General features: G+C 42.2%; 1 protein-coding gene and 1 long non-coding RNA gene across 2 annotated transcripts; one reads left to right on the top strand and one right to left on the bottom strand.

The window, feature by feature from the left end:
- Positions 1-39,650: 39,650 nt before the first annotated feature.
- Positions 39,651-47,760, bottom strand: LOC116683481 (uncharacterized). Its single transcript, XR_004330561.1, has 3 exons — positions 47,500-47,760; positions 44,981-44,990; positions 39,651-39,661 (listed from the first exon to the last, which is right to left on the bottom strand). It is a non-coding gene; the product is annotated as an uncharacterized LOC116683481 (long non-coding RNA).
- Positions 47,761-61,142: 13,382 nt separating this feature from the next.
- LOC116683482 (uncharacterized) lies at positions 61,143-62,035 on the top strand. Its single transcript, XM_032509887.1, has 2 exons — positions 61,143-61,679; positions 61,883-62,035. The coding sequence occupies exons 1-2, from the start codon at positions 61,170-61,172 to the stop codon at positions 62,033-62,035; spliced, it is 663 nt and encodes a 220-aa protein (XP_032365778.1). The 5' UTR covers positions 61,143-61,169.
- The last annotated feature ends 10,054 nt before the right edge of the window (positions 62,036-72,089 follow it).

The raw sequence follows: 72,089 nt of genomic DNA, 5'->3' as shown, positions 1-72,089 counted from the left end.
ACTTACTGGAGCCCCCATGAATCCAAGATTCACCCAGAAAACAGTGAAGTTTGGTGGCGGAAAAATCACGGTCTGGGGTAACATCCAGTATGGGGTGTGCGAGAGATCTGCAGGGTGGAAGGCAACATTAATAGTCTCAAATACCAAGAATTCTTAGCTACCTCTTATATTCCCAACCATAAAAGAGGCCAAATTCTGCAGCAGGATGGTGCTCCATCGCATACTTCCATCTCCACTTCAAAGTTCCTCAAGGCGAAGAAGATGAAGATGCTCCAGGTTTGGCCGGCCCAGTCACCAGACATGAACATCATTGAGCATATGTGGGGTAGGATGAAAGAGGAAGCATGGAAGACCAAACCAAAGAATATTGATGAACTCTGAGAGGCATGCAAGACTGCTTTCCTAACTATTCCTGATGACTTTATCAATACATTGTATGAATCCTTGCCAAACCGCATGGATGCAGTCCTTCAAGCTCATGGAAGTCATACAAGATATTAAATTTGGATCTCACAGCACCGCTATTTAATTTGCATTTGATTTGACATATTTTAGTATTTGCAGTAAATTTGTTCAATTTCTGTAAAGGCAACAAAACTTTTGTCTTGCCAAAATTTGACCTTTCTGTCTTGTTTAAATGATAAATCTTGTTTCAGTGACACTAATTTATTTCAGTGCATTGAACATCATTTGGGAAGGTTTTAGCTTTTCATGTGAGCTATTTCTTACACCAATTGATTAATTAAAAGTCAGGTTAATAGCAGGTGTTTCTACAAAATAGATAAGCGACAAGACTTTTGTCAGGGACTGTATTTTGAGTCCCTGGTGTGTCACTGTCTTGTCTGTTTTAGTTCGGTGTCTTACGAGTTCTGTGTGTTTAGGGACTTAACTTTGGATGCACTATTGTTAGGATTTTTTGAAGTGAAAGGCATGTTGCTTTTCCACATTTACATACATTTAGAATGCAGCTTTTTGATAATGGGTGATCTTACATTTTCAGTCTGGAACTGTGGTGGTTTGATTGCACCTCATAACCCGGCCAGTACCTGCTTGGCTAACAGTTCCTATCATACAGTTGCATCCTACTCAGCGAGCTCAAAAACAAAAGAAGTGGCCATTGATGTTATAATCTTTGCTTAAAGTTTTGTCCTCTTGGTCAGACAATACAGGCAGAATTGTGATTTCTACAGTAGAGTATAGTTTTAGGAAAATTGCACTTGTGTCAGCTTATGCACTTAATATATTGATGGCAGTTTCCATGGTACGCTCACCAATCAAATGCTGGAGTTAACTTTGTTGTTGGTGCGGACTGTGTGGGACCCAAATATTGATCGGTCTAACGCAAAGATCACTGGAGTGCAAGAGCAAGCTCTAAATGCTCTGAAATCATGGGCCAGCAGCTTAGGTCTTATAAATATTTGACATGCAGTTTATCCCACCTGTAAGGATTATTCCTTTTTCTCAGATAGGCATACATATTTTTCCAGAATAGATTTTCTTTTTGTATCCCCTCAATAATTTCATTCTACAGCCCCCTGCTTCTTGCTTCTTACAGTGCAGATGCTTTGCTGCTTGCTCCTGCTTCTGCTTGCATATTTTTGCTGATAATCGTGCTTTTCCTCTGAGAAACTATGAGCAGCGGCTCTTGGACACTTCAAAAACACTGGACTATACATTTTTTGTAGACATAGTAGGCTATTGCCATATTTTAAAATTTTTCTGCGTGAGCGTGGCCTACTAATAGCTCAAGCCTGTCCTACAGTGATTGTAGCTAAAGCTAATTAGCAGCAAGATGCCTCCTTTCTCCGTAGAAGACTACTACAAACTCCTTCAGAAGATTGCACTTCTGGAAACCAAGGTTCACCTACTAGAAGTGAACGTGGAAGTTAACGGATCTTGTGGAAATGACACCACTTTACCATGGACCCATAACAATGGACAGAAGCATGCTAACACACGGCTAATTAGCACTGTGGGAAAATAATACAATGACTGAGGTGGTGATGAACAGGGCACTCAGGAACGGCCACGTAAAAGCTGGCTTAAAGTATATACTGAATTAACCAAAGACTAAATAAGAGTGTGTGTATGTGTGACATATTATACATTATGCTTTGCAGCTGGGGTACAGCTAGGAGGGAGAGAACAGGAGGGCTATCTTAGTCAGATAAGCTACAGTGAGCACGAGAAGAGGAGATGGTGAGGCCAAGGACACTGAAGTTCGAGGACGGTCTGATAACTCAGAGAACAGGACGTACAAACTAAGAAGGGAGTGAACATAGCTGTCTTGTGAAGTAAATGATAACTGAAATAATAGACAGGCAAGAAGGAAGAGAGAAGAGGCAGAGCAGGGAGTGTACCCCAGCAACAGTATAGCTGACCAATCAGGCCCCACAAGGGAACCAATATAACCCTGAGCACGCTATTGTTAAAGTGCCTTTTTGGGAACCTCTGTACTAGACAAGTTTCCATCTGGTCCGTGCACGTAAAACTGCCCGGAAACGCATTTCATCTGTTGACCACAAGAATAAACGCTGTGTTAATTCATCATGGAGTCAGTTGTCAGTTTATAGAAGGATTTCTCCAACAAATTTGGTGACCCCGACGTGATAACGTAATTGGACAGGAGAATCCAACTGGACCTTGGCATTGTGTCCACGGTCCGGTTCAGCTCAGCCACCGGACTGACATCCCGCAGCCCGTGAAGGGACTGAGCGGCGATACTGCGATTCGTTGGTGTGATCACTGAGAGCTCTCAACAAAAAGGTAAGCAGAAGCCTGTTTAAAATCAAAATTCTGTTATTGGCTGAAAACTAAATTGATGTGATCACATTTCAACTGTCGTAAGTGTTGTTTTAAGCGAAAAGTATTGATTGAATGTGCTGTAATTAAAGGGATATAAACAGATGAAATGTTGGGCATGTGATGTGATTAAACAGAGAAAAACAACTAGAGAGTTGTGAGAGAATTGTTGAATAATACGGGTGGCGGTAGGAGAGGAAAAGGGACAAATAGTCAGAGGAAAATACGTCCAGATGGTTGACGAGGTAGGAGACTGCTAAGGACAGATAGTTCAGATGAGTGATTGTGAATTGCCACCCTTGGTTCTGTGTGAACAACCTGAAAAAGAATTGCAGTTAACAGATTGTCATTGTAATATTACGAGTCCACCGCGAGTGTATTTGTGCAAAGGAGTGAGAGGTCACTTTTTAAGTTGTAAAGATTATAGAGATGTACATAAAAGGCTCTAGATGGAGTCTTAATGAAAAAGTTGTTTGTTGTTGCATGTGTGATTTTTGTTGTGGTTTGGCTTGTTGGATTTTTTCTCACTGCTTATTTGTTGTAAAATGACGACCCCTTATGGTAAAGTGTTAGTAGGGGCAGTGAAAAAGTATGGCAATAAAGGAGAGGAGAAAGTAGCAAAGAGATTGTGAAAGAATGGGAGAGAGGAGGATGGATTGAGGGAGAAGGGGCGCCGTCCCCGGAGAAAGTGAATGAAATAGTGAAGTATGAAAAAAGTAAGTTGGAGTATGCGGAAAGGCAGGCAGAGGAGGAAAAGAAAAGAAAATGGTTTAAATTGACTAAACCAAAGCAGGAGTATGAAGCGCAGAAAGAGAAATATGGGGTGGGGTTGAAAATGACAAATGCAATACAGAAACAATTGGGATTGACAAAACAAGATGACAAAAGTTCACCAAAAACTGAGACAGAAGCTGAACAGAATAAAACCGCTAGCGCAGAGAAAACCCCGCTGCCCGCTGAGGCGCCCCCGCCAACAAACCCTTTTTATCCAGACATAAGAAACCTAAGAATTTCCGCTCCACCGCCGCCGTATACAGGTCCAACGGCATCAAAACCCACAGTCCAAGCCCCAGTGGTAACTGCCCATTTACAGCCAAATGCATTACAATAGACGTACCACAGGACCCATTGATACCGGCATTAGAGGGCCGCGTACAGGATTTAGAATGTTATCTAAATTTAATGGTACAGTCAGCGTCAGGGGGAGCAGCAGCGGCTCCACCACAACCAGCGGCCACAGTCCCAGCCGGCCCAAGCAAAGCTAGTACCCCATATTCAGCGTCTTTTTGCCAACAAAATCCAGAGCATTTTCACATGTCAGTAAAAGGACCCAGTCCACCTCACCATAGTAACCCCACAAGACTCAGGAAGTAAGGAAGATAGCGAACAGTCAGACAGCAGCAGGGAAAGTGAGCAAACAGACAGAAGCTCTAGCTCTAGGGAAAGGACTAAAAAACGACATAAACGCAGGCCCAGATCTAGATCACAAAGTCCTCAAGACGTTTTTGTAGCAGGCACATTTAAAGGTAAATTTACCAACGAGGACCCTGACGAAGTTATGCTGCGAAGATCAACTAGAATAGGGAAAGACTTAACAAAGAGTTCAGAGAGATAAAAGAGCAGCAAGAGCAGCTGCGTCGAACAGTGAATGAGCTCAGTGAGGAAGAGCAGACGCGCCACACACCAGAGGCGGGGCTACAATGCCCACTCCGCCCAGTAGGAGGAGGAGGAGGACTGTTGATGTACACCCCTTACAGTTTTGGTGACTTAGATGCTCTGTGTGCAAAACTCCCCTCCCTGACAGGAGGGGCTGAGCATTTCCTCACAGCTTTCAATAGTCTTACAGCAGGAGTGCAGCTGTGTTTGGGAGATCTCAGAGCAGTATTGGGTAGAGTAATGGGAGCAGATGAAGCTAGTGCTGCCCTCACCAGAGGGGGAGCTGGACCCACTGTTCCCGCATCAGTGCCTGCATCAGCAGTAACCCCTGGCATTTGGGCTGAGCTGCACCGCATGTATCCCACAGTTGGGGATCATGCAGCATGGCATGATTTAAAAAGACTAAGTGATGAAAATTTTGATGCCTATGCAGATAGAGCAAAAAAGATTTGGCAGCGTGCTATGAGGGAACCGTGGGACCAGTCCGCCGCCACAGTGGCGCTGTTCCGCCATGGGGTACTAGGGGGATTACCCACAGCAGTTCAGACACAGTTAGGAGGAGTAGTAGGCCTGCAAACAATGACCGATGCAACATGGGGCGAGAATGTGCGTCATTTCCTGTCAAAACACCAAAAAGGAGCAGAGCACAAGAAGATGAATTAAAAAGACTACAAACTCAATTGTTGAAGAAACAACTGGAAGAATTAAACAAGCCCAAGCCCAGCAAAGCTAAACAAATGACAGTCTCACAGAACCCCCAACAGTCAGAAGCCCCAGTGTTGGAAGCAGTCACTCAACTCTTACAGAGAGCACAAGCTTCCTGGCCACCACCCCCACAACCACCATGGCCAGCGAACACGAGCCAGCAAATTGGCCCACAAGAGGAAGAGGGCGAGGTTTTCAGAGAGAAGGAGGAATGACTAGGTCCAGGCCTGGAGGAAGGACCTCTCAGCCCTACTTCCTTTGCTACAACTGTGGTCAGCAAGGCCACTATGCAAGAGAATGCCAAGAGCCCCCAGCACAGCCCCCTAGAGGGCCAGGGAGAAATCCCTCATCCCAACCATACCCCGGTGAGCCATGGCCACTGTCCCCCGCTAATCAGGCCCTACAACAGCAATGGTATGACCAACAGGGTCCACAATGAAGGTGTCCTCCCACTGATTTTCATTTTGGTCTGACCACAGAACCCCTCATTACCCTCACTATTCAAGGTAAACCACATGTAATGCTGGCAGACACAGGAGCAACGTTCTCCTGTCTAAATTCCACCTACTTCCCTCCTTCAGCTCAAACTCAGTCAGTTATGGGAGTCAGTGGGACCCCTATCTTACAGCACTTCACACAGCCATTGTTAACCGAATTTAACTCACAAACACACACACATTCTTTTTTGCTTTCCCCTGCATGCCCAGTAAATTTATTAGGAAGAGATCTTATGTGTAAATTGAATCTGTGCATATGGATGAATGTTGATGGCATTCATGTCACTCCTGTTCCTCCAGTATCCACCCCTGATTCCCCAGTCATGTTTCTGAAAACAATGGCTTTCTCAATGCCATTTTATTTCAGAAAAAAGGGGGAGACAGACATGTACTGATGTACCACTCATCAAGGCTGGATACAGTGGAAAAAGGACAGACAACCTGTGCCCGCTATGTAGCGGCGCTGGCAAAATCCATTGACAAAACAGCACATATTGTAATGTGCCATCCAATAACAATCCACACCACACATGGTGTCACAGCTTTTTTGGCCAGCAAGGAATTTGCATACAGTGCCACAAGGAGAACAAAACTGCAGACTGCCTGTACCCAACCGCACATCACCTACTCATCAGAAGGAATAAACATGGCCAACAGTATGAGTAGACAGGGAGTGCCACATGTTTGCGAGGAAGAAGCAGCCCAAGAAAGCAGAATAAGGTCAGATCTGGAAAACGTACCAGACATGTCGGCTGACATGTGGCTCTACACAGACGGATGTTGCTACAAAACAAAGGATGGGACTAACAAAGCATCATATGCAGTAGTCCAACAACACCCAGATGGAACACATCAGACATTGGAAGCAGGAATAATAAACCAACCAGCGTCAGCACAGAAGCAGAAATAAAAGCTCTGATCGCAGCCCTTCTGCTAGCCAAAGGAAGAACAGTGAACATTTTTACAGACTCTGCTTATGCTCATGGAACAGCACACTTGGACGCGATCATGTGGAAAAGGCGAGGATACGTCACCTCTGCAGGAATGCCCATAAAACATCAGAAGGAGATAATGGAGCTAGTGGAGGCTATTGCCGCTCCACTAAAGGTGTCCATAATGAAATGCAAAGGACATGACGCAGGGCAAGGAAGAGTAAGTGCAGGAAACGAGGCAGCAGATTCTGCAGCCAAAAGAGCGGGAGGATACTCCCCAAAACAGATGGTACTATCGAAAGAGATAGAATCACAACCAATGGCACTGGAGCCTAAAGACATTCTAGAAATGCAGAAAAAGGCAGGAGCCTATGAATGGAATCAGTGGCAGCGGAGCGGCGCCACAAAAGACAAAGATGGGATATGGAGGTCTCATCAAGGAAAGATAGCAGCATCAGCCGAGATGTGCAGAATGTTGCTACCTGAGGCACACAGACCAACACATGAAGGAAGAAAACAGACTCTCCTGAATCTGTCTGAGCTGTGGTGGCACCCCAATTTGAGGGACATGGTGACACATTTTTGTCAGGAATGCAGGGTGTGTGGAGAGCATAATGTTCAGAAACCATACACCACACTAAAAGGAGCGTACCCAGTCCCCACAGCTTGTTTTCAAGATATCAGTATAGATTATACTGATATGGGCGCAGAAAATGTGGTAGGGGGAAAAAGGTATCTTCTGGTGATGGTAGACAGGTTCTCTAGGTGGGTAGAAGCCATTCCCACCAGAAAAGAGGACGCAAAAACAGTGGTGAAATGGCTCAAAACTGAACTCATCCCGAGGTATGGGGTCCCCAGGCAAATAAGGTCAGATAATGGCACACATTTTAACAACAAACTACTAAGAGAAGTAGAACAGGCCCTGGGAATCACTCATGCCTTCGGATCAGTTTATCATCCACAGTCACAGGGAATGGTGGAAAGAGCAAACCAGACATTGAAGGCTAAGATAGCCAAGGCATGTGCAGGAAGCAAGTTAACATGGGTAGAAGCGCTCCCATTGGCCCTCATGGCTATGAGGTCCTCAGAAGGACGAGAAACACATTTGACTCCACACGAAATAATGACAGGGAGAAAAATGCCAGGACCTCCACTAGATGGAGGCCACATGCCAATGTTAGATGTTCAGCAAATAGAAATGACAGACTATATGAAAAAGCTAACATCTCTGGTTTCAGCCCTTTCTACGCAGGTCCAGTTGGCGAACAGGAAACCGCAGGAGGAAGCAACACTACCTGTCAAGGTAGGCGACTGGGTCAGGGTCAAAGTTCACAAGAGGAAGTGGACTGACCCCAGGTGGTCCGGGCCGTAGTGAGGGAGGTTACTTCACACTCGGTCTAGGTTAAAGGTAAAAAAGGAGCACCTTGGCACCACCTGACACATTGTGCCCCAGCCGCACCTCCTAGCCGCCCATTGGCAGAAATTAGAAAAGCAATCCAAAATGTATAGATGGAAGAGATGTTTTGGCGGGGAACAGCCCCCGCGTAGAACACCCATAACTTGGAAGGCAATGGGGTTTGGGAAAAAGACAACAGTTGTCCTAGCAGTAGTAGTAGTAGTGGGAGTTGCAGCATTAATTCTGGGGTTGGAACATGCGTATGGGGACCGAGACCACAAAGAACAATCACCCGGTAGTGTCCAACCACCTCTCAGTAACAAAGGAAATGAAACTAGACGAGAGAAAAGAAGAGCAGTTTGGGCAGTAGTGAAGCAACACACTAAGGGCCCATCCCCAAGGTGCGGTGCCAGATTGACTCTCCCCTATGTGAGAGACTCAACCACGTCATTTACCTTTGATTTGTGTCAGGCTATAGACTGCGGGGGTATAATAGTTTCTACAAAAACACAGATGTGTACATCTGTGACAACTATCAAAAGGTAGAGGACTGTGAAAGGAGCGCTTCCGGACAGGTGAAAGGTAGTCTCTGTAACAGCTGGTATGACGCGGGTTGGACAACAGGAGGGTGGAAACCATGGGCGAGGTTGACAGACAAAAGAGATTGGTGGGTACAACAAGATGAATGGGAGATATTATCTATACAGCGGGACTATAGTTCAGACCCCACGAAAAATCCCATAACCCTGTCAGTAAATAGAGCAATTGGGAGCAGGAACGGTCAGGATGTGTGGATGTTAGCCATAGGTGTATGGATAGCAGGAAGTGACCAGATAACCCCCCTGCAGATAAATATTTTGGATCCCCTCACGCACACACAGAATGACACTGACATAGCAGAGACTACAGTAAACCCCCCCTGAAGGAGGAAGACGTAATAGTGCAGGACTTCTCTAAAATGAGGGTGGAAGATGTGTTAGAGTTATCAGCAGGTGCAGGCCAGGACAATTTATGGATCAGGTGGCTAATACAGAATGCCAAAGAACAACACATGGAAGGGTGCGTGGCCTGTGCCACAGCTAGACCAGTCATGTTCACTAACCCGGCCCCGTTGTTTCCTAATGAGGACCCAGCAGGATATGCATGCATGTTGAACTTCACACACTCTAAGACAGCTTCCCGCAATTGTACTACCCTAGCATCCCTCTTTCCCCCAGGCTTTGAAAAACCAGGGTATTTTACCGCCATAAAGGGGGAGGGTGCAAGATATCACTGTTTCAATCTCACCGGATCAAGCAAGCCCACAATCAAACTAGGTGATATACCCCCAGACTGGTGTAATACAACTGTACAAAACAAAACAGCCCTAGGCCCAGTGGCTAGAATAGGACTATTCTACTATTGTGGTGGTCTTAGGTTGTACTCCCAGATAAAGTTCCCAAATCAAACGTCAGGAGTTTGTGCTATGGTTAGATTAGCTATGCCCATATCTTTGGTGGGGAGTAGAGTCCACTATACCACCATAAGGCTGTGCAACTGACAGTAAAGAGAAGGCGCAGGGCCCGTAGTATGCAAGGCCCGGCTTTTGATCCATGGGCGGGAACCCCAACCTATATAGACAGCATAGGAGTTCCTAGGGGTGTCCCGAATGAATACAAATTGGCAGATCAAATAGCCGCAGGATTTGAGAGTATACCACTGTTTTCAGCCATCTTCCCCGTCACTCCCAGCAAAAATGTAGATAGGATAATTTTGTGCATTATAATGTTTTACGCTTGAGCAATGCAACTAGGGATGCCATCGAAGGCCTGGCCGATCAGATGGCCCCAACGTCCCTCATGGCGCTCCAGAATAGGATGGCGCTGGACATGCTGTTGGCTGAAAAAGGAGGAGTCTGTTCCATGTTCGGAGAGATGTGCTGTACGGTCATCCCTAACAACACTGCCCCGGATGGGAAGGTCACCAGGGCTTTGAACCAACTTCGAGCCCTTTCCCAGGAGATGCATGACGCCTCAGGTGTATCAAATCCATTGGAGGGGTGGATGACAACCTTTTTTGGCAAATGGAAGAATCTTATCACTGCTTGTTTGACATCTATTGCTGTTTTTCTCGCTATTCTAGTTACCTGTGGGTGTTGCTGTGTGCCCTGCCTGCGGACCATGATATCCCGGCTCATCACCACTGCCTTGTCCAAAGAAAAAGCGCCGCCTCCCTATTCCGCTGGGATGCTGCCATTACTCACCATGCCTGAGGACGGGGAGGACGTTGAGGCACTGCAGTTAGTGTAAAAAGTGTTCGCACCTAGTAGGTGCGAAAAGGGGGAATTTGTGGGAAAATAATACAATGACTGAGGTGGTGATGAACAGGGCACTCAGGAACGGCCACGTAAAAGCTGGCTTAAAGTATATACTGAATTAACCAAAGACTAAATAAGAGTGTGTGTATGTGTGACATATTATACATTATGCTTTGCAGCTGGGGTACAGCTAGGAGGGAGAGAACAGGAGGGCTATCTTAGTCAGATAAGCTACAGTGAGCACGAGAAGAGGAGATGGTGAGGCCAAGGACACTGAAGTTCGAGGACGGTCTGATAACTCAGAGAACAGGACGTACAAACTAAGAAGGGAGTGAACATAGCTGTCTTGTGAAGTAAATGATAACTGAAAATAATAGACAGGCAAGAAGGAAGAGAGAAGAGGCAGAGCAGGGAGTGTACCCCAGCAACAGTATAGCTGACCAATCAGGCCCCACAAGGGGAACCAATATAACCCTGAGCACGCTATTGTTAAAGTGCCTTTTTGGGAACCTCTGTACTAGACAAGTTTCCATCTGGTCCGTGCACGTAAAACTGCCCGGAAACGCATTTCATCTGTTGACCACAAGAATAAACGCTGTGTTAATTCATCATGGAGTCAGTTGTCAGTTTATAGAAGGATTTCTCCAACAGCACCAACAAGACTACAAAGAAACAGGAGGGTGGAACTGGTAATAAATCAACAAGTGGCGGTCCTCCCTTGAACTCGTCTGGTGCGAAGCTTAAGACTAAATCATTTTCCTGGGAAATGGGAGGACGACTAACGGGCAGGGCACAGCGCCCTGAGATTTGTGATATGACCGGCTGGCCTGCACTATCATCCGGGCAGAGCGCCTCTTCAACCCCTGTACCTAGTAGGACACAGCCGTGGACAGCTGCAAAAGGGAAAATAAGCAACAAAATGCCCCCCCAACAACCTGGTGTGCAACTGGATAACAGATTTGCTCCTCTGCTGCAGGACGCTGGACAGTCATCTGATGACCGGGACTGCGTCTCATCACCACACAGCAGGGTAAGGACTGAGAGCAATTCAAAAAGTAAAAAGCTAACAACTGGGCCTCAAACCCTGATTGTGGGTGACTCTGCTGTAAAAGATTTAAAAAACAGTAAAAACACCAAAATACTATGTTTTCCCAAAGACATGGTGTCTGACTTGACCCAAAAAATCCCAGATATCGTGGCAGCACACCCAACTGTGAAGAACATTATTCTGCATATAGGGTCACATGATGTTGTAAAGCAACAGTCTGAATTGCAGAAACTGGACTTTAGGGAACTGCTTGACACATTCACCCCCCTAAACGCAAATGTGTTTATCAGTGGTCCTATACCGTCAGTCAGAAGAGGAGATGAGAGATTCAGCCGACTGTTGGGACTAAACAAATGGCTTTCAACTGAATGTACCGTCCACTCTCTGAAGTTCATTGACAATTTTAACATTTTCTGGGAGCGCAGACATCTTTTTAAAGCAGATAGACTTTCCCTTAACAAACCAGGAGTAAAGCTGTTCACCTCTAATCTGCTTTACTTTCTGCGCTACACATCTGCTCCCTCTGCCAAGGTCACAAAACAAAAGGAAGACACAACAAAGTGCGGCAGTGATCCAGCACAGCCCCCGCCTGTGCAAAGATTTGACCATGGGAGACCAGAGAGCAGAGACACGAAACCTCCACTCCCCTCTTCACCCGTCCAGCACCCCTCAAACCTTCCCAACCCTGAACCTTCTGAGGATTCATCGCTGTCTCTACTGATGTCTCCACACACCCTTTCCCTTATTTCCCCCATCAATTATACACCCCTTCCTACCCCCATGGCTCAACCCCGGGCAAAAGTAAAACGCCAAGCACCACTACCAGGATGTCAGAAAACTCCTTCCCCCCAGACTGATAAGGACGCTTGTGTGCAAAATCTCGCAAGCACTATCTGATATGTGCCGGGCCTTGGCTGCAGGACTAGTGATACTAATGACTCTTTCCAAGACAAGCCCGGGCCCTGTGGATTCAATTCTTCCTCAATTTCTGTTGTGATAGGTAATAGGAAAAGAATGGTGAATAAGCACTTTACTGCAAAAACACACTAACACTAGCCTTACTAAACGTCAGGTCTTTGGCAGGAAAATCATTTTTAATCAATGATTTTATTACTAAGCACAATCTAGATTTTATGTTTTTAACTGAAACCTGGTTAGACTATAATAACAGTGCTGCTGTTTTATGAGTGAGAATAGAGTGAATAAGAAAGGAGGTGGAGTCGCTATTTTGTTTAATGACTCATTCCACTGTACGAAAATATGTTATGGAAATTTTGTTTCTTTTGAATATGTTGCTCTTCAATTAAGATCTTCCCCTCAAGCGATATTTCTAAATATCTACAGGCCACCTAAATATTCTGCAACCTTCATTGATGACTTCACTGAACTGCTGTCTATTATCTGTATTAACTTTGATTGTGTAATCATTGCGGGTGATTTTAACATTCATGTTGACAACCCCCAGGACAGGGGGACCAAAGAGCTGTGTTGTGTTTTTGAGAACTATGGACTGACTCAGCATGTAACGGAGCCCACCCACAATAAGGGGCACACTCTGGACTTGATTGTCTCCAAAGGTCTGAACATTTCCAAGGTTGTGGTGACTGACGTTGCTCTCTCAGATCATTCCTGTGTTTTCTTTAACGGCACTATCTCTGTGCCCAAAAGTGTCCAAACAAAGATAATCAGAAAACGGTATATCACTGAAAACACCAGTGACACATTTATACAGCTTTTCTCCTCCACACCAGCCCTCTCTGGGCTCTCAGTCACTGAGCTTGTAGATAATTTCAACTGTAAAATTACAAATGTTATTGATGCCATTGCTCCCACTAAGGTCAAAGTTGTCTCTGGTAAGAAAAGATCTCCATGGAGAAATGTCCTACTGGTGAGAACAGAAAAAAGAGAGTGTAGGAAAGCTGAACGAAGGTGGCGAAAAACAAATCTCCTGGTCCATTATAACTCCTATAAAGAGAGACTTCGCATTTATAATTTGGAACTGAGGAATGCAAGGCGGTCCTTTTTCTCTGATATTATCTCTAGAAACAATAATAATTCATGTGCTTTGTTTGCTACTGTCGATAGATTAACAAACCCTCCAGTGCCAGTAGCATCTGAACTTTTATCTACCAAGGCCTGCAATGACTTTGCCTCCTTCTTCAAAGACAAAATTCAGAAGATTAGACAAGCTCTATTCTGGGGCCTCTTCTGTTTAACATCTACATGCTCCCACTGGCCCAGATTATGGAGAACAACAAAATAAGTTACCATAGTTATGCGGATGACACACAAATTTACATAACCTTATCGCCAGGGGACTATAGTCCAATACAAAAACTGACTAAGTGCATCGAACAAATTAACGGCTGGATGTGCCAGAACTTTCTGAAATTAAATGAAGGAAAAACTGAGGTGGTTGTTTTTGGAGCAAGAGAGGAACGATTAAAAGTCTGCGCTCAGCTTCAAACAACAATGTTAAAAACAACAGACAAAGCCAGAAATCTTGGTGTAGTCATGGACTCAGACCTGAACTTTAACAGCCACATTAAGACAATTACAAAGTCAGCCTACTATCACCTTAAGAATATATCAAGGGTTAAAGGACTTATGTGTCAACAGGATTTGGAAAAACTTGTCCATGCCTTTATCTTCAGTAGATTTGACTACTGTAACGGGGTCTTTACAGGTCTCCCTAAAAAATCAATCAGACAGCTGCAGCTGATTCAGAACGCTGCTGCTCGAGTCCTCACTAAGACCAAGAGACTGGATCACATCACTCCAGTTCTGAAGTCTTTACACTGGCTTCCTGTGTCTCAAAGAATTGATTTCAAAGTACTCTTGCTAGTTTATAAATCACTTAACGGTTTAGGTCCAAAATATATTTCTGATCTGCTACTACACTATGAACCACCCAGACCTCTCAGGTCATCTGGGACAGGTCTGCTTTCTGTCCCCAGAGTCAGAACTAAACAGGGTGAAGCAGCTTTCAGTTTCTATGCCCCTGATATCTGGAATAAACTCCCAGAAACCTGTAGATCCGCTGCTACTCTCAGTTCTTTTAAATCAAGGCTGAAGACCTTTCTATTTGATGCTGCCTTTCTTTAAATGACTAATCATTTCTTTAAATTTCTTATGCTGCACTGTAAATTTTATTCTTGTGTTTTATGTTTCTCTTTGTTTTTAACTGTCTATTCATGTGTTTTACCGGTTTTTAATGCTTATGATTTTTAACTGTTTTTACTTGTGTTTTATCTGTTTAACTGATTTTGTGTAAAGCACTTTGAATTGCCCTGTTGCTGAAATGTGCTATACAAATAAAGCTGCCTTGCCTTGCCTTGCCTATTGATAAAGCAGTGTTGCTCCCAATGGCACTCTCCAAACATAAGGGAGTTCTTTGCTCCATCATGGATGAGTCTCCCCATGTCAATTCAATCCTGTATCTCAGTGGTTAAAATGAATGAGGTACCCAGGATTAATTTTGTGAGATCTATGCTACCCTTCTCCCCTCGTGCTGGCTACTGATGTAAACTACAATCAGTGGTATCTAAATTTATCTGGAAAGGAAAGCGGCCGCGACTCAAGATGTCCACTCTACAGAGGAGGAGAGAGGATGATGGCCTTAAGTTCCCAACTTTAAACATTATTTCTGGTCCTTTGGCTTAAGGCTCATCCTCACCAGTTTTTTTTTTTAAAGATTTTTTTGGCATTTTTAGGCCTTTAATGGACAGGACAGGTGAAGTTTGTGAAAGTGGAGAGAGAGGGGGAGTGACATGCAGCAAAGGGCCGCAGGCCGGATTCGAACCCGGGCCGGCTGCGTCAAGGAGTAAACCTCTAAACATGGGCACTTGCTCTACCAACTGAGCTATCTGGGTGCCCCATCCTCACCTGGTTTAATCTAGGTTAACCAAACGTTCTCTTTTGCCCGGACATGTCCACTTTTTACGTACTGTCCGGGACGAAAATGTCCGTTTTTCACTGTTTTTCATGGGACCATTAAGCGTGTACTTAACCCTCATGTTGTCCTTGGGTCAAATTAATCTGTTTTTCAATATCAATGTTCTTTTTAACTACCCCAAATAACATGATTGATTCCACACAATGCTCTTTGGCAAGTACAAATCTCAGATCAGACAGGGAGCACATACAGGGAGCAGATCAGACAGCAGAGCACATACAGGGAGCAGATCCAGAGCATATCAGACAGCGGAGGAGCATTGAATACAAAATGCAGCTTCACGGTTACATAAGTTACATAAAAAATTACGTAAGTTATTTTTATACCATTGAGGCTTAATAAAGCATGTTCTGTAACCTCTGAGAAACTTGTCTGAATTTGTGTCCTCTTTTTTGGGAATCAAAATATGGTCAACCTAGTTTAATCCAGATACATCTGTTTGTTGGTGAACCTTAGAACGTGCTATGACAGAGCCTTGGTCACTCCATGACGTTCTTTTTGCCAGTTTTTCTGATAAACAGTGCCACGCTTTGGCTCCATTATCTCTCATTTTATCTAAACTTGGAGATTAGGTGAAACATACTGCCATTTAGCTTGTAATTGGCAGACTTTTTCCCCATTATTCAATAATACAGCACAGCAATCAACCTGTGTGGGACTGAGCCATATGCATTGGCTTGATCAAACCCAGGGACATTGTTAGGCCTATTTTAAGGGGGCTGAAGCTACCCCAAAATGTTCCTAAGCACCCCTAAATGACACTAAGAACAACAATAACAATTTGATTTATCAATAACCATATCCTCATTTATATAGACCCAACAAATGATGATATATGTATCCATCTACAAAAAGAAATAGCCGAAAAGTTCAAAGTTAGACAGTAGTACAAAGAGTAGTTGTGCTATCAAGATGATGCACCGCATCGTCTCGTTGCATTGGTGTGAACTGGCAGCTTTCAGAGTGTTTCTCGTCTCGTTGCTACTCTCACTATGCATCCTCCGGCCCACACAAGGCAATACACACGCTAATGAAAAGAAGAGAAAAAGTGATACAGAGTAAAATTGTAAGTTGTTTTGAATTACCTGCTTACCTTTAGCTATGTTTTCTTGAGGTAAAAGAAAGGGAATATTTTGGATTGCTGTGGAAAACTAGAGTCTAGCTAGAGCAGGGGTGTCAAACTCATTTTAGTTCAGGGGCCGCATACAGCCTAATTTGATGCCAAGTGGGCCAGACCATTAAAATCATAGCACAGTCCATCATACCTATAAAAAACAATAAATTGATGTTTTTCCCTTTGTTTTAGTGGAAAGAACTACAATTAGATTAGGATATTTTTTTAATTTAATGAATATCCTTTTACAAAACATGTTATGAACAACTTCAGAATTCTCAAGAAAAAAGTGCAATTTGCTTCAGTTCCTCATTTACATGTGTGCATTACAACTGATCACAGTGTTTGTACAAAGGCACAACACTTTAAGTCACAGGTAGAACTAAAAAATATGGTACTATATCATTGCTATAATATAATATGGCACTTTAAGATTAAATCAATTTATCAAGATATAGGAATTATTTTTACTCCATTTTCCACGTGTAATAATTATCAAAACTTAAACTGACTTCCCACATCTTACAAACTAAAGTGGCGGCCGTTTTAAATGTATAAGAAAGAAAGTAATTTATACATAAAACATACAGAAAAAATGCATACATACAATGTAAGACCAAACTCTTTAGTCGTGAAGCTGGTGACTAACAAATTGCACATTTTAGCTATTAATACAGCAAGGATTAATTTTCACAGAACTATTTTTTGAGTGCAAAATGTTTCTGATGCAGCATTTTACAAGAATTAGTCTAGTTTAGACTACTTTGTTTTTGCTCCTGAAACTTGGCATCTTTTAGCCTGCACAAGTGCATCAGTGTCAGGCGTCAGGTCCTGAGTAGCAGCCAGTTTCAGAATGTCATTTAAGTGTTGGTGTGTGAGCCTTGAGCGCAGTTTTGTTTTATTGATGTTCATTACAGAGAAAACCTGTTCACAAAGGTAGGTAGTCCCAAACATGCACAAAACTTTTGCAGCTAGGGCTGTTAATTTGGGGTACCCTGGCAGGAGATACTGATAAAATGTGTCCAAGTCCACTGAGGCAAATGTGTTCTTCAAATTTGTATCACATTGCAAATCAATTATTTCTAATTGGATGTCGACGGGCACATCAGAAGCTTTGACTGTGAAGGGTGAGCGAAAAACTGCAAATTCTGTCTTGAGTTCACCAAAGACCTGAAACCGTTTCTCAAACTCCCACAGCAATCCTGAAATCTTGTCTTTGTACCGTGTCATGCCAGCATTAACAACAGTTGCACTTATATCTCTTAGACAGGGGAAATGAGCAGGGTCCCCACACGCCAGCTGCGTCTCCCACAAAGTCAGCTTCAACTTGAACGCAAGTATGCTGTCATAATACTGTGTGACAACTTTTTTACGGCCTTGCAACATTTTGTTCAAATGATTAAGGTGCTCTGTAATATCCACCATAAATGCAAGGTCCTGCAGCCATTCCAGAGATTGTAATTCCATCACTGGCTTTCCTTTTGTCTCCATAAACTGTCCAATTTCCTCTCGTAGCTCAAAGAAACGCTTCAGCACAGCGCCTCGGCTTAACCATCTTACTTCAGTGTGGTATGGCAGGCCATGGGTAATTTTATTGTCACTGAGAAGGCAGTCAAACTGACGATGATTCAGACCTCTGGCACGGATAAAATTAACAGTTCGGACAACCACCTCCATAACGTGATCCATTTTTAATGACTTGCAACACAATGCCTCCTGGTGCAAAATACAGTGAAATGTCCAAAAAACGTCTCCTCCATTTGCGGCTTGTACTTTCTCTCTGAATTTTGTCACGACGCCTGCTTTTTTTCCGATCATTGATGGCGCGCCATCTGTAGCCACGCTGACAGCACGCGACCAGTCTACTCCGACTCTGTCCAGCGCACAAACCAGAGAGCTGAAAATCCGCTGCTGTTGTGGTGTCCATCATAGGCACCAACTCAAGAAACTCCTCTGTAACGGCCAATGTCTCATCAACTCCACGAATAAATACAGCCAGTTGAGCAACGTCTGTAATGTCAGTGCTCTCGTCAATTGCAACAGAAAATGCAATAAATGACTTGACTTTGTGTTTCAGCTGGCTGTCCAAATCTGTGGATAGTTCTGAAATCCTCTCTGCAATAGTATTCCTCGTCAGGCTGATGTTGGCAAAAGCTTGTCGCTTCTCGGGACATTCGAGTTCAGCAGCCTTTAGCATGCACGTTTTGATGAACTCCCCTTCGTGATACGGCTTTGATGCTAATGCTATTTTGTTAGCAATTATGTAGCTGGCTTTTACCGCTGCTTCACTGACCTCTCGGCTCCGAGTGAAAACGGACTGCTGTTTCTTCAGACCCACCAGCAACTCATTTATCTTTCCTCGTCTCAGTTGTCCTTGAAGGCTGTTGTATTTTTCACCATGCTGAGTCTCATAATGGCGCCAAATATTATATTCCTTAAACACCGACAGGTGTTGCATACACACCAAGCACACAGGTTTCCCATTCACCTCTGTGAATAAATAGGAATCTGTCCATTTTTCTTGGAAAACTCTACACTCAATATCCACTTTTCTCTTTTTTGATAAAGACATTTTGGCTAATGAGGGTGTAAAGGCGAGTACAAAAGTAAGTAGATGTATCGTAGTAGTCACTGAACATTAGCTGTGTCTGTATCAACATTGTCTTGTCGTTTTCTTCTTCTTTCAGCTTCTCTGTCTAAAAAAGTGCGCCCCCTAGCGGAAAAGGTTGGAATAGCAGTTTATTAAAAAAATTCTAGTTCATGTCTCATTGCAATTTTTCACTTTCAGATTAATTCTGCGGGCCAGATTAAACCCCTTGGCGGGCCGGTTCAGGCCCGCGGGCCGGTTCAGGCCCGCAGGCCGTACGTTTGACACCCCTGAGCTAGAGTGAACGAGTAAAACACAAGAAATGGTTCAATTTAGCAAGCTAATCACAACTTTTTATTCTTTGCCAATAACATAGTCTATCTCTAGTAGGCCCATTCTAAAACAATATCAATCACCATAGAATGCTGTTGTCACTGAAAACTAAATGCCATAGGGTCCCTGTTAATGCTATTGTACCGGTCATCCTTCAATTCATTGAGCAGCAGAGATGGAAATTGGAAGATATTTCAGCAGAGAGAAAGAGAAGTAAGAGATTGGCAGGGTAGTTGATTCTATAGGTAAGTGGTCTATAGGTCTGAGGATTGTTTTTTTCTTCGTACAACAAGCATTTGTTGGCAGGTCTAGCCACTATGCATAGCCTAAACTGAATTATTTAATTATATGTATTATATATGCTAGCTATATTCTAACCAATTTAGCTTTCTGCATTCACTGGCTGTGATAAATTAAATGATTATGTAGATGTTACTGTTGGAGAAATCCTTCTATAAACTGACAACTGACTCCATGATGAATTAACACAGCGTTTATTCTTGTGGTCAACAGATGAAATGCGTTTCCGGGCAGTTTTACGTGCACGGACCAGATGGAAACTTGTCTAGTACAGAGGTTCCCAAAAAGGCACTTTAACAATAGCGTGCTCAGGGTTATATTGGTTCCCCTTGTGGGGCCTGATTGGTCAGCTATACTGTTGCTGGGGTACACTCCCTGCTCTGCCTCTTCTCTCTTCCTTCTTGCCTGTCTATTATTTTCAGTTATCATTTACTTCACAAGACAGCTATGTTCACTCCCTTCTTAGTTTGTACGTCCTGTTCTCTGAGTTATCAGACCGTCCTCGAACTTCAGTGTCCTTGGCCTCACCATCTCCTCTTCTCGTGCTCACTGTAGCTTATCTGACTAAGATAGCCCTCCTGTTCTCTCCCTCCTAGCTGTACCCCAGCTGCAAAGCATAATGTATAATATGTCACACATACACACACTCTTATTTAGTCTTTGGTTAATTCAGTATATACTTTAAGCCAGCTTTTACGTGGCCGTTCCTGAGTGCCCTGTTCATCACCACCTCAGTCATTGTATTATTTTCCCACAAATTCCCCCTTTTCGCACCTACTAGGTGCGAACACTTTTTACACTAACTGCAGTGCCTCAACGTCCTCCCCGTCCTCAGGCATGGTGAGTAATGGCAGCATCCCAGCGGAATAGGGAGGCGGCGCTTTTTCTTTGGACAAGGCAGTGGTGATGAGCCGGGATATCATGGTCCGCAGGCAGGGCACACAGCAACACCCACAGGTAACTAGAATAGCGAGAAAAACAGCAATAGATGTCAAACAAGCAGTGATAAGATTCTTCCATTTGCCAAAAAAGGTTGTCATCCACCCCTCCAATGGATTTGATACACCTGAGGCGTCATGCATCTCCTGGGAAAGGGCTCGAAGTTGGTTCAAAGCCCTGGTGACCTTCCCATCCGGGGCAGTGTTGTTAGGGATGACCGTACAGCACATCTCTCCGAACATGGAACAGACTCCTCCTTTTTCAGCCAACAGCATGTCCAGCGCCATCCTATTCTGGAGCGCCATGAGGGACGTTGGGGCCATCTGCTCGGCCAGGCCTTCGATGGCATCCCTAGTTGCATTGCTCAAGCGTAAAACATTATAATGCACAAAATTTATCCTATCTACATTTTTGCTGGGAGTGACGGGGAAGATGGCTGAAAGCAGTGGTATACTCTCAAATCCTGCGGCTATTTGATCTGCCAATTTGTATTCATTCGGGACACCCCTAGGAACTCCTATGCTGTCTATATAGGTTGGGGTTCCCGCCCATGGATCAAAAGCCGGGCCTTGCATACTACGGGCCCTGCGCCTTCTCTTTACGGTCAGTTGCACAGCCTTATGGTGGGTATAGTGGACTCTACTCCCCACCAAAGATATGGGCATAGCTAATCTAACCATAGCACAAACTCCTGACGTTTGATTTGGGAACTTTATCTGGGAGTACAACCTAAGACCACCACAATAGTAGAATAGTCCTATTCTAGCCACTGGGCCTAGGGCTGTTTTGTTTTGTACAGTTGTATTACACCAGTCTGGGGGTATATCACCTAGTTTGATTGTGGGCTTGCTTGATCCGGTGAGATTGAAACAGTGATATCTTGCACCCTCCCCCTTTATGGCGGTAAAATACCCTGGTTTTTCAAAGCCTGGGGGAAAGAGGGATGCTAGGGTAGTACAATTGCGGGAAGCTGTCTTAGAGTGTGTGAAGTTCAACATGCATGCATATCCTGCTGGGTCCTCATTAGGAAACAACGGGGCCGGTTAGTGAACATGACTGGTCTAGCTGTGGCACAGGCCACGCACCCTTCCATGTGTTGTTCTTTGGCATTCTGTATTAGCCACCTGATCCATAAATTGTCCTGGCCTGCACCTGCTGATAACTCTAACACATCTTCCACCCTCATTTTAGAGAAGTCCTGCACTATTACGTCTTCCTCCTTCAGGGGGGGTTTTACTGTAGTCTCTGCTATGTCAGTGTCATTCTGTGTGTGCGTGAGGGGATCCAAAATATTTATCTGCAGGGGGGTTATCTGGTCACTTCCTGCTATCCATACACCTATGGCTAACATCCACACATCCTGACCGTTCCTGCTCCCAATTGCTCTATTTACTGACAGGGTTATGGGATTTTTCGTGGGGTCTGAACTATAGTCCCGCTGTATAGATAATATCTCCCATTCATCTTGTTGTACCCACCAATCTCTTTTGTCTGTCAACCTCGCCCATGGTTTCCACCCTCCTGTTGTCCAACCCGCGTCATACCAGCTGTTACAGAGACTACCTTTCACCTGTCCGGAAGCGCTCCTTTCACAGTCCTCTACCTTTTGATAGTCGTCACAGATGTACACATCTGTGTTTTTGTAGAAACTATTATACCCCCCGCAGTCTATAGCCTGACACAAATCAAAGGTAAATGACGTGGTTGAGTCTCTCACGTAGGGGAGAGTCAATCTGGCACCGCACCTTGGGGATGGGCCCTTAGTGTGTTGCTTCACTACTGCCCAAACTGCTCTTCTTTTCTCTCGTCTAGTTTCATTTCCTTTGTTACTGAGAGGTGGTTGGACACTACCGGGTGATTGTTCTTTGTGGTCTCGGTCCCCATACGCATGTTCCAACCCCAGAATTAATGCTGCAACTCCCACTACTACTACTACTGCTAGGACAACTGTTGTCTTTTTCCCAAACCCCATTGCCTTCCAAGTTATGGGTGTACTACGCGGGGGCTGTTCCCCGCCAAAACATCTCTTCCATCTATACATTTTGGATTGCTTTTCTAATTTCTGCCAATGGGCGGCTAGGAGGTGCGGCTGGGGCACAATGTGTCAGGTGGTGCCAAGGTGCTCCTTTTTTACCTTTAACCTGGACCGAGTGTTAAGTAACCTCCCTCACTTTCGTACGGCCCGGACCACCTGGGGTCAGTCCACTTCCTCTTGTGAACTTTGACCCTGACCCAGTCGCCTACCTTGACAGGTAGTGTTGCTTCCTCCTGCGGTTTCCTGTTCGCCAACTGGACCTGCGTAGAAAGGGCTGAAACCAGAGATGTTAGCTTTTTCATATAGTCTGTCATTTCTATTTGCTGAACATCTAACATTGGCATGTGGCCTCCATCTAGTGGAGGTCCTGGCATTTTTCTCCCTGTCATTATTTCGTGTGGGGTCAAATGTGTTTCTCGTCCTTCTGAGGACCTCATAGCCATGAGGGCCAATGGGAGCGCTTCTACCCATGTTAACTTGCTTCCTGCACATGCCTTGGCTATCTTAGCCTTCAATGTCTGGTCTGCTCTTTCCACCATTCCCTGTGACTGTGGATGATAAACTGATCCGAAGGCATGAGTGATTCCCAGGGCCTGTTCTACTTCTCTTAGTAGTTTGTTGTTAAAATGTGTGCCATTATCTGACCTTATTTGCCTGGGGACCCCATACCTCGGGATGAGTTCAGTTTTGAGCCATTTCACCACTGTTTTTGCGTCCTCTTTTCTGGTGGGAATGGCTTCTACCCACCTAGAGAACCTGTCTACCATCACCAGAAGATACCTTTTTCCCCCTACCACATTTTCTGCGCCCATATCAGTATAATCTATACTGATATCTTGAAAACAAGCTGTGGGGACTGGGTACGCTCCTTTTAGTGTGGTGTATGGTTTCTGAACATTATGCTCTCCACACACCCTGCATTCCTGACAAAAATGTGTCACCATGTCCCTCAAATTGGGGTGCCACCACAGCTCAGACAGATTCAGGAGAGTCTGTTTTCTTCCTTCATGTGTTGGTCTGTGTGCCTCAGGTAGCAACATTCTGCACATCTCGGCTGATGCTGCTATCTTTCCTTGATGAGACCTCCATATCCCATCTTTGTCTTTTGTGGCGCCGCTCCGCTGCCACTGATTCCATTCATAGGCTCCTGCCTTTTTCTGCATTTCTAGAATGTCTTTAGGCTCCAGTGCCATTGGTTGTGATTCTATCTCTTTCGATAGTACCATCTGTTTTGGGGAGTATCCTCCCGCTCTTTTGGCTGCAGAATCTGCTGCCTCGTTTCCTGCACTTACTCTTCCTTGCCCTGCGTCATGTCCTTTGCATTTCATTATGGACACCTTTAGTGGAGCGGCAATAGCCTCCACTAGCTCCATTATCTCCTTCTGATGTTTTATGGGCATTCCTGCAGAGGTGACGTATCCTCGCCTTTTCCACATGATCGCGTCCAAGTGTGCTGTTCCATGAGCATAAGCAGAGTCTGTAAAAATGTTCACTGTTCTTCCTTTGGCTAGCAGAAGGGCTGCGATCAGAGCTTTTATTTCTGCTTTCTGTGCTGACGCTGGTTGGTTTATTATTCCTGCTTCCAATGTCTGATGTGTTCCATCTGGGTGTTGTTGGACTACTGCATATGATGCTTTGTTAGTCCCATCCTTTGTTTTGTAGCAACATCCGTCTGTGTAGAGCCACATGTCAGCCGACATGTCTGGTACGTTTTCCAGATCTGACCTTATTCTGCTTTCTTGGGCTGCTTCTTCCTCGCAAACATGTGGCACTCCCTGTCTACTCATACTGTTGGCCATGTTTATTCCTTCTGATGAGTAGGTGATGTGCGGTTGGGTACAGGCAGTCTGCAGTTTTGTTCTCCTTGTGGCACTGTATGCAAATTCCTTGCTGGCCAAAAAAGCTGTGACACCATGTGTGGTGTGGATTGTTATTGGATGGCACATTACAATATGTGCTGTTTTGTCAATGGATTTTGCCAGCGCCGCTACATAGCGGGCACAGGTTGTCTGTCCTTTTTCCACTGTATCCAGCCTTGATGAGTGGTACATCAGTACATGTCTGTCTCCCCCTTTTTTCTGAAATAAAATGGCATTGAGAAAGCCATTGTTTTCAGAAACATCCATATGAAATGGGAGTGAGTAGTCTGGGGAGGTGAGTGTCTCTGCCCTTGCTAGGGCACTTTTGAGGTCAGAGAAGGCGGCCTCGGCCTCTGTTGTCCATAGGAGGGGGGCGGTGAGACAGCGATGACCAGCAGCAGCCACCAGTTCCCTGAGCGATGTAGTTCTGTTGGTATAGTCAGGGATATGTGAGCGGCTGTATCCTGTGAGGCCCAGAAAAGACAGCATGTCTGCAACTGTGAGGGGAAGCGGGTGATGCAGAATAGCCTGTCTATGGCTGGGAGACACCCCAAGGCCTGCTGATGAAATTTGTCTGCCCAGAAAGAGGACTTGTCTCCTAGCAACTTGTACTTTGTCCCTTTTGACCTTGTAGCCTTTTGAGGCTAGGAATGTCAGCAGTGCCATTGTCTGTTCCACACAGGTGAGGGGATCTGTAGCAGCCAGCAGAAGGTCGTCCACATACTGTATGAGGACCACAGTTGTGGGGAGTTGCAGCTGCAGAAGATGAGATTTGAGGATCCTGTTGAACAGTCCAGGTGAGTCTCTGTATCCCTGTGGCAATCTGGAATACGTGTATTGTTGACCATTGAAAGTGAATGCAAAGTACTCCTGTGAGTCTTGGTGTAGGGGCACAGAGAAGAAAGCATTGGCCAGGTCAACCACTGTGAAGTGGGTGAAGGAGGGGTTAAGTGATGTCAAAGAGACATGTGGGTCTGGGACAGGATGCACAGCTGGGACAGTAATGTCATTAATGGGTCTGAAGTCCTGCACCATGCGCCATCCTTTTCCTCCAGCTTTGGGGACAGGTAAAATGGGAGTGTTCCAGGGAGAACGAGTGGGATATATGACACCAGCTTCTAAGAGTCCCTGAATGGTTGGAGCTATGCCTTGGACCTGGTCAGGGGTGAGTCTATACTGTGGTCTGTGAATGACTGTGTGGTGCTGCGGTCTGATTGTAACAGTCACAGGATGTGTTTCTAAGAGTCCAGTGTCATATGGGCCGGTGGTGAACAGATGCTGGGGAAGAGTTAGTAGGGCGGTAGCTGCGCTGGGATGGTCAGTGCAGGGGAGTCCATGTTCTCTGGGGAGTGGGAGAACTTCAGGCAATGTTTTCTCTGTTGTGTGAGGCCCTTTAAAGCACCACATGTCTTCAGCGTCAGTGTCAGCTTTTAGAAGGCCAGGTGTGGAGGTGGGGAGCCATTTAAATGTTAGTGCACGTTTTATCATAGGGCCCAGGGATCTGGCCTGCTGGCCAAATCCTACTGCGAGTGTGACATGCGGGGAAGAAGAGTCCCAGAGTGTGTACCAGTCTTCAGAGGAGTGCGTTAAGACCACAGAAGCAGCCACCCCTTCTTTACCACAATATATGCCTCTGCATAAGAGAAGTGGGTGCTGTCCTTGCATGTTTGTCTCCCAGTCATCTTGATATGGGGTGTCCAGGTCGTCAGCTACATGTAGAGTACAGTGTACTTGTGGGAGTGGGGACATGTAGGGGTGCAGTCTGTATATGGCTGGTTTCAGGATGTTGAATGCATGTTGAATGGAGGGTGTGTCAGGGCCTGTGGGAAGCAGGCGTAACCAATATACATATTGGTGTAATTCTGACACTGGGGTTGGTGTGAGGGAGAGAATGGTGACTGGGGAATCAGGAGTGGATACTGGAGGAACAGGAGTGACATGAATGCCATCCACATTCATCCATATGCACAGATTCAATTTACACATAAGATCTCTTCCTAATAAATTTACTGGGCATGCAGGGGAAAGCAAAAAAGAATGTGTGTGTGTTTGTGAGTTAAATTCGGTTAACAATGGCTGTGTGAAGTGCTGTAAGATAGGGGTCCCACTGACTCCCATAACTGACTGAGTTTGAGCTGAAGGAGGGAAGTAGGTGGAATTTAGACAGGAGAACGTTGCTCCTGTGTCTGCCAGCATTACATGTGGTTTACCTTGAATAGTGAGGGTAATGAGGGGTTCTGTGGTCAGACCAAAATGAAAATCAGTGGGAGGACACCTTCATTGTGGACCCTGTTGGTCATACCATTGCTGTTGTAGGGCCTGATTAGCGGGGGACAGTGGCCATGGCTCACCGGGGTATGGTTGGGGTGAGGGATTTCTCCCTGGCCCTCTAGGGGGCTGTGCTGGGGGCTCTTGGCATTCTCTTGCATAGTGGCCTTGCTGACCACAGTTGTAGCAAAGGAAGTAGGGCTGAGAGGTCCTTCCTCCAGGCCTGGACCTAGTCATTCCTCCTCCTCTCTGAAAACCTCGCCCTCTTCCTCTTGTGGGCCAATTTTGATGGCTCGTGTTCGCTGGCCATGGTGGTGTGGGGGTGGTGGCCAGGAAGCTTGTGCTCTCTGTAAGAGTTGAGTGACTGCTTCCAACACTGGGGCTTCTGACTGTTGGGGGTTCTGTGAGACTGTCATTTGTTTAGCTTTGCTGGGCTTGGGCTTGTTTAATTCTTCCAGTTGTTTCTTCAACAATTGAGTTTGTAGTCTTTTTAATTCATCTTCTTGTTGCTCTGCTCCTTTTTGGTGTTTTGACAGGAAATGACGCACATTCTCGCCCCATGTTGCATCGGTCATTGTTTGCAGGCCTACTACTCCTCCTAACTGTGTCTGAACTGCTGTGGGTAATCCCCCTAGTACCCCATGGCGGAACAGCGCCACTGTGGCGGCGGACTGGTCCCACGGTTCCCTCATAGCACGCTGCCAAATCTTTTTTGCTCTATCTGCATAGGCATCAAAATTTTCATCACTTAGTCTTTTTAAATCATGCCATGCTGCATGATCCCCAACTGTGGGATACATGCGGTGCAGCTCAGCCCAAATGCCAGGGGTTACTGCTGATGCAGGCACTGATGCGGGAACAGTGGGTCCAGCTCCCCCTCTGGTGAGGGCAGCACTAGCTTCATCTGCTCCCATTACTCTACCCAATACTGCTCTGAGATCTCCCAAACACAGCTGCACTCCTGCTGTAAGACTATTGAAAGCTGTGAGGAAATGCTCAGCCCCTCCTGTCAGGGAGGGGAGTTTTGCACACAGAGCATCTAAGTCACCAAAACTGTAAGGGGTGTACATCAACAGTCCTCCTCCTCCTCCTACTGGGCGGAGTGGGCATTGTAGCCCCGCCTCTGGTGTGTGGCGCGTCTGCTCTTCCTCACTGAGCTCATTCACTGTTCGACGCAGCTGCTCTTGCTGCTCTTTTATCTCTCTGAACTCTTTGTTAAGTCTTTCCCTTATTCTAGTTGATCTTCGCAGCATAACTTCGTCAGGGTCCTCGTTGGTAAATTTACCTTTAAATGTGCCTGCTACAAAAACGTCTTGAGGACTTTGTGATCTAGATCTGGGCCTGCGTTTATGTCGTTTTTTAGTCCTTTCCCTAGAGCTAGAGCTTCTGTCTGTTTGCTCACTTTCCCTGCTGCTGTCTGACTGTTCGCTATCTTCCTTACTTCCTGAGTCTTGTGGGGTACTATGGTGAGGTGGACTGGGTCCTTTTACTGACATGTGAAAATGCTCTGGATTTTGTTGGCAAAAAGACGCTGAATATGGGGTACTAGCTTTGCTTGGGCCGGCTGGGACTGTGGCCGCTGGTTGTGGTGGAGCCGCCGCTGCTCCCCCTGACGCTGACTGTACCATTAAATTTAGATAACATTCTAAATCCTGTACGCGGCCCTCTAATGCCGGTATCAATGGGTCCTGTGGTACGTCTATTTGTAATGCATTTGGCTGTAAATGGGCAGTTACCACTGGGGCTTGGACTGTGGGTTTTGATGCCGTTGGACCTGTATACGGCGGCGGTGGAGCGGAAATTCTTAGGTTTCTTATGTCTGGATAAAAAGGGTTTGTTGGCGGGGGCGCCTCAGCGGGCAGCGGGGTTTTCTCTGCGCTAGCGGTTTTATTCTGTTCAGCTTCTGTCTCAGTTTTTGGTGAACTTTTGTCATCTTGTTTTGTCAATCCCAATTGTTTCTGTATTGCATTTGTCATTTTCAACCCCACCCCATATTTCTCTTTCTGCGCTTCATACTCCTGCTTTGGTTTAGTCAATTTAAACCATTTTCTTTTCTTTTCCTCCTCTGCCTGCCTTTCCGCATACTCCAACTTACTTTTTTCATACTTCACTATTTCATTCACTTTCTCCGGGGACGGCGCCCCTTCTCCCTCAATCCATCCTCCTCTCTCCCATTCTTTCACAATCTCTTTTGCTACTTTCTCCTCTCCTTTATTGCCATACTTTTTCACTGCCCCTACTAACACTTTACCATAAGGGGTCGTCATTTTACAACAAATAAGCAGTGAGAAAAAATCCAACAAGCCAAACCACAACAAAAATCACACATGCAACAACAAACAACTTTTTCATTAAGACTCCATCTAGAGCCTTTTTATGTACATCTCTATAATCTTTACAACTTAAAAAGTGACCTCTCACTCCTTTGCACAAATACACTCGCGGTGGACTCGTAATATTACAATGACAATCTGTTAACTGCAATTCTTTTTCAGGTTGTTCACACAGAACCAAGGGTGGCAATTCACAATCACTCATCTGAACTATCTGTCCTTAGCAGTCTCCTACCTCGTCAACCATCTGGACGTATTTTCCTCTGACTATTTGTCCCTTTTCCTCTCCTACCGCCACCCGTATTATTCAACAATTCTCTCACAACTCTCTAGTTGTTTTTCTCTGTTTAATCACATCACATGCCCCAACATTTCATCTGTTTATATCCCTTTAATTACAGCACATTCAATCAATACTTTTCGCTTAAAACAACACTTACGACAGTTGAAATGTGATCACATCAATTTAGTTTTCAGCCAATAACAGAATTTTGATTTTAAACAGGCTTCTGCTTACCTTTTTTGTTGAGAGCTCTCAGTGATCACACCAACGAATCGCAGTATCGCCGCTCAGTCCCCTTCACGGGCTGCGGGATGTCAGTCCGGTGGCTGAGCTGAACCGGACCGTGGACACAATGCCAAGGTCCAGTTGGATTCTCCTGTCCAATTACGTTATCACGTCGGGGTCACCAAATTTGTTGGAGAAATCCTTCTATAAACTGACAACTGACTCCATGATGAATTAACACAGCGTTTATTCTTGTGGTCAACAGATGAAATGCGTTTCCGGGCAGTTTTACGTGCACGGACCTGATGGAAACTTGTCTAGTACAGAGGTTCCCCAAAAAGGCACTTTAACAATAGCGTGCTCAGGGTTATATTGGTTCCCCTTGTGGGGCCTGATTGGTCAGCTATACTGTTGCTGGGGCACACTCCCTGCTCTGCCTCTTCCCTCTTCCTTCTTGCCTGTCTATTATTTTCAGTTATCATTTACTTCACAAGACAGCTATGTTCACTCCCTTCTTAGTTTGTACGTCCTGTTCTCTGAGTTATCAGACCGTCCTCGAACTTCAGTGTCCTTGGCCTCACCATCTCCTCTTCTCGTGCTCACTGTAGCTTATCTGACTAAGATAGCCCTCCTGTTCTCTCCCTCCTAGCTGTACCCCAGCTGCAAAGCATAATGTATAATATGTCACACATACACACACTCTTATTTAGTCTTTGGTTAATTCAGTATATACTTTAAGCCAGCTTTTACGTGGCCGTTCCTGAGTGCCCTGTTCATCACCACCTCAGTCATTGTATTATTTTCCCACACCAGTTAATGCATTATTCCCAACTGAGAAATTTATAGCAGGTTGTTGTAACAATGACAACAACTGTCTTGTAATCGTAAAGTACTCATATTATGCTTTTTGGCTTTTTCTCTTTCCTTTATTGTTTTATATCTTTTTGTGCCTCTAATAGGTTTACAAAGGGTAAAAGCCCAAAGTCCAGCATCTTGATTGTAGCCCAGCCTTGACAAACATCCGTCACTTTGTAACACAGGTTATAACTAGGGATGAGCGAGTACAGCATTATCTGTATCTGTATCTGTTTACCACATGAATTATCTGTATCCGGATCCGTACACGGAGTGGGCGGGGCCTAACCGGAAGTGGTCAGATTTAACCCGGAAGTGTGTCAGGTTCTCTTGAAATGTGCGAGGCTTTAACTGGTATGTTATTTAAGCATGCAATTGATATGAGTTCATCAGAAACTGTTATATTTATTGCTGATTAGAAAACTATTTACATGACAGAATCAGCATTCAGATCAATGGTGTTGTCATGGTAACAAACTATATAGGCCTACAGTATATAACAAGTTTTGCAACAATAAATACAGCAATGTGGTTGCAATTATTAAGTAAAATGTAATGAACAAGAGTTTTCATACTCAATAATATAACTTTATTTTTTTAACTTTTAATTTTTCTATTATCAGTGTGATCAATTTTTTTTTTATTGGTTCTTTTTTATTTTCCCACCAGGTATGTGTGAGTGTCTGTGCCTGTGAGTGAGTAAGATATATACACTACCGGTCAAAAGTTTGGGGTCACTTAGAAATTTCCATTGCCCTCCATTCTAGACAGAATCCCAGCTGAGATCAGTTGCATTGTTTTTTTTAACCAGGGCAGTAATCAGATTACATTATATGCTGACATCATTGCAAATAGGTTTGCCAGTGTTTTTCTAGTTAGTTTTTTAAAATGATATCAGATTAGTAAACATAATGTGCCTTTGGATGATTGAATAAATGGTTGGTTATAATGGGTTATGTAGATATTGCATTAAAGATCAGCTGGTATTCTGTCTATAATGGAGTGGTATGGTAATTTCTAAGTGACCCCAAACGGTAGTGTATAGAGAGAGAGAAACAAAGAGAGAGAGGGGGGCGGGGGGTTGGAATGTGTTTGTGTATCTTCATTTGTAATATTATTCATTTGTACCGCAACTGCCTTTTATTTTTTTTATAAAACACAGCAAGAAAGTTTCAGACATTCAAAAAAACTGGTTAGAACCAGCAGGCAGTTTAAAAAAAAAAGAAGAAAAAACTCAGACGGCAGAGATGCAACACGAGTAGCATTCTACCGAGCACTATGTCTGAACAAACTCCACGGTTACCAGAAGTCTCCTGGTTACTAGGTACTAGTTCAAACTGAAGTATAAAACAAATCTGAAGCTTGAAGAAACCCTAAATGTTAACAGGAAAAAGCCCCGCGGACCAGAAGGGGTGAGCTGTTCACTTCTCCGTGTCCCGTGTGCGAGTGAGAGGCACACAGCAACAGAAAGAGTCTGTCTGTGTAGGGAGGGGCGCTGGGACTAGCCAATCACAGAATAGTGTAGGGGAGGGGCGCTGGGACTAGCCTATCATAGAATAGTGTAAGGGAGAGGCATTGTGACTGGCACTGTGACTAGCCTATCACAGAACGGAGACACAGTCAATGGAGAATTTCATTGAATCCTAGTACAGATATTGACTCGCATTACTCGGATAATACTTGTACTCGGCAAAAGTGCTTTATCCGTACCGGATACTCGTTTCAGCCGAGTACTCGGCTCATCCCTAGTTATAACGCTTGCCCTCATACTCTGACTGGCCAGTAGTCCTCACCTAGCTACTGCACATGCGCAGGTCCCTACAAAGATGGAACAGACTTGAGATGCCTCAGTCTGTGGCTAAAACAGAGAGCTCAACACACAGGGGGAAAAGAGGGGCTGCAGCAATGTGCAGTACAATCAGAATATGGTGATTTTGTGTAAACCTATTCTGGTACAACTTCTAAATAAAATTATGAACCTGAAAATGAGCACTTTAATTCAAACTTTAATTTAATTCAATTTAATTTTTTTATTGTATCAATTCATTACAAGAGTTATCTCAAAACACTTTACAGTTAGAGTAGGTCTAGACCACACTAGACTACATAATTTACAAGGACCCAACAGTTCTAGTCCCTTCCAGAGCAAGTAACAGTGTGACAGTGGCGAGGAAAAACTCCCTTTTAGGAAGAAACCTGGGACAGACCCAGGCTCTTGGTAGGCGTTGTCTGACGGGCCAGTTGGGGTTGAAATGAAGAGTGGCAATAACAGTTACAATAAAAGATAATGGAACAGTGACTAAAAAAAAATAGCAGTTTGTAGTAGTTTGTGGCACAGCAGGGCACTGCACGGCATTAAGGCACAGCAGAGTGTAGCAGGATGTGACAGGGCATTGCAGGACGTGTATCAGGACCACGGCGACAGCTGCAAACATGATTTTGGAGCCTCACTGATCCAAGGAAATATATTATTATTATTATTATATTATTGATTATATGGTAGATGAATCTGACGACTATGACGAGAAGCAGGTGGGCCGGGTCAGGCGGGCGCTGCGACTCTTCATTGCCTAACTATAAGCTTTATCAAAAAGGAGAGTTTTAAGTTTAGTCTTAAATGTGGTGACAGTGTCTGCCTCCTGAACCCAGACCAGAAGCTGATTCCACAGTAGAGGAGCTTTAAAGTTCCATTCCATTCAAAAATGTTTTTTTTGCATATGTTTAGGTCCGCATATCTGCGCAAAGTTTGTCACTTGAGAGGTGTTTTCACATTACGCCTAAACATTTTCCTCATATTTGAACTTTCATTAAGCATTATGTCTACTTGTATCTTTGGTGTGTGTTGATGCAGAGCAAGTTTGGGTCCAGAAAAGTGTCTCTTTGCGTGCAGATTGTATGTAATCCATGCTATCCTTATCCCCTCCCCTCAAACCCCTCCTTTTCAAGCCAAAACAGTGACAGAAAGTTTAAACTGAAAATAAAGATTGAAAAAAACTGTCTGCTTAAAAACATCTGACACTGGGCACCTGGGTAGTTCACCTGGTAGAGTGCGCACCCATATTTAGAGGTTTACTCCTGCCAAAACTTGTACTGTCACTCTACTACCTCCATACCTGTAAAAACAGACACTCAATGTCCTGCTGAGCGGTTGGATCTGAAAACACTGCACTTTCGCCAACGGGTATCGACAAACAACATCAATTAATTTGGAGGACTTTTTAAAGTAAAGAGATAAGTTTGCAAATGGTACGAAAGAAAAAATGGGTGGATGACTTAACATCAAAACACACCCAAAGGCACTGCAGCACAACTTCCTTGTGGCATCATCCCTTGATGTCCCTGACCTCTGGACAGAGGTGGGTAGAATAGCCAAAAATTGTACTCAAGTAAAAGTACTGTTACTTTAGAATAATATGACTCAAGTAAAAGTAAAACTAGTCATCCAAATAATTACTTAAGTAAGAGTACAAAAGTGCTTGATGAAAAAACTACTCAAGTAGTGAGTTAAGTAACGTCTGATTTATTTCCTAAACACAAGCATCAATCAGACTGACAAAAATACAAAATAATCATCTTTAGGCAAATTATAGTTCATCCAATCATAGAATGAATTAAAATTAATTTATTAATTACAAAATAGCTTAAGTGAAGAGACTTGTCACATCAAATTTGGATGGATACTGCATGTGCAAAACATACTGTATGTAACCTAAAAGACAAACATTCACCTATCCACAGCAGAAACTAAAACTACCGCTACGTTTCCGATAAGCGGATGAAGATGGATGGATGTATCTGTATCTGTTTACCACATGAATTATCTGTATCCGGATCCGTACTCGGACTGGGTGGGGCCTAAACCGGAAGTGGTCATATTTAACCCGGAAGTGGGTCGGGTTCTCTTGAAATGTGCGGGGCTTTAACCGGTATGTTATTTAAGCATGCAATTGATATGAGTTGATCAAAAATTGTTATTTGTATTGCTGATTTGAAAACTATTTACATGACAGCATCTAGCTTCAGATCAATGGTGTTGTCATGGTAACAAACAAACTATATACAGAACGTTTTGCAACAATGAATACAACACATGCAGTTGCAATTATGAAGTAAAATGTAATGAACAAGAGTTTTCATACTCAATATAACTTTCTTTTTTTAACTTTTTATTTTTTTATGATCAGTGTGATTTTTTATTTTTTTGGTCCTTTTTTATTTTTTTATTTCCACACCAGGTATGTGTGTGTGTGTGTGTGTGTGTGTGTGTGTGTGTGTGTGAGTAAGAAAGAGACACAGAGAGAGAGGGGGCGGGGGGCAGCTGATAGTAAAAAAAAAAAATCTCCGATGGCAGAGACGCAACGGGAGTTGCATTTAAACCAAGCAGCACGTCTGAAACCCCACGAGCCCAGAAATCTACTGGTTACTATGTAAGGACTACAAACCCCACGAGCCCAGAAATCTACTCGTTACTATGTAAGTACTACAAACCAAAGTTAAAAACAAACCTAAAGCTGAAGAAACCCTAAACGTTAACGGAACAGATCCGCAGACCCGACTGCCTGCCTGATGGAGCGGGAGCGGGAGAGAGAGAGAGAGAGAGAGAGAGAGAGAGGGAGCGCATTTCTCCTTGTTCTGTGTGTGTGTGATTGATCCAAGCGTGTTTATAGGCGGGGGGGGCGCTGTGACTATCACAGAACGTTGCACGGCCAGTTGAGGAGTTGTATTCAATCCGAGCACGGATATTGACTCATATTACTCGGATAATACTTGTACTTGGCAAAAGTGCTTTATCCGTACCGGATACTCGTTTCAGCCGGATACTCGGATCACCCCTAGTAAAAACAATGACGCGTAGAATACCAAAGAGGTAAAAAGAAAAGTAACAAGCTCATTGTAGCCTGATGTAGCGGAGTAAGAGTACAGCTTCTTCTTCACCAATCTACTCAAGTAAAAGTAAAAGTATAGTGATTTAAAACTACTCCTAGATGTACAATTTTTTCAAAAACTTACTCAAGTAAATGTAATGGAGTAAATGTAACTTGTTACTACCCACCTCTGCCTCTGGAGACAGTGCTACTTCCACGGTTGTAGTACTTGTTATCAAAAAACATTTTTCTTGAGGTTGAACAAGGTCTTCGGTATCAGACACCTGCTAAAGTCCATCTTTGCTTACTAGAAAAAGATTATGCTGTCTATTCTTGTGATGTTTGCTATGTTAAGACATTGGCATGCATAATAATTGAGCTTGTGTTTTGTATCCCAGTGTGCATGCCATGGCTATGAATGAAGACATACTGTATGCTCAGAACAGATACAGTGGTGTGAAAAAGTGTTTGCCCCCTTCCTCATTTCCTGTTCCTTGGCATGTTTGTCACACTTACGTGTGTCGAACATCAAACCAATTTAAACAATAGTCAAGGACAACACAAGTAAACACAAAATGCAATTTGTAAATGAAGGTGTTTAAGATTCAAGATTCAAGATATTTATTTGTCATATGCACAGATTTTACACCATGCAATGAAATTCTTAAGTTTGCAACGTTTCCCACAATATAAAAAAAGTACACAATATACACACTATACACACAATATATTTAAAAGATTCAAGTATAAAATTGCATGCAGCAGCAAGACGTTTATTATTAAAGGTGAAAAAAAAATCCAAACCATCATGGCCCTGTGTGAAAAAGTGATTGCCCCCTAAACTTAATAACTGGTTGGGCCACCCTTAGCAGCAAAAACTGCAACCAAGCGTTTGCGATAACGTGGAATGAGGCTTTTACAGCGTCCTGGAGGAATTTTGGCCCACTCATCTTTGCAGAATTGTCCTAATTCAGTTACATTAGAGGGTTTTCGAGCATGAACGGCCTTTTTAAGGACATACCACAACATCTCAATAGGATTCAGGTCAGGACTTTGGCTAGGCCACTCCAAAGTCTTCATTTTGTTTTTCTTCAGCCATTCGGTGGTGGACTTGCTGGTGTGTTTAGGATCATTGTCCTGCTGCAGAACCCAAGTTCGTTTCAGCTTGAGTACACAAACAGATGGTCGGACATTCTCCTTCAGGATCTCTTGGTAGACAGCAGAATTCATAGTTCCTTTTATCACGGCAAGTCTTCCAGGGCCTGAAGCAGCAAAACAGCCCCAGACCATCACACTACCACCACCATATTTTACTGTTGGTATAATGTTCTTTTTATGAAATGCAGTGTTCCTTCTACGCCAGATATACTTGGACACACACCTTCCAAAGAGTTCCACTTTTGTCTCATCGGTCCACAGAATGTTGTCCCAAAGGTCTTGGGGATCATCAAGATGTGTTGTGGAGAAATTGAGACGAGCTTTGATGTTCTTTTTGCTCAGCAGTGGTTTTCTCCTTGGAACTCTGCCATGCAGGCCATTTTTGCCCAGTCTATTCCTGATGGTGGAGGCATGAACGCTGCCTTAAGAGGCAAGTGAGGCCTGCAGTTCTTTGGACGTTGTTGTGGGGTCTTTTGTGACCTCTTTGATGAGTCGTCGCTGCGCTCTTGGGGTAATTTTGGGTGGCCGGCCACTCCTGGGAAGGTTCACCACTGTTCCATGTCTTCGCCATTTGTGGATAATGGCTCTCACTGTGGTTCGCTGGATTCCCAAAGCTTTGGAAATGGCTTTATAACCCTTTCCAGACTGATATATCTCAATTACTTTCTTTCTCAATTGTTCCTGAATTTCTTTGGGTCTCGGCATGATGTGTAGCTTTTAAGGATCTTCTGGTGGACCTTACTGTGTCAAGCAGCTCCTATTTAAGTGATGCCTTGATTGTGAACAGGTGTGGCAATAATCAGGCCTGGGTGTGGCTAAAGAATTTGAACTCAGGTGTGGACGACCACAGTTATAGTATGTTTTAACAAGGGGGGCAATCACTTTTTCACACAGGGCCATGATGGTTTGGATTTTTTTTCACCTTTAATAATAAACACCTTCATTTACAAATTGCATTTTGTGTTTACTTGTGTTGTCCTTGACTATTGTTTAAATTGGTTTGATGTTCCGAAACACTTAAGTGTGACAAACATGCAAAGGAACAGGAAATGAGGAAGGGGGCAAACACTTTTTCACACCACTGTATAAGACTGACCTTTTTTGTTGCCCGTTTATGTTTGTTTAACGTGTCCATATGTTCTGTTAATTTTCACAATGTTTAAAATCATCTGTTATCTAGCCATTCATCAAATTCCCCACAGTAATCCCATAGCTTTTTTGTGCACATATAACATCCTATACTACAGAGATTTACATGCTATAGCCACCTTCATCAATACATCAATCTGTTTAAAACCATGCCATTTACTTAACAAAAGTTACTGTTAATAATAATCACGCACAAAATATGTATTTTGTTACCTAAGTGTATGTGTAATGTTAATAATAGACTTAGACTTAGACTTAGCTTTATTAATCCCTTTGGGATGACTCCCGCAAGGAAATTAAAGTGTGTGTATATATCACATTCTATGAATGTCTAAATAGCTAAAGGAATTTTGGCTGTGTGAAGCCTTGACTGTCTACTCACCTGAGCGACCCCTGCGTTGTAGTGTGTGTTGGAATGTTTCAGTTAGTCATTAACTTTATCTTGGAAGTGTGTCTTCTTCCCATAAGTTGTAATTTTTGTGTCTCCATTTTGCCTCCACGTCCTTAATTAGGAGGGATATAAAAAAAACTTTTCAATTTCCTCTCTGACTCATTCCGAGTGCTTTACACCTGCTCACGACCACTCAGCAACATCTGCCTACAACATACTGCAACGCGCCAGTTAAGGTCTTTGTTTAGTTTACACGGCTGGAAGTGCGTAGTTATCCGTGAGCTGTGCATATTTATTAAGATATCTGTATAAAGTGTCTGAACTCAAGTATACATGCACTTTGAATTAGAAACTATTATTCTTTATGTGTGGGCTGCTACCACATTATCTAATCTTAGGCCTGTAGGTGTCTTGCTGCGTTTTATTTTTGACTTTAAGTTTTTCTGTTTCTTAGACTCATAGTTCAGGGTTTACACTGTTCAGTTATTACAAAAGTCAATGTTCAGTCCTCATAGCCATCTTCCTTGGGGTCTATTTGGATAAGCCAAATATTACTATAAAGGTGCTTACATTTCTTTTCAGTACACTGGAAAAATAGCTTAGTTTTAGGCAGAATGATTTGATTTGAAAAATGTTTTTTTTGCTGGAGCTTGCTGCTTTTTATTTTTTTAGCAGCTTTCTTGGGTGGGGAGGGAGGTTTGTCACTGCCAGTAACACTTTAGCAATATGTTCAAGCACATTATTTCACACTAGCCACTTTCAACCTATACTAACCTGTTGCTTTGTTTTCAGCCTGTCATTTGGTTCATTGTATTTACAATACAACTTAACTTTTTTATTTATAATGCATAGAAAGAATCTAGTGAGCTGGAATGTCAAAGATCTAAATTTTATTGTTAAAAGAAGAAAGGTCTTTTCTCATCTCAAACAACTCTAAACAGAAATAGCCTTTATGCAAGAAACTCATATCTGTAGGTCGGAAAATGGCTGTCTTTTGTCAGGTTGGGTGGGGCAGGGGTTCCACTCTTCCTTTCAGGCTAAAGCCAGAGGAGTTTCAATCCTTATCAGCCAGAACATTTCCTTTGTGCCACACAATGTGGCCTCTGACAAGTTTTGTCACTTTGGGATTGTGGCTGGGAAATTATATAAAACCCTATTGGTATTTGTCAATGTAAATGCCCCTAATGTTGAAGATGTACTTCCAGACCTGAACACATATTCAATTATACTTGCCAGTGATTTCAATTGTTGGTTGGACCCCCATTTAGTGAATCCTTTCCCCCAGTGCAGTAAGTAAATCAGGTTGTTTTATTCAAGCCTTTCTCTCCAATTACGGTGTATGTAATGTGTGGCCCTCTTTAAACCCACAGGACAAAGTATTCTCTTTTTTTCTCACATGTTCATCATACATATACTAGAATAGACTATTTCTTCCTTGATAACCAACTTGTACCCCTGGTGCATTACTGTGAATATCAGAGTATTGTCATTTCTGACCGTGCCCCTATTTCTCTGGCCTTGTCCCTTCCAGATCTCCCTCGGAAGTGTAGGTCGTGGTGTTTCAATTCAACATTGCTTGCTGATAATGCATTTGTGGAGTTTATTAAGGAGAGTTAGCCTATTTCCTTTCTACTAATATATCTTCTGAAACGTCTAGCTTGATCGTATGGGATGGCCTTACTTACCTCAGGGGGCAGATTATGTTTAACACGGCTTGAGTGAAGCGGCAATCCAATGAAGAGCGTTTAGATCTAGCTAATGAAATTGGCGAGATTGATAAAACATAAGTGCAAACTCGAAATCCAACTCTTTATAAAAAACGAGTAGAGCTCAAAACCAAAATCAACCTACTCAATACTCACTCAATTGATACTTTAAAAAAAATAAACTCACGTTCTATACATATGGAGATAAAACTGACTAATTACTTGCAAAACAACTGAAAGGTGCCAAAGCGAGACAGAATATTTAAAAAATTCACTAATGTGATGGCCAGATAACTTCAGACCACTTGCAAATTAATGATGCTTTCAGAGATTTTTATTCACAGCTTTATACTTCAGAATCTTAACTGGATCATAAGGTAATGCTGGACTTTCTGAGCAGTTCTAATATTAGATTTTAAGGGAAGATTAGAAGAACCTATATCACAGGCAGAAATAGCTTCAGCCATTTCTTCAATGCAATCAAGCAAGTATCCGGCCCTGACAGCTTCCCAAGTTTTTTGAAAAGTTTTCTACACTTCTCTTCCCACAGTCGTGTTCCGTTCTGTCTGAACTCTTCCTCCATCTTTTGCTGAAGCCTGTATCACTCTTATTGCTAAAAAAGGTAAAGATCCAACTGGTTGCGCCTCCTACAGACCCGTCACCTTCCTAAACACAGATGCTAAAATTGTAGCTAAGATTGTAGATCAGAGACTGTAGACTCCTCCCTACTGTTATATCTGAGGACCAAACCGGCTTTGTTGAGTGCAGACATTCTTTCTTTAACATACATTGATTAGATATTATCTACTCTGCTTCTTAGGATGTCCCTGAGTGTGTTGTGTCAATTGATGAAGTCGGTTAGGGTAGAGAAAATAGATTTTACAACCTGTATGTGTCAGATACACACACACATCACTGGACATTACAAGAAACAGGCTTATCCATCTTTCACTGTTATCTCAGTGCGTAAATATGGACAAACCTTTAGGCCACTTCTGCCGAAAGGTTTGCTAGGAATCACTACACACTGCCACACATATGACTGTACAAGATTCATCGCACACACACTTACACACACTATTTGAGAGGCTTTTTAAATCTATCCAAGCTGCTAAATTGAATTCCACAGAGTCACTTAATGAGTTTCTCTCTCCAAAGTCAAACCCTGGGGCCAGTCATTACAGAGTAAATACTTTCTTTCTCTCTCTTCTATTCCTGATTTTCCTTTGTTTTTTTTTTCTTCTCTTTTTCTCAAACAAGTCATCACCTTGGGTTTTCCTTTGTTCCTTATGTATCAGTCGGATCTTTTCTAAAGGGGGTGTCTACAAGACATACACTACCGTTCAAAAGTTTGGGGTCACCCAAACAATTTTGTGTTTTCCTGAAAAGTCAAACTTATTCACCACCATACGTTGTGAAATGAATAGAAAATAGAGTCAAGACATTGACAAGGTTAGAAATATTGATTTGTATTTGAAATAAGATTTTTTTTTAAATCAAACTTTTCTTTCGTCAAAGAATCCTCCATTTGCAGCAATTACAGCATTGCAGACCTTTGGCATTCTAGCTGTTAATTTGTTGAGGTAATCTGGAGAAATTGCACCCCACGCTTCCAGAAGCAGCTCCCACAAGTTGGATTGGTTGGATGGGCACTTCTTGCATACCATACAGTCAACCTGCTCCCACAACAGCTCAATGGGGTTCAGATCTGGTGACTGCACTGGCCACACCATTACCGATAGAATACCAGCTGCCTGCTTCTGCTCTAAATAGTTCTTGCACAATTTGGAGGTGTGTTTAGGGTCATTGTCCTGTTGTAGGATGAAATTGGCTCCAATCAAGCCCTGTCCACTGGGTATGGCATGGCATTGCAAAATGGAGTGATAGCCTTCCTTATTCAGAATCCCTTTTACCCTGTACAAATCTCCCACCTTACCAGCACCAAAGCAACGCCAGACCATCATATTACCTCCACCATGCTTAACAGATGGCGTCAGGTATTCTTCCAGCATCTTTTCATTTGTTCTGCGTCTCACAAACGTTCTTCTTTGTGATCCAAACACCTCAAACTTGGATTCATCCGTCCACAACACTTTTTTCCAGTCTTCCTCTGTCCAATGTCTGTGTTCTTTTGCCCATCTTAATCTTTTTCTTTTATTGGCCAGTCTCAGATATGGCTTTTTCTTTGCCACTCTACCCTGAAGCCCAGAATCCCGCAGCCGCCTCTTCACTGTAGATGTTGACACTGGTGTTTTGCGGGTTCTATTTAATGAAGATGCCAGTTGGGGACCTGTGAGGCGTCTGTTTCTCAAACTAGAGACTCTAATGTACTTATCTTCTTGCTCAGTTGTGCAACGCGGCCTCTCACTTCTTTTTCTACTCTGGTTAGAGCCTGTTTGTGCTGTCCTCTGAAGGGAGTAGTACACACCGTTGTAGGAAATCTTCAATTTCTTAGCAATGTCTCGCATGGAATAGCCTTCATTTCTAAGGACAAGAATAGACTGTCGAGTTTCAGATGAAAGTTCTCTTTTTCTGGCCATTTTTAACGTTTAATTGACCCCACAAATGTGATGCTCCAGAAACTCAATCTGCTCAAAGGAAGGTCAGTTTTGTAGCTTCTGTAACAACCTAAACTGTTTTCAGATGTGTGAACATGATTGCACAAGGGTTTTCTAATCATCAATTAGCCTTCTGAGCCAATGAGCAAACACATTGTACCATTAGAACACTGGAGTGATAGTTGCTGGAAATGGGCCTCTATACACCTATGTAGATATTGCACCAAAAACCAGACATTTGCAGGTAAAATAGTCATTTACCACATTAGCAACGTATAGAGTGTATTTCTTCAAAGATAAGACTAGTTTAAAGTTATCTTCATTGAAAAGTACAGTGCTTTTCCTTCAAAAATAAGGACATTTCAATGTGACCCCAAACTTTTGAACGGTGGTGTATGTCAAACTTTTTTATAGCCACTTAAAAGAGAGTATAACTCCTAAAAAAAGAAAATATGAAAAGAAAAAGTATGGCATGTATAACAATCTAATTTACAAACAATTTGAAAAGATAGTAGCTTAGAATAAAAATTTAAATATAGCAGAAACTTTTTTATTTTTTTATTTAGTACGTTTTTATGTTTACTGTCAATGAAAAGGTGTATTAACTAAATAAATCGAGGGACTTTTTGTGGGAAGTTTCTTGTTATAACCTACAGTAGCGAGATGACAGGAAATGAATAAGGAGAGAGGTGAAGATATGGGGAATGACGATTACTCAAAGTGCTTTTACATAGTACCACTGTGGCCAAGGCTGCTATACAATGTGCCACCTGCTCATATGATAAACTGTTAGAAAGATTATCACCAAAAGACGAAAAAGAATCACTGAAGTCACTTTAACAAAGTTTTACTTGCGCAAGGAGTCAATTACATAAACTGCAATGAGTACAGAGATTGACTGAGGAACAAATTCCGCAGCCTCCACTTAATGCATTGAAACACCCCTGCTATCTCCATGGTGACCATGCCCTAAACAGCTGCACTATCTCAAAGGCAATTAAACTCAAGTTGGAATAGCAACAAGAGGAAAGGGGAGAAAGCTGGCCTTGAGTGTCTGAAGATAGCTGGGAAGGTATGTAACCCTGGGCCCTTCAGACAAAGATGGCTATTATAACACACAAAATATATGAGACATTCAGTTTTAATAATTAAATTTTCCAACATAAACATTCACACACCAATGGTGCAGCATCGAGAATGTTCAGGACAAGACACTGAACCCTTTGACACAGAACTGCAAAGCCAGGGATCAAACCACTGACGTTTTGAATGGTAGGTGACCGCTCTACCACATGAGCCACAGCCGCATCAACAAAAATATAATGAAACATTCATAAGTATATAAATGTAAATGTGCTGTATTTATATAGCGCTTTTCCAGTCTTAACAACTGCTCAAAGCGCTTTTACATCTACAGGGAACATTCACCATTCACACACATTCATACACTGTGGCCGGGGCTGCCGTATAAGGTGCCACCTGCTCATCAGATAAACATTCACACACATTCACACTCCGATGCGCAGCACCAGGGGCAACTCGGGGTTCAGTGTCTTGCCCAAGGACACTTCGACAATGACTGCAGGGGCAGGGATCGAACCACCAACCTTCCGATTGGCAGGCAACCTCTCTACCACTGAGCCACAGCCGCCATATGTTGTGTTCATTAGTGTAGATCACCTGAAACTAAGATTTATTGTGTTTTCGTTAGCTTAGAATGAGCTCTTAGGGATTGGGTCTTCTATAGTTTCTACAGTGGCCTGAACGGACAAACCAAACACTGGCTTAACTTTTTATGGTAGCACTTTCATTTCCACCACGGTAATAACATGGTAATGAGGTAACAGTATGAAAATGAAGAGGTAATATATAGGTAATAACATGTAATTACCAAGGTAATAACAGGGTAACAAATCACAGTAATAAAACGTAATACTGGGGTAATAAAGTGATAAAAAGGTAACAGATGTGTAATGCAATTACCAAGGTAATAATTAAGAATGGTTCAATGATATCCACATGTACTGTATATCTGGGTAGTTGTAATATAGTTATAGTAATATTGTAATAACATGATAATAATGAAATTCATCCACCCTTTATGCTCCAAACATTTCCCTTTTGTTTCAAGGTAATACTTTACAAATTGTATGTTTAATCTTGTGTCTTCTTACCTGGAAACACGTCTGGTAGTTTCTGTGTAATAACCATGAATCAGTGGTGGAAAATGCTAAACTGCCTGTTTAAATTACATGGTAATATTACAATTGGAGCTTGGGCTAACCAGCCTGGGCCTGTGAGCGGGCCTGGCTTGCTTCGTCTTTTTGGAGCTTGGGCGGGCCGGCCTGGGTCTCACCCATCATCCTGGAGGCTAGGAAAACAGGCCTGGCCTACTACACTCTTCTGGAGCCTGGCCTAACAAGCCTAAGCCAGTAACATCATTTTGGAAGCTGGACTATACTCTACAAGATAACTTGGTACTGTTACTACTTATTTTAATATTAGTAAATTAATGACGATGGCATCTTTTTAGGTTTTAATTTTCTTCTCCCCGTTGGTCACTTGGAACTTGCAACCGGGCACCGATCCTAGGGTGAGTTGTTTTAACAATATGGTGGACATACAGGAAACCTACTATAGTGACACAAAAACCAGTATTGACATGCACTAGGAACCATTACATTTTTGTTGGAACCTGGACCTCTGGATGGATTTGTATTGGGATTTGCCCAAACTGCAAAACTTCTTTCTCAATTAATGACAGGCATTACTGGGTTTCAGCATATGATAGGCCGGCTTTAAAATATGCTGTGAGGTGTAGATTGATTATTGCACTACTTCTACTTCTATCTGGAAATGTGCAGCCCAATCCTGGCCCTTGTTTGCAATATGTCTCAACCCCTGCTGAATTTAATTCAATGCCTGGACTGAAAATTGTTCATCTAAATGTCCGCAGTTTACTACCTAAAATGGACATGGATAGAATTTGGATTGAATCTACAGATGCAGACATGGCGATAATTTCGGAAACATGGTTGAAGAAATCAATTACTAATGAAGATATAAATGTACATGGGTATGTTTTTCGCAGTGATTGGCCGAAGAAAGGTGGTGGCGTAGTTATCTATGTTAAGTCAAGATTTGGTGTATCAGTTGCTTTGTCTGTAGGCATATGGAGTTTTTGGCTTTAAATGTTGAAATGTTGAAGTCTTTTTCAATAACTGTTGTGGGGTGTTATAGACCTCCATCGGCCTCCAGGGAGGCTTTATGATCTTTAAAGCTTCTTTTGTCCAAATTAAACTATAGTGAACTTTTACTTGCCGGGGACTTAAATTAGGACTGGCTAAATGCTGTTTCTGATGAATTTAAATCTTTTTGTGATTCTATCAGTCTTAGCCAGTTGGTAAATGTACCTACAAGGCCTAATCTCAAAAATCCTGACAAATCTACTTTAATTGATTTGATTCTAACAAATGTCCCTCATACATTTTTATCTATGGGTGTCTTTTGTAACGATCTGAGTGATCATTGTGTTATTGCTACTTTGAGAGGCAGTAAAATACCCAAATGTAAATCGAAAATTATTAGAAAGAGGAATTTGAAATTTTTTAATGAACAGGCCTATCATCATGATTTATCTTTGATTAACTGGGGACAGCTAGGCCTGTTGTCTGACGTGGAACTTGCCTGGACACTTTTTAAGGAGAATTTTGAGAAAATTGTAAATAAGCATGCTCCTTGGACAAAGCATAGAGTGAGGGGACGGGAAAACCCTTAGTTTTCACCAGAGTTGTCAGACATTATTCATCAGCAAATGTGGCATGGGCTAAAGCTAGAAATGGTGATTCTGCCACTGACTGGTCCATTTTCAGACAACTAAGAAACAAATGTTCTTATTGCTATTATTAAAAAGGCTAAGTCAGAATATTATTTATCAGTCACTAGTGAAAATTCTCAATAATCCACAGAAATTTTGGAAAATCATCATATTGGCATATTTTATCTATAAGGCCATGCTAGGTCTGTTGTCATCCTACATCAGTAGTTTAATCACATGGAGAAGTGTTGGTTCCCATTCATTGCGATCAGATGATCACTTGCCGCTCTTTGTTCCATCTGCCCGTACAAATCTGGGAAAAAGGGCTTTTTTCTACTCCGCTCCTTCTGCATGGAACTCTTTGCAAAAAGACTTGAAATTATCTGAATTTATTTCCTTAAATGCTTTTAAATCCAGATTGAGAGAATTTACAGATTGTAAATGTTTTTAACAATCTGTGTTGTATAACTTTTATAAATGTAATTGATTGTGTTTTTGCCTGCCTCTTGGCCAGGACTCCCTTGAAAAAGAGGTTTTTAACCTCAACGGGACTTTCCTGGTTAAATAAAGGTTAAATAAAAAAAAAAATTACAGAGGTGGAGAGATTACCTGAAAATGCTTCTGGTAGTTTCCAGGTAATCCCTTCACCTCTGTTTTCCTAACATTACCATGAAATGTGTCTTGCACACACGTAACCCTGTGCAGTCTGACAAGCAGCTAGACACCTTCCACGATCAAGCACTAGAGACTGGGATCATCCTAACTCAGCTTATTTGACTTACAAAGGGTGGAACAGGGATGAAACAATAACCAGTTACTTAGATATTAATGAGTCACAGACATTATACAATGATAATTGTAAAAACAACATAACTACACACCACTGTAATGCGGTAGTATATAAGGTAGGCTAGCTAACATGTAAGATGAAATAAAGGAAATTTGTAATGTTATACAGTGTGCATAGTATAACCTCTATCGTTTATTTAAATAAAGTAAATGTACACAACCCAAGATAAAAGTGGCAAACAAGGTTACTGAAGAATACTGTCTAATATGAGCTATCAATCATCATCACTATTATACACATTGCACATCCGACTTTCTGACAATAATTAACAGCGCTATCAGAACACTATGTCAACCTCTATTTCACATACCGAGAATGCTAACAGAGACATGTAACGTTGAAGATTGAAGCGGATAGTATGGAGAGATGATAAAACAAACCATGAGGCTTCCTGCTCACATTCAACTTCCTGACTAAATCCCAGGGTGCAAATCTCCTGCAGTTCCTCTTACATATAACATTATTATCATGTTATTACAAAAGGGTTAACTATATTACCATTACCCAGATACACATACGTGTGTGTTCCTTTAAGAACTTTACTATTGTCTGAACCCTCCTTTCCAGCACCTTGGAGTAGACTTTACCTTAAATTGTTTGCAGACCTAATTGCCCCAGTTATCTGTCATATTATAAACCAAAGTTTAAGTGAATGTCTATGTCTCAAAAATGGAAAATTGCTAAAATAATTCCACTGCCTAAAAATTTAAGGTTACAATTCTCTGGGTAAAATATTGTCCTACATGTTTATTGCCTGTGTTGAGTAAAATTATGGAGAGTATAGTGTGTGAGCAGATTATAGAATACTTTTCTATGAATGATTTATCCCTTGATTGTCTACATACATATAGAAAGGGACACCAAACGCTACCGCTCTAACTCAAATGATTGATAACTGAGAGATATTGAGCAAAAGAAACTAGTTCTTTACCCCTCTCTCATTGTTTCCCTTCTGCACTCCTCACTTTGTCTTCTCTTGTTTCTTTTTCTCTCTCCTCATTTCCACACTTTTTAATACTATATTCTTGTCCACTCTTCTATCATCTATCTATCTCTCTTTTCTTTTCTCCTCTTGGCTTCTCTCCTCTTGGCTTCTCTCCTCTATGATGTCTTCCCTTGGTGTCCTCTTTACCATTCTCCCGTTTTCTTTTGTCTTCTCTTCTCCTCTCCTTGCCTTTCTCTCTTCTTGTTTCCTGCTAACAATTCTCTCCTTTAACATCCTTCATGTATTTAGGGCTCCACACGCATCCTCGGGCTTGGACCCCTATTGTTTTCCTAGGGTTTTACCTCCTTTTTTCCATTAGTCTTCTCCGCATAAAACTGCAGCTGCAGCATAAAACGTACATGGTGGCGATGCGCCATTTTCAGGGCTGGTCCAAAACTCCGCAAAGACCTCAGCCGCAAAAATTGACCTACTTTTTCGAACTTGTCTTAGGCCGTGCTACAGATCTGTTCAAAACCTGGTAGGTAGGATCTCCAGATGGCTCTGACAAAAAGTTGTAAAAAGAATTTTGCTACGTTAACGTGTGCGCATTTCACGACCAAACCCATTTTCTGTAGTAAGCTACCAAACGCATATCATAACATATCTCAGCTAAATTAAATGGCATCAATACACAACAAGTGGGAAGTGTTCAACATGCCTCCCCGATGCTCTGATCCAAATTTGGTAAACATTGGACATTAGGGGACGACTTACGCGGGAAGGCTTGGACCCCGTTGTAACTGCTTGCAGTTCTAGTTTTACTTTTCTTTTTTCTTCGGCTTTCTTTTCTCCTCTCTTTGTTTTGTCTCCTCCGCCTCTCCTCTGAAGATATAAAGAGTGTTTCAGTGTGACAGATAGATTACTTGTGCAAAGTGTTATAAAGAAAAGTCTCCAGTTGAAGCAAGAAAGGTCATCTGGGAGTGTTGATGTGGTAATATGTTGTCAGGTGGAATAATGGACTGACAACTTGAGTTAGCAGTTGTCTTTTATTTATTTATTTATTTATTTAAATATAGTTGCCTTCTGGAGTTATAGGACCTAGGGAAACCAGAAGAGACACTCATATTTGAGAGATTGATTAATTGAAGAGCTGACCACATTCAAATAAAGTGATATTTTATTAGATCCATATGGGATGAATTCACAGTGGCTCTGTACATAATCTGCACTTTTTACCACTCCATTTCCCCTTTTCTGTCCGCTGTTTTATTTTCTCCTCTCCTCTTTCTTCCTTCACATTTCCCCATTTCTCCTCTGGCTTGATTTAGTGGTTAAACCTATAGCATTAACCTTATTTAGCACCCAATTTAATCCTTCCTTCTGCTGCACATCTCTCCTACCATTTAATTATTTTTGCACTCGTCGTCTTTCCTACCCCACACAAGTTTCCTCTTGTCACCCCACCATAAGTTTCCTCTTGTCACCCCACCATAAGCTCCATCCCCCCCAGTTCATGAACAAGCTGCCCGTACTCTGAGCAGAGATGGAGATAAAGTAAAGGTACAATAAAGAACAAAGGCATTAAAAGATTTACCAGGGTTCCAGCACCTGGGAGATTCAAAGTGATGAAATTGTCAAGATGAATAGAAATGACACTTCTTGCTAGCATGTTTCTTATCCTTCTATTCTTTAGTGCTCTTGGATTAGGTAGAATTTAAAGCATACAATATCAAACCATGGATTCAGCATGAGTCAAGGGTCCCGGATTTTTTCCTGCTTTATCCGTCAACACTGAAGATCAGAGTATAGAGCATTCACCTTCGCTGGGGATGCTGAGGACTATGTAAACCAGGCCCCGTCCGCCTGCTGCGGCAGGGAGAGCCGACGCTTTGGATTCTATTGCGGAGGGCACGGTGGAAGAGGATCAGGACTGAAACAACTGCCTGATGAACATGGACCATTGGTTTATCTTGTTCTCTTAATGTGTCCTGGTTGTGTCGCATTGTTGTCTGATATGATTACAGAGACTGTGTTTCTGAACACTATGTCAACCTAGCTGAATATGGCCTACTCTCCATCGGTCAGCTGGAACACAGGCTAGAGTTCCCTTTCCAAGGTATTTTGTGCTTTCTGTTTCTTGTTTCTGTTGAGGAAAAATGCATTTATTTTGATGTTAATTTAGTGATGAACCATTTGCTGTTGCAACCAGGTAATTATGGGCTAGTGTTCTATTTTTGTTGCCTCATATCCAATCTTGATCACAGGCTATGTTTCCCCCATCCTCTTGCTTTTCTGTTTGTGTCACCGTCTTGTATCTTCTTGTTCTGTGTTTTACATGTTTTGTATGTTGAGGGAACTTTGGATGCACTATTGTTGCATTTATATGGGTTTAGCTAAATGAACGGCAGTAGCAAGAGCCACATGTACATTCATTTAGAACGCAGCTTTTTTGATAATGGTGATCTTTCACTTTTAGTTTGGAATTGTGGTGGACTGAAAACTCCTCATAAACGAGCTAGCACTCTGGGCTTACTAAGAAAGAGAAATGTTGACATTGCATCCTCATCAGCGAGCTAAAAAAAAAAAAGGCTTGTTGTCAATTGTAATCTCCCACTTAAAGTATCCTCTTGGTCAGATGATACAGGCAGGATTGTGATCTCCACAACAGAATTTGGTGTCAGAAAATTGCATTTTTGTCAGCTTATGCGCCAGCTGTTTTTGATCAATTCCTATAACACGCTCAGTAATAAAAGTTGGTGGGGGCAGTGCTCCAGAGCGTGCCCAGTGATGATGACCATGTGGTGAGGAATCTTCCAGAGTTTGAGGCTGAATCCATTCCTTGTAATCAGCAATGAGTGAGTAGAGGAACAGGTAGGCAGTCAAACAGGAAGCGTGAGTACAAGTAAACAAGGTAGGCTGCAACAAGAGAGAACACAGAACACCGAAGCTACACAAGCCACAACACCAGAAACACAGATTTACAAAGGGAGCCTTGAGTGCCACAATACCGCTCTAGTAGACTGCACAATCCAGCGACGAGTGGATCACAGAGCCAGCCTTAAGTACTGCAGCAGGATGATTAGGCATTGAGCTATACCTGGCGCCCACTACCAGCTAAGCCACGGCCACAGATAGCACAAGAGGGGGGAAAAACATGAGGGGAAACCGATAAGGCACACAAAACAAGAATAAAAACTGACTGCCATGATGACATCATGACACTGTAAGTATTATTCCTTTTCTCAGGTAGACATAAATCTTTTTCTAAGACCATGTTCCTCTTTTTTCTTTTAACTTCAATTAAGATCAGCACTCAAGGCATACGTTGTCCCCTAGCAGAGGCCTTTGCCCATCCATCTTATTCGGAAGTTATTAACTTTACAGCCTAAAAACCGTGGTATACACTCACCTAAAGGATTATTAGGAACACCTTTTCAATTTCTCATTGATGCAATTATCTAATCAACCAAACACATGGCAGTTGCTTCAATGCAGTTAGGGGTGTGGTCCTGGACAAGACAATCTCCTGAACTCCAAACTGATTGTCAGAAAGGGAAAGAAAGGTGATTTAAGCAATTTTGAGCGTGGCATGGTTGTTGGTGCCAGACGGGCCAGTCTGAGTATTTCACAATCTGCTCAGTTACTGGGATTTTCACACACAACCATTTCTAGGGTTTACAAAGAATGGTGTGAAAAGGGAAAAACATCCAGTATGCGACGGTCCTGTGGGCAAAAATGCCTTGTTGATGCTAGAGGTCAGAGGAGAATGGGCCGACTGATTCAAGCTGATAGAAGAACAACTTTGACTGAAATAACCACTCGTTACAACCGAGGTATGCAGCAAAGCATTTGTGAAGCCACAACGCGCACAACCTTGAGGCGGAAGGGCTACAACGGCAGAAGACCCCACCGGGTACCACTCATCTCCACTACAAATAGGAAAAAGAGACTACAATTTGCAAGAGCTCACCAAAATTGTACAGTTGGACAGAAGACTGGAAAAATGTTGCCTGGTGTGATGAGTCTCGATTTCTGTTGAGACATTCAGATGGTAGAGTCAGAATTTGGCGTAAACAGAATAAGAACATGGATCCATCAGGCCTTGTTACCACTGTGCAGGCTGGTGGTGGTAGTGTAATGGTGTGGGGGATGTTTTCTTGGCACACCTTAGGCCCCTTAGTGCCAATTGGGTCATTTAAATGCCACTGCCTACCTGAGCATTGTTTCTGACCATGTCCATCCCTTTATGGCCACCATGTACCCATCCTCTGATGGCTACTTCCAGCAGGATAATGCACCATGTCACAAAGCTTGAATCATTTCAAATTGGTTTCCTGAACATGACAATGAGTTCACTGTACTAAAATGGCCCCCACAGTCACCAGATCTCAATCCGAATCAGACTCAGAATCAGCTTTATTTGCCAGGTATGAGGACACATACGAGGAATGTTTCTAGCTCACAATGTGCTTACACATACAAAAACAACCAAAACAAAATATACACACTAATATATACACAATACATATACATACTCTAAACAGAAACAATAGTTCAATAAAAATTATTTAAATGTGGAGCATAGTGCAAAGGATACTGGGATAAATAGTATTATGTAATTATATTACAATATGAACAGTCTGAACATTATGAACATTATCACAAGTTCTGAAATAGGAAATGAGAATGATGAATAAATAAAAAAATATTAAGTGAGATGTGAGAATTGGAATGATGAATAATACTAAATAAGTCGAACCAGTAAACAGGTGCTGTAGAGACAGTGTTACTGGGTTATTGACCAGAATTGGACCTGACACTGTGGGTAAGAAGTCAGCTGTTCATCAGAGAGATGGCTTGTGGATAGAAACTGTTCCTGAATCTTTTGGTTTTGGCAGTGCTCTGTAGCGCCTTCCAAAGGAGAGAAGCTGGAACAGGTTGTGTACAGGGTGAGATGGGTCTACAGTGATGGCTCCTGCCCGTTTCCTGACTCTGGAAGAGTATAAGTCATGCTCCTTAGGCAAGTTGATCTTTGGGATGTGGTGGAACGGGAGCTTCGTGCCCTGGATGTGCAAGATGCTATCCTATCAATATGGGCCAACATTTCTAAAGAATGCTTTCAGCACCTTATTGAATCAATGCCACATAGAATTAAGGCAGTTCTGAAGGCAAAAGGGGGTCAAACACAGTATTATTATGGTGTTCCTAATGATCCTTTAGGTGAGTGTATATGATCCATTCGAAAAATCTGTTATGCAGTTTGACCTTCCAATAAAAATGCAAATCTCCCTTTGGCTGAACTTTATATTTTAGAGAACAACATATGGTAAAAAATCCAGAAACACAAACATTTCCCCATATCCTTGTTTCTTTTTTCCATACTTATCCAGACCCGGAAATTACAAAAAATGAAATTACATACTTTTCCAGTTTTTCCATACCACATACGTCCCCTGCAGAACTGAAATTGGTTAATAGGGTGAATAAACAGGCTCTTGGGGAGTGGCAAGTTTTTTTTTTTTTTTTTTTTTTTTTAAAGAATCTTCATTGTCATTGCACATTGGGTATACAATGAAATTGCAGTGCTTCTTCGGTCAGTGCATATTAAAACATATTTAAAAACACTAAAAACAGTAGAGAAGCAAGCAATATATACAACATTTACAATTCATACACTCTTTATAAATTTAGAGACCTGACGGCCCTGGGAAAGAAACTGTTTTTGAGTTATTTGTCCTAAGGCTGGCCATGTCTTCCAGCAAGGGTAGGGGACTGCCATTGATACGTTGTGCTATTACAGTTTGTATTCCAAACCATAATGCAGTAGGTCAGGGCACTATCAATGGTGCAGCGGTAAAAGGTCACTAACAGTTTTTCCTCCACATGGTTCCTTCTAAGTATCCTTAGACCCAACCCACCGCGGATGTGTTGGCAGTCCAGATGTGTTGGCAGTGTAAATTCCTTGGGATATATATATATATATATATATATATATATATATACTGTGCATACCAAAGAATTTGAGGGAGGACACTCGCTGAACACAGTCCCTGTTGATGTTCAGTGGGGCTCATTCCCCATTGTGTCTCATTAAGTCTGTGACCATCTCCTTAGTTTTGCTGGTGCTGAGCAGCAGGTTGTGTTCAGAGCACCAACCCACCAGTCTGTTGACCTTGTCTCTGTACGTAGTCTCATCCCCTCCACTAATGAGGCCGATGACCGTAGTGTCATCTGCAAATTTAATGATGGTATTGGAGAGGTGGATGGGTGTGCAGTCATTTGTATGCAGGAAATACAGGAGAGGGCTACGCACACAGCCCTGGGGGGAGCCTGTGCTGAGGGTCAGGGTGGAGGACCAGGTGGTGCCTACTTTACCGTTTGAGGGCGGTCAGTCAGGAAGTTCTTGATCTAGGCATTGGTGGATGGGGGAAGAGCGATGTTGGTTCAGCTTGTCCACCAGGATGTCAGGAACAATGTTGTTAAATGCCGAGCTGTAATCTATTAACAGCATCCTGACGTAGCTCCCTGGCTGATCGAGGTGGCTTAGTTTTGTGTGAAGACCTGTAGCGATGGTATCCTCCATTGATCTATTAGCTCTTTACGCAAATTGATGTGGGTCCAGGTTTGACGGGAGACAGGCCTTAAAGGAGAATTCTGGTCAATTTCAACATGATTTCATAGCTCTGTTTTTTTTTTTAAATGTGTAGTACTGTCAGTAGCAAGACAAATGAAAACAATCGGTGCTGCCTACACCAAGTTATCCTCCTGCTAGAGTTAGCACCCTACAGGCTTGATTGATTTGATTGATATCTTTATTTTGAACATGCAAGAGAAAGTGTATACAAATATGAAGAAATATGTTTAAAAACATTGGAGAGAAACATAACAAACCAAAGTACCCTTCTTTTCTGTGTTAACATCCCTCTATTACATGTGCAAAAAGGAGTAGGAAGAAGTAAAACTTATGTACTCCTACCCCTTTAATTCTTGCATTCCTTTAATTTACAATATTTATAATTCTGTTGCTATTTATATATATATACACACATACCTACACAAATACATACACACATATATATATATATATATATATATATATATATATATATATATATACACACATACCCTCATACATATATCTAAATAAATAAACAAAACAAAAAACACAAACAAAACTTCCTACAGTGCTTCTCTATACTTTCTAAAAATTCTATAAATTCTAAAAAAAAAGAATACTTTCTAATTTCTTTGTACATTTTTTGAAAAGGAATATGTTTGGGCATTGCTTTAGGTTCTCATTTAGTTTGTTCCACAATTTAACTCGCAAATTGATAAACATAATCTTTTCCTTGATGTTCTACATCTATTAGTCTTAAAATTTCCTCTTCCCCTTGAATCGTACCCTCCCTCCCTTTCAGAGAACATCTTTTGTATATTCCCAGGCAATAGGCTATTTCTTGCTTTGAACATGAATACTGCAATTTGATATTTAATTAAATCATGGTATTTTAGCAATTTAGACATTAGAAATAATGAATTTGTATGATCCCGAAATCGGTGTGAGCGTTGTGAATGATTCTTATTGCTCTTTTTTGCATAATGACTAGTGGCTGTAGTGAGTGTTGATAAGTGTTTCCCCAAACCTCTACACAGTAATTCAAATAAGGTAACAGTAGTGAGCAGTATAGGATGTGAAGTGATTTGGGTTCCAGAATGTGCTTAGCTCTTGCTAGGACTGAAATACTTCTGGACAGTTTGGTTTTGATGTGTTTTATGTGAGGCTTCCAGAAAATCTTGTCATCTATGATCACTCCAAGGAATTTATTTTCATGTACTCTTTCTATGCTAACCCCCTCTATCTGTATCTGTGCTTGATGCTTTGACTTACAGTTTCCAAATACCATGAATTTAGTTTTACTCAAATTTATTGATAACCTGTTTATGTCAAACCATTGTTTAATTTTCTTGAATTCTAAAGTGATTAACTCCAAGAGTTGCTGTAATCTGTCCCCTGATCCAAATATGTTTGTATCATCTGCAAATAATACAAAATTCAATACTTGAGATACTTTACAAATATCATTGATATATAATAAAAATAACTTTGGTCCCAACACTGACCCCTGGGGGACACCACAAGCAATGCCCAGACATTCAGACAAATAATCTCCCATCTTCACAAATTGTTGTCTGTCTCTCAGATAACTACTTATCCCCCTGATCCCGATTCGTTCCAGTTTACTGATTCATATTTTGTGATTTATTGTATCAAATGCTTTTTTTAGATCAATGAAAACCCCAACTGCATATTTCTTTTTATCTGTGGAGTTTGTGATTTCTTCAATGAGTTCTTTTAGTGCTAGTGAGGTTGATCTATTCTTTCTAAATCCATATTGGCTGTCAGTGAGTAGTTTATTTTTGTCAATAAATGTCTCTAATCTGTTGTTAAATAATTTTTCTAAAATTTTAGAAAATTGTGACGGTAGAGAGACAGGCCTGTAGCTTGTGAAGTGGTGTTTATTTCCAGTTTTGTATAGAGGAATGACTTTTGCTATTTTCATTTTTGTTGGAAATTTACCGGTTAAAAATTATAAATTGCAGATAGTAGTTAGTGGTTTGGCGATCCCCTCTATTACTTTTTGTATAATTCTTATATCTATTCCATCGTGATCAGTGGATGGTTTGTCTACTGCTGTCAGAAATATTGAACTGGGATTTCTTTCTATTATCTTCTTATATGTACTTTCTAATGATTGTGGAACCGGGATTTGTTCAGCTAAGTTTGGTCCCACGTTTGCAAAAAATGTATTGAAGTTATTAACCACATCCTCCATGTTATTAATATTTTTATCATTATCAATGAAGTAATGGGGATAAGTATAAGTAGCCTGTCTATTATTATTTTTAATAATATTATTTAAAATGTTCCACATACCTTTAATATTGTTTTTATTATTATCTAATAGTTTTGTATAGTATTCTTTTTTACAAGCTCTCATAATATTAATTAACTTATTCTTATATTTCTTATATTTATTTTCAGTCTCTATAGTTCTATGTTTTATAAATTCTCTATAAAGTGTATTTTTCTTTTTATAGGCGTTTTGTAATCCCTTGGAAATCCACGGTCTATCATTTAGTTTTTGTTTTCTGCTACACTGTAAAACCTAACAGCCCATCTTAATAAAAGAAGTAATTTAACATAACTTAAACCTCTCAAAAAGTTGTAGTGACTCATTCGCAAACATTTAACCTAACTCAAAAATGAATTGTTGAAGTAATAACTGAGTTGTTTTGAGTATACTTAAATTTGTGGGAAAGTTTAAGTATTGGTAATACGATTCCAATTAGTTTAATTGACTTATTATAATTAAGTCCTGCTTTTTTCAATGTTGATGTTTAAAAAAAATCATCATATTGTGGATATTAAACACAGTAAAGCTGAAGTCAAAAGTAATTAAAGCTAAAATAAACTGAAATGGCAGTTTTTATGGGGTAATGAACAGTCTGGGAGACACCTGTATAGGGCTGGGTATCAATCAAAAATTTTCGATACCGGTACCAATACCGATACCTTTACTTCGATATCGGTTCCTGAACGATACCTTTTTCAATACTAGTTTTATAATATCAATTCTGAGAAAAAGAAAATCACACACATCAGAGTCAGAGGCCACTGTGAGGAGAATATAAAAATAACAGTGAAGATAAGGTTAGCTTTTTAACCAGCTGACCCAATGGATAAGCATATTTTTACAAACATGGACAAAGTATTGTCTGTAAATGTTAGCTTTTGATTTAGCTAGCTACGCAGCAATAAAATAAGGCTACACGCTAACTCAGCACGATGCACGTGTTAAGTTGCAGTAACGCTAATAAACATAAACTAGCCTGTTGAAATCCCAGACACAGTGCCGTCCTCGGTACTCTTTGATGAGGCGGAGTCCGGTGGTGGATATTTTGAATCACTCGGAGTCGGCTCTGGTTTTGCATTGCCCACGGGCGGCTGAGAGGAGGAGGACTGCGCAGGCTGCGCTGGCTGCGGTCCGCTCTTCTTGCAGTCAAACACTGTGCAACTTTCCGCTCTTAAATTGATCCCGTGCACATCAGGTGCTTCATCAAATTAGTCGTGTTGCCAGCCTTAGCAACAATGTCTTTTTTGCATATATTGCATTTCGCACTGTTGGCATCAATCTTAATAAAGTGAAGCCACACTTTTGATCTAGATGGCATTTTTAAGCGGTACAACGATGCTCGCAACCACTTCACAACAGATACACGTGAACCCCGTCTGTCGGCGTAACCACGTATGTATTTTTCCTGGGTGACGCAATCACGTTTAACGTTACAGCCAATCACCGAAACTTGGCACCGAAAGACGAGGCATAATTTGATACTGTGTAAAACCGAAACATTTCGGTCGGTACCATAAAAAAACCGAAGTTCGGTACCCAGCCCTACACCTGTATAGTATTTAAGGAAAAGGAATACATACAGAAGTATGAAAGAAAAAAACGTGGTGTCCAGAATAAGGATAGAACATACAGGATTAAATAGAACATTATTAATATTGAAAAAGCATGTTGAATGGAATGTGAATATTACAATAGTCAAGAAACCATAGAGCATGTAATTATGTATTATCCTAAATACCATCAAGCAAGACAAAGATTGATGTCACAACTTTACATGTTATACTGCAAAGAGGATCTGTTAAAATTTGCTTTTGTTTTTATGTTTTCTTTTTTGAAGATAACTAACTATTAAAAAGAATTTAATAAAGTGTATGTTGACCTCTTGATCCACACTCCAGTCCAAATGGTTGCGTTAAGGCACCAAAAAGCTGGTTGCCAAAACATGCAAAAGAAGAAGTTGTCTTTGAACCGTAGACTGTATATGTATATTAACAGTCTATGCTTTGAACCATAGACTGTTTTAATATTAACGGTCTATGCTTTGAACCATAGACTGTATATGTACATTAACAGTCTATGCTTTGAACCATAGACTGTATATTTTAATATTCACGGTAGGTGCTTTGAACGCACCGCGCCAAGGCGCCAGTAAGGTCCAGCAGCGCGCTGAACAGAGAAGACGTGACAGGGTCCCCTGTTTGCACACGGCACTGGAATAACGGCGACGCTCGGACCAACCACCTGCACTGCTGCTGTGTGTTTCTTGCTGCTGACTTAATTTATTTGCTGCAGGACATCGTTACACCAATTTCTTCCACGCGAGGTAAGGTTATGTTATTTTATTAATCTTTCTGGTTTGCAAACTGTTTGTCATGCTGTTTGAATTGTGACGTTACTAAGTTAGCTAACTTGCTGAGTTGTGCAGGAGTGTGCTAGCTTGCACCAGTTACTGCTTTAGCTAGCTAGCGTTAGTGGGTCAAAAAAAACTTTAACTTGAAAAACTGTTGGTTGGATGTCGCTTTTAAACTCGTTCGTCGATTCGACGTTAAGTTGGCTAAGTAACATTAATTTTAATTTGTGAAAGTGTTATGTTAACGTTAGCAAACTATGTTGGCTCGCTAACTAATATGCCCTGCCTTTTTTTCTTTCGGTTAGCAAAGTAACGTTAAGTAAGTTAAGGTTATCTAAAATGTTGTTACATTATTTAAAATTGCACAAGGAAATAACCTAGCTAACGGTTTAACATCATGTGCTTAGCTGAAGTGACTGCATGAAAAATGTTAGATTGTAGGTAACGTTGGTTTAGACTGGGCTCAGACTGGACTCCATTTGGCGCTTGCAGTCACGTTCTCCACTCTCCGAACATTGTTGGGGAAATACAGTTAACACACTTACACCCTATTACTCTTAAGTGCAGTATGTGCGATCTACAGCGGTTTACAGGGAAATAAGACATATTACTATGTATCTTAGAGGCAGCCAGTGCGACGCTCTGGATCCGTACGGATTGGCTGTTGCGAGAGTCCCGGCAGTGCCGCTGCTGCTCAGAGAGGGAGGACTGCAGGTGGAACAAGTCTGCAGGTCTGTCTGAAGAGGCTACTCCCTACACTTTGACAAACTTACTGTTGTATTTTTTTTGACTGGTACAAATCATGTGGAAATGTTTATTGTGTTTTTTTTTCTAGTGGCTTAAAAATAGTTATTGAGACATTACAGACTTTAAGATGGCCAGTATTCCACAATTTCCCCTTTACCATACCTGTGTAACAACTGCATGTGTACTTTTAGCACTTATAACTCATTGAAGGTACATTTGTCATGAGTAACAGACAAATGTGATTTGACTAAATCTGGCATTTTATTGCCCTGTGGGTGATTTTAAGCAGCCATTTGTTGAGAGGGACATGTTGGTTAATTTAAGGGGTTATCTAAGACAAAAAGAAACAGTGCCATGTCGATTTAGGGCCTGTGAGTTTCAAACTAATGATTACTCAACATACAATGCACAGAACACCAACATGCTTCAGACTTTGATGTGGCAATTGTAGTGCAAAATGTCTCGAATGTTTCCAAGGATAGTGACATATTACTTATCAGAAATGACATTTTCTTTCTACTGAAAGACTGAGGCCTGGTATGTTGAGTATTTGCGGTTATATGAGCTAACAGATCATAAAAGCAAGGGCCATACGGTGAAATCTGCATGTCAGCTAACTGACCAAATGCCACTGTTTTGCCTACAGGGTTACAAGCAAGCTACTTCTCAAGACTAAGCATTTCATTCCTGTGTTCTAGTAAGAAAGCAGCACATCCCCAGCCTTCTTCTCAGAGACCTGAGGGAGGCTAAAGATCTGTCTGGACCTTCACTTAACACTAGTGATCACATTAATGGACACACTGAACAACACCATTAAAGGTAATGTCTATTTTATACTATGACCCATGTGTCACCACAAAGGTTAATACAATGTGCAATGCAATGTGGTGGTTAATTGTCTCTGTGAGTACACTTTGGATAACCTAACGGTGCCCAGCTACATCCTGTTGTGCCTTGTAATGCCGCACAGCGTCCTGCTATGCCATGAACTACAACAAAGAACTGCTACAAACTACTATTTTTTCTATTTTTTTTATTTCCACTAACCTCAACTGGCCCGTCAGACACCGCCTACCAAGAGCCTGGGTCTGTCCGAAGTTTCTGCCTAAAAGGAAGTTTTTCCTCGCCACTGTCGCACTGTTGCTTGCTCTGGAGGAAACTACTAGAACTGCTGGGTCCTTGTGGATTCTGGAGTGTGGTCTAGACCTACTCTATCTGTAAAGTGTCTTGAGATAACTGTTGTTATGAATTGATACTATAAATAAAATTGACTTGAATTAATTATAGACTAGGGATCAAAAACACAACATACTGGAAGGAATGGCTGCTGAAATATATAAGCATAAAGCTTATCCTAGTACTAAAAATATTGTCATGGCTGCAGAGGCTTTGGTGAGCAAACATCCCTGTCTAAAAGAAAAAGGTTCCAAAACAGGGTATGAGGGTTGGAAGAACAGCCTGCGTTTCAAGATGGGCAACTACAGGACCAAACTGAGCAGGGCAGGCATTAAGGATGTGGCTGTGAATGCAGGAAAGCGCAGCAGGACCTATCCAGAAGGTGGAGCATCCAGGGCCAACATCAAAAGACCCAGAAGAGGAGAAATAAACTTCCTGCCCAGTTATCCCCAACGAGAAACTAAGGACACACTGGAGAACCAGAGGCTTGAGATGGTGGAGCAGTTCAAGAAGACGGTGATTGATAGAGACATGATTATGATCCATCAACATATGCAGCGCACCTTTGCACTCAGGCGTGAAGAAATTGTAAATTCAGCTCCTCCCATTGCTGAACTGAAAGACAGATGGCCTGCACTCTTTTGTGAAGCCCAAGTGAAATAAAAGTTGACAAGACACATATTGTCAAAGTTCTGATTGCAGCACTGTTTGATCTGGATAAAGAGATCAAAGATGATTAGTGTTAATGTGGTTTGTCCAAAGTTTTTTTTTCCCCTTACAGTCTTATGTGGCTTAAAGTTAATGAATGATGCAATTTGATTTTTTGTTTTTAAAAAAATTGTTTTTTTTCTATGCAGCTCTACAGTGAATTCCACAGGATCACCAATCAAAATCTACCGTATTCCTTCTTTGTTGCACTTGACAAGTACACACCTCAGCTGTTGAAGCTACAAAAAGAGGAAGACTGGAGGTTTTGGCGAGAAGATGGAGGAAGTTTTGATGGCATATGACGAACAGGTAAAAACATTTTTATAGCATGAATGCATAACATTGATGTTGAATGTGAACAGAACGGCAGAACCAAACATGCATTCTTTGTCTTTTTGTGCCACAGGACAACAGCAACATCCCTGCAGCTCAAACAGCAGCCCTGGCCGGCCTTCCGCTGTACTTAAAGGAGGATTCATCCGAGGTCTTCAGAACTTGCAAGGTATTTTTGTATTCTCCTTTTCCTGTTTTCATAGCTCAATACCTCATCTATTTTGCAAAGAGAAATCACTGAACATAAAAATTAGGAACTGCCTTTTGCTGCGTTGTGTACCTGTTGGCTGCGTTTTAGAGCAATTTTCCACATTACTTAAGTTTTTCTGTGTAGTGCGGCAGAGCGTTAAAAGGATGCTAGGGTCTTAAACTTAATTAAATGCTGCATGTCTTTATTCTGAAGTAGTCTTAAGTAAACAGTAAGAATGAGATGGGACAAAATAATTAATTAAATGGATTTCTATTTTATTTTTATTAAGGCTGGCCCGAGTTGTTCATCAACACTATAATTTATAGTCACGCAGAAATATACTACTTCTAAATTTTATAATTCAGTTATATACATATGGTACAACCACGTGAGTCTTGTATAAAAGTTGATCAAGATTTAAAAAAAAAAAAAAAAACTTTAGTGGTATTCAGATAAAACAAATGTTAAAATTGTGCTTAAAAATCTAGTCTCAACAGGCACTTAGACACATTTAACACACTATACTCCCAAATTTGTAACAGAAGTTGATGGTGTATAAAATAACTGAACACCATAGACCTCCTACTCATCTCTTTGTGTTTTGTTCGTGCCTTTCTAAACTAAAACTTCTACATTAGGTCCAGATCAATGGGTTTCAAATGCTCAGGTTCAGGTGCTCTGATTATGTCTTGAAGCAGTTGAAAAGAGGAAACCTTATCTGTAAACTGATCACTTTATCAGATATTCTATTGGGAACAAGAAGACGCAAAGTAGAGCTCTCCATTGATTTATATGGGCAGGTAAATTGTTGGTATGAATCCACTTAAATAATCTTGTAGTCTCAGTTTGATATTAGTACATCATTATACTTTTTGTAAGCTTAATGAGTTGTACAATTACACTCCCACATCCTGAACATGTATTCCCTTTCCAGGATGAGTTGGAGGCAATCCAGGATGGAGCAGTGGCTCTGGTGGCAGTGGTGAATGAAGAGGAGGTGCCTGCTGGAGTTCCCTTTGAAACTCACCATGTTTCAATTGTCCTTGAGGATCAGGTTGTAATGTCTCACAGATCTTGGACTGATTCACTGGTGATTTTGTTTGGACTGATCTATGCCCTTCATTTGAGCTATCCTGAGAAGCTAAGTGGCTTCTTTGAGTTCATCCAGGTTGTCCACCTAAACCTTGATGATGGAAGAAAGCAGCTCAAACCTAAGTTACAAGCCTTGAGAAATGAGTTAGAGTAAAGATTTTAACATGTTCTTTTTTTGAAGGTCAGAAATGTTCTAAAAATTATCTTTTGGCTTGCATACCAAAACTGTTTGTTTAGATGTATGTGTTTAAACAGATACTTGTCTACACAGTTACAGCTAGGTTGGTTGGCTTTCTACTTAAGCTGAAAAAAAACGGGCACTAATTAATAATGTTGTAATGTTTTCAGTTTCAAGGTATTTTTGTGCTAGATTTCTGTGTTGAAACAGACAGTTGGCTTTCTACTTAAAGGAGAACTCCGGTTGATTGCAATACGCAGCTTTGTTTCTAAATGTGGAGATCTGTCAGTAGAGATAAACAAAACCAATCGGTGCTGCCTACACCGAGTTATCCTCCTGCTAGTATTTGCTTCCAAACAGGCTTAAACAGGGCAAGTTATAAATGTGTTGTCAGCCTCTAAATGTCACTGAAAGTGCCCACCCATGTGAAGTGATTCCTACTGGGTGAATCTGACTGCAGTAGATGTGAAAGAAATGCATGAAAATTGTATTTATTCAGCTCTGTGTAGTTCCTGTGTTGATACTGCAAGGAGAGTTTAGGGACCGTCTAAACTAAAACCCCAAAAAGAGATAAAACATATTTTTAAAAATAAGCATATGCTTTTTTTTTTATAAACTAAGTGCCTTAATACAACTAGCAAACTAACAGGAGAGACATTATAATTGAGGTAAGTTTGGAGACACTACCTTATTTAATCATCAAATTGATAGCCTCCTTATTTTAGTTGTATCTCTTTTCTGTGTTGTAGTTTGTAGACGGTCCCTGAGCTCTCTAACTGGTCTCAACACAGTTGACTAAACACAGCTGAATTAACAAAACTTTTATGCCTGTCTGTCACAACTCCAGCAGTCAGACTCACTGTGTTCACTCTGAAGGAATCACTGCACATGGGGGGGGGGGCACTTTAAATAACATTTTGAACATGTTTATAGGCTAAAAACACATTTAAAACTTGCCCTATTCAAGCCTGTTGGGTGCTACCGCTAGCAGGAAGATAACTCGGTGTAGGCAGCACCGATTGAAAAGATTTTGTCTCTACTGACAGACCTGATTGGTTACTTTTTTCTCTCAACTGACAGAGCTATGTGTTGGAATTGACTGGCTGTAGTGAGAAACACGGGCACTAATTAATTAAATAATGTCTTCAGTTTCAAGGTATTTTTGTACTAGATTTGTGTTAAAACAGATAGTTGGTGAGAAACACATGCACTCATTAATACTGCTGTACTTTTTTCAGTTTAAAGGTATTTTTGTGCTAGCACAAATATGATCAATAATAGCATCAATTTAATTTTGTTTTTATTTTTTAGGAGTGTTAATTTTACAGTGTTTGACAAACACTTTATTTTAAAATGTGGACATTAAAATGTTTTAACATTGATGTTATTCAGCATTCAACTAAATAAATAGTTGAAGTTGTTTCAGACATGTTTGTATTGTGTTAATGCCACTTAAAAGGTTTAAGGCAATCGGTTTCCTCAAATTAATTGAGTAGCCACAAAGTTGTCACAACTAATACGTAATAATTTACTTTAGCGGAAATAAACTGAGTAAATGAAACTTAAGTGGTATCATTTGTATAAAGAAGATTGCTTTAAGTAAGTGTTACTTAAATCAGATAAATTGTATTGACACATTATAAATAAGTTTGGAGAAAAGCAACGTTTGAGTAAAAAATACTTGATAGATTTAAGTCATATTAACTGAATGGCATTAGTAGTATACACTTTATCTAACCAAGTAATCTTAACAATAAGTAAGAGTTACTTGGACACAAATCAACTATTTTGTTATGATTAAATTGTTTGAGTTAATATACTTAAATGATTCAAGGCAATCGGTTTCCTCAAACGGTTTGAGTTGAACTAACTCATCAGGTTTTACAGTGTATATATTTTCGTTGGACAATTTTTATCATATAATAATTTAAATATTCTTAGGAATTCTTCATATACTTTGTCAACATCTTTTTCCTTATCAATAAACTCCCAGTCTTGTGCTAGCAGATCAACTTTTAATGCCTCCATTGTTTCCTCTGTTCTAACCCTTTTGGAGATTGGTTTATTAACATGTCTGTTCAGAGTGTAGTTGCTGTCATAAACTGTAAAAATTGGTAGGTGGTCACTGATATCGTTTATTAGTAATCCACTCACTGTATTGTTGTGTATGATATTTGTAAATATATTGTCTATTAGTGTTGCACAGTGAGAAGTAATTCGGCTGGGTCTGGTAATTTTGGGATATAGGCCTAGACTAAACACAGTGTTGATAAATTCCTCTGTCATTTTATGGTTATTTGGATTTAACAAGTCAATATTGAAGTCCCCACTGATGAACATAACTTTTTCGCTAGTTTTTGTAAATGTCTCTTCCATCCAGTCCTTAAAAGTGTCAATATTCGAACCAGGTGACCTGTATATGCAACTTACAATTATATTTTTCTTCTTTTCCATACATATTTCTATTGTGACACATTCCAATAAATTATTCACCGCCATTGACATTTTGTCCACCCCCTTGTAATTTAAATCCCTATCTACATACAGTATCACACCACCCCCACTCTTGTTTACTCTGTTAATAGAAAACATTTCATATCCTTCAATTCCAAAATCTGATTCTTTTTCACTGTTTATCCAAGTTTCTGTTATTGCAATTATGTTAAAGTGCTGTTTCAATTGCTTTAGACAGTGTTTGATACTGTGAAAGTTGGCATACAGACTTCTGCTGTTAAAGTGGATAATGGATAATAGCTGTTCGGTCTTGATTGACCTATTAAATTGTTCATCAGTGTAATAGTTGCAGTTATTGAATATGTTAGCAAAGAAATTATTCTCAGAATCAATGTCATTTTCCATATCCTGTGAGTGATGTTCAGTGTACTGGAAGGTGTTCAGTTCCAGGTGCTCATATTCAACCAGACTTTGTAGTAAGTGACTATCTCCATTATGTGTATGAGTTTTATTTAGTGACATAGTGAGATAAAAGTTTCAAAATTTCATAGGCCTACCTGTTTATGTATTAATGTTAGCTGGCCTTGGTTGTTTTGGTGTGCTGGACCGGGGATGAATGATCAGTTTGTCCTGCCGTAAATAGGCAATGTCCCCCCTTTCTCTCGCCGCTCTTAAATCCGGCATGAGTTCTTTCCTTTTCCTTCTGATTGCCTCCGTGAAGTCTTCGTTTATGTATATTCTGGAACCTTTCAGATTTCTGGTTTTTTGTAGTATTTCGGTTCTGTCCTTGTGCCTTAGGAATTTTACCACAATTGGCCCCGGTCGGTCTCCTCCAGGTTTTCCTGTGCGGTGGGCCCTCTCCACCTCAACCTCGCGTTGCAGCTATAATTTTTCCTTCACAACTTGTTTTACCTTTTCCTCCGTCTCTGACCAGGTTTCCCTGGTTATTGATTCCAGTCTAGTGCTGGTGGAGTCCATTATTAGCTTGACAAAGCCTTTGAAATTGCTGTGTTGTTGTTCCAGTAGTGCGGTGCTTTTTGTTGCTGCAGCAGTTCATTTACACTGGCGATTGTCACATATTCATCTTCCTGTTTAGCCTTTTTTTAGACTTGTTAGCCCACCTGTTTTTTGAATTTGTTCAGATGGAGTCTGGTGGAGATATGCTGCTCCTGGGCCTGGTGGTAGATGGCTTCTCCTGGGCCTGGTGGTAGATGGCTGATCCTGGGTCTTGTGGGAGCCTGTCTGCTCCTGGGCCTTGTGGGAGCCTGTCTGCTCCTGGGCCTGGTGGTAGCTGTCTGCTCCTGGGCCTGGTGTTAGCTGTCTGCTCCTGGGCCTGGTGTTAGCTGGCTGCTCCTGGGCCTGGTGGGAGATGGCTGCTCCTGGGCCTGGTGGGAGATGGCTGCTCCAGGGCCTGGTGGTAGCCTGCTGCTCCTGGGCCTGGTGGTAGCCTGCTGCTCCTGGGCCTGGTGGTAGCCTGCTGCTCTGCACTGCTGCTCTGCTCTGCTGCTCTGCACTGCTGGCTTAAACAGGGAAAGGTATTACATTCTGTTTATCGCACCGTTGTGACGAAAAGAGAGCTGAGCCAGAAGGCAAAGCTCTCGATCTACCGGGCAATTTTCGTTCCTACCCTCACCTATGGTCATGAAGGCTGGGTCATGACCGAAAGACGGAGATCCAGGGTACAAGCGGCCGAAATGGGTTTCCTCAGGAGGGTGGCTGGCGTCTCCCTTAGAGATAGGGTGAGAAGCTCAGTCATCCGAGAGGAGCTCGGAATAGAGCCGCTGCTCCTTCACGTTGAAAGGAGCCAGTTGAGGTGGTTTGGGCATCTGATAAGGATGCCTCCTGGGTGCCTCCCTAGGGAGGTGTTCCAGGCACGTCCAGCTGGGAGGAGGCCTCGGGGAAGACAGATTATATCTCCAACCTGGCCTGGGAACGCCTCGGGATCCCCCAGTCGGAGCTGGTTGATGTGGCTCGGGAAAGGGAAGTGTGGGGTCCCCTACTGGAGCTGCTGCCCCCGCAACCCGATACCGGATAAGCGGATGAAGATGGATGGATGGATGGATAGTTAAAAATCTTAACAATTTATATGAGGCAAACTATAATCCAATTAACCAAAATATTAAAAAAGATATTGAAAGATGGTCCAGTCACCCACTGGACTTTAGTAATAAAATTAACGTAATTAAGATGAACATTTTGCTTAGATTGCTATATCTATTCCAGGCCTTACCAGCAGAGGTCCGTCAAAACCAGTTCTTAGCCTGGGATTAGCTTTTTTCTAGATTTATCTGGGACGGAAAGAAGCCTAGAATACAATATGCAATACTTCAGTTGGCCAAACATAAAAGAGGAATGGTGCTCCCAAATCTCAAAGATGACTTTTGTGCAGCTCAACTCTGCCCCTTAGTTCTTTGGTGTAATGACAACTATTTTGCTAGATGGAAAAAAATTGAGACATGTGTTGGCCATCAGATCCAGTCAGTGTTAGGAGAAAAAAAAATCCCCTCATTAGTCAAACGTAAAGTAGACGCTATAACTTCTAACGCTCTAGAGTTCTGGTTTAGTTCTTTTTGAGGCAGATAAAACTAAGGAAAGACCAGAGAGTTCTTGGTGGATAGCCTTTGGATGGATAGCCTTTGACACCCAGTTTAAGCATGTGTAAGAAAACACACAAACAAACAGAAAAAGGGAGAGAGGTACAGAGACGCAGAGAATAGGGGTGACTCACGAACACAGGGACCGAAGGCAGACCGAGGGAAGGGATTTAGGAGGCCCGAGGGGATGCATGAGGGTGCCCAGGGGAGGGCGCACTAGGGACGCGAGGAAGCCCCCGGGGGGGGGGCTCACTGAAGAGCCCGCGGAGGGGCTCACGGAAGAGCCCGCGGAGAGGCTCACGGAAGAGCCCGCGGAGACGGGACGGGCATAGAGACAATAGGGTCGGGTTCAGGGACAATTTCGGGTGGGACGGACGGAGACGGCGGGACTACAGACGGATCAGGTGTAGGAACAAATTTGGACGGTGTGGACGCAGGGACAGGAAGGAAGAAGGGGACAGGAATGGTGACAGGGACAGGGACAGTGACCGGGACAGGGACAAAGACTGGGACAGAGACAAATACAGGGACTGAGACAAGCATGGGGACAGATGAAGGCACAGGGACAGGGATACGAACAGGCACAGAGACAGGGACAGGAACAGACACAGTGACAGGGACAAACACAGAGACAGGGACGGACACAAGACCAGGGAGACTAGGACTAGGAGAAGCAAAGATATGGTGGACCGGGGTTCCTGAGGGCCTGGGACTAAGGCCAGGACCTGAGGAAGCCAGGGGACTGGGTCCCGAGGGACCCCTAAAACCGGGACCAGGGGGACCGCGGGAGCCAATGCCCAGGGAGGGCAGAGGCCCAGATGCCGGCTGGGGGTCGGGGGCGCTGACCGCCGATCGAGGGCCACAAATGTTGGCCGTTGGCCGGGGGCCAGGGCTACGAGCGTCAGCCGGGGATCGAAAGTGCTGGGCCTCTAGTCAGGGTCGGGTGGTCCGGTCAGTAGGTCAGGATTGGAGGGTTTGGTCGACCGGTCTGGGTGTGGGGGGCCGGTCGGCTGGTCTGGGTCAAGGGGGCCAGTCGGCCGGTCTGGGGGGCCACTCGGCCGGTCTGGGTCTGGGGGGCCAGTCGGCCGGTCTGGGTCTGTTCCCAGGGAGGACTGCTCAGTGGACACTCCCTGGGAACCTGTCTTTGTGGGCGCCGGCTGAGGGTCCGAGGTGGATCCCAGGGAGGACTGTCCAGTGCACACTCCCTGGGCATCCGCCTCTGCAGGCACTGGCTGGGGATCCGCATCATTGACAGGAGCCGACGGCTGGGGGTCCGCCTTGTCGGCGGGAACCGGCAGCTGGGGTTCCGCATCGTCGGCGGGAGCCGGCGGCTGGGGGTCCGGGACATTGGATGCAGGCTCCGTGAGGCTGGACCACACAGGTGCTGGAGTGGGGGGCCGAGAAAGGCGAAGGGGCCCCTTACGTCCTTCTCCACGTCTGCGGCCACCCCGATTCCCGGATAAGTCGGCCAGGTGGGTTCCCTCGAACGACCATCCATCCGTCTCCTCTTTGCGTTTGAGCCAGCTGTGGAAATGCTCAAACAGAGAGCGCCACTTCCCAGGCTCCTCTCCGAAGGGGTCCGTGGTGTGGCCAGGGGACGCTGGTGGCTGGGTCAGGAACGCTGCTCCAACCGCAATGGTGTTGGTGGGCCTGTATGTAGCCGGGCAGGAGGGCGAGTCATTGGGCGCCGTGGTAACACTAAGTAACATCATGGAAACTAGCTTAAATTCCTCAAACACAGCTGAGTGTGTAGGAGAAGCAGGTAAAAACACCTTAAAATTAGCACTGGTGATTTTCCTGATAGATGCTACTTTGTCAATAAAATAACCAAGACTTTTCTTTCATGTACTGATTGACACATCTGTCGGAGCAGAGGAGCATGGATTTATGACTGAGTTAATAGTATTAAAAAACACTCTAGGTTCATGGCAACTGCTAGCTATGATAAAAGAAAGATCCTGCATCTTCGCCCCCTTCACAGCATTAAGTAGAATGCCTGACTCTGTTTTGCTTGTTAAGAGAATCGATGGGTCTAAGGTTAATGCTGCAAAACTCACACATCTAGAAAGGAGAATTAAGAACACTGAAGCTAAATTAAAAAGGAATATATCTGAATCTATTTTAAAATAATTGACCCACCTTAAATAGGAATACACTATTATAATATCCATAAAACTTAGTTTTTTTGGCCCAGGCAGACTATTTATAGTCTTCAGATTATTTATAGTCTGCCTGGCTACATCAGGGGATAAAGCAGGAACATTTTTGGCTACATTATACCAAAGAATCTAGCTCCTTGGTAGCCACAGTGAAGACTGGGGATGGACGCCTGACAACTTAGTCAAGGAAAACAAATGATGTATTCAAGAAATTTTATATAAATCTTAATACATCTGAAAACACTGCCACAGACAAAGAGATAGTGTAGTTTCTCAACAAATTAAATTTCTTAAGCTGAGTGTCTCACAACAGGAGATTTACCTATTAAATCACAGGAGATACTTGATGCAATTAAGGCCCTACCATCAGGCCAAGATGCGTTTACCGCAGAATTTTTTAAATGTTATGCAGAAAACCTATTACCATTATTTGAAAATATGCTTGCAGAAGCATTCAAATTTGGCAAATTACCTTCGTCCTTAAACCATGCAATTATCACACTTATCCTTAAAAAAGAAAAGGACTTGACTGACTGTAAAAGCTATCGTCCAATAAACTTTATGTCTGTTGATTGTAGACTTTTATCTAAAGTACTTGCAAATAGACTGGATAAACACTTATCCATCCTGACCAAGTGGGCTTTATTAGACAAAGAAATTCTTCTGATAATGTGAAACGCCTTTTAAATATTACGTGGTCGGTGCGAGACTCCGATCCAACAGCAGCTATCTCACTTGACACTGAGAAAGCGTTTGACAGGCTGGAATGGAGGTATATGTTTCATACGCTTAAAACTTTTGGATTTCTCGGATGGATAGATAGTCTTTACAAAGACCCACATGCTGCAGGGAGAACAAAGGGCCTTATTTCCTCTTATTTCACACTTCGTAGAGGCACCCGACAAGGCTCTTCATTATCGCCAGGGCTTTTCTGTCTGGCTCTTGAGCCTCTTGCAGCAGCTATTCACAAGAATCAGACTATTCAGGGAGTTAAAATTAATGAGTCTACACCTAAGCTTCTGCTTTACGCGGACGGCATTTTGTGGCTTGCCTCGGGCCCAGCCAGATCTGTCCCAGCTCTATTGGACGTTATTGAGTTGTTCAGGGTATAAAGTCAACTGGTATAAGTCAGAGGCCCTTCCGCTGACTTGGCATTCTCTTCCCTCACCAAATTGACAAAATAATAGAAAAGAATTTGGACCCACTTTTTAATAACATTTCATTAGATACTGATAGATGGTCAACACTATTCTAATCATAATGGGGAGAGATTGACGTCCTGAAGATTAACTGTGCGCTGAAGTTGAATTATTTGGTTTAATGTCTTCTTATTGCAATACCCCAAAAGTGCTTCAA

Source organism: Etheostoma spectabile, unplaced genomic scaffold (genome assembly GCF_008692095.1).
Source record: "Etheostoma spectabile isolate EspeVRDwgs_2016 unplaced genomic scaffold, UIUC_Espe_1.0 scaffold00019009, whole genome shotgun sequence".
Taxonomy (NCBI): Eukaryota; Metazoa; Chordata; class Actinopteri; order Perciformes; family Percidae; genus Etheostoma; species Etheostoma spectabile.
This window is presented reverse-complemented; position numbering and strand designations above follow the sequence as displayed.

Coding starts and splice junctions, on each gene's coding strand:
- LOC116683482 (XM_032509887.1), top strand. CDS start 61,170: ATGGCTGCTGAAATATATAAGCATAAAGCTTATCCTAGTACTAAAAAT. Junction 61,680..61,882: donor CACTCTTTTGTGAAGCCCAA/GTGAAATAAAAG, acceptor TTTTCTATGCAG/CTCTACAGTGAATTCCACAG.